Below are 66,863 nucleotides of genomic sequence, written 5' to 3' on the forward strand. Positions count from 1 at the left end.
TAACCCTAACCCTAACCCTAACCCTAACCCTATCGCTAACCCTAACCCTAACCCTAACCCTAACCCTAACCACGGCCCTAACCCTAACCCTAACCCTATCGCTAACCCTAACACTAACCCTAACCCTAACCCTATCGCAGGTAACCCTAACCCTAACACTAACCCTAACCCTAACCCTAACCGAAACCCTAACCCTAACCCTATCGCAGGTAACCCTAACCCTAACCCTAACCCTAACACTAACCCTAACCCTAAACCCTAAACCCTAACCCTAACCCTAACCCTAAACCTAAACCCTAACCCTAACCCTAACCCTAACCCTAACCCTAACCGTAACCCTAACCCTAACCCTAACCTCATGGAATTCTATCAAGTTGGTAAGACATGACCTTCCGTGCCGCCTCTCACTAATAAGCCCATTTTCTTCCAAATGTAAATAGATCCTATCGTTCAGTATCTTCTCCAGCAGCTTCCCCACCACTGATGTCAGGCTCACTGGTCTATAATTGCCTAGATTAACCTTGCTGTCCTTCTTAAACAAGGGGACAACATCAGCAATTCTCCAGTCCTCCGGGACCTCAGCCGTCCTCAAGGATGTTGCAGAGACATCTGTTAAGGCCCCAGCTATTTCCTCTTTCACTTTCCCGGTCAACCTAGGATAGATCCCATCCGGACCTTGGGACTTGCCCGCCCTAAAGCCTTTTAGAATACACCCTCCTTATGCCAACTTGACCTAAAGTAATCAAACATATATCCCTAATCTCAACATCTGTCATGTCCCTCTCCTCAAAGTTATTGTGAAGTAATGATGCAAAGTACTCATTAAAATACGTTCCACAGATTCACCACCCTCTGGCTAAGGAAATTCCTCTTCGTCTCAGTTCTAAAAGGTCATCCATTCACTCTGAGGCTGTGGAGCTCTCAAGCCCTAGTGTCTCATACTATGAAAATATTTTCTGTGTATGCACTCTGCCCAGGCCTGTCAGTGTTCTGTAAGTTTCAATGCGATCCCTACCACGTCCTTCTAAACCCTATTGAATACAGACTCGGAGTCCTCAACTGCTGTTCTGGAGACTTTGTCCCCAATACTCATTCTTTCCAATTCTGCTCAGGCTTCTTGATGCCTTACCCAGTCAAATATGGCCCTGCTACCGAGAGCTATCACTGTTGCCTGACCTCTGGATCTCGCTCTTTTGTCCATGATGGATCCAAGGCTGTAAATGGTTAAGACTGAAGTGGCCCTGGCAGAACCCAACCTGAGCGTTAGCGAATAGGCTATTGCTGCTTGACATCCATGTTGATGGCACTTTCCACCGATTTACTGATGATCGAGAGTAGACTGATGGGGTGGTAATTAGCTAGGTTGGATTAGCCTTGATTTTTGTGCTCAGGACAAATGCATCTTGCCACAGTAAGAGTGCCAACATTAGCAAAGACCCATCCCACCCTGGTAATTCTCTTCTGCAACCTCTTCCATCAGGTAGTAGATGCAGAAGCCTTGGACATATGCAGCAACAGGCTCAAGAACAGCTTCTTTCCTGCTGTTATTAGACTGATGGGCAAGGCCTTAAAATTAGAGGGGGTAAATTTAAAACTGAAATGAGACGACATTTCTTCAGCCAGAGAGTGGTGGGCTTGTGGAATTCATTGCCAAGGAGCGCAGTGGAGGCCGGGACGTTGGATGCCTTCAAGGCAGAGATCGACAAATTCTTGATCTCAGAAGGAATCAAGGGGTACGGGGAGAGTGCCGGGAAGTGGAGTTGAAATACCCATCAGCCATGATTTAAATGGCGGAGTGGACTTGATGGGCCGAATGGCCTTACTTCCACTCCTATGTCTTATGGTCTTATGATGAATGGACTCTCTAACTTCAAATAACGCTGATCTTGCCTAGCACTTGCCCTGTGTGATGTGACCCGCATGTCTCTGTCCAAGTTCTTTTTTCTCTCACCCTATGATCTGTTTGTCCTTGCTAACCGTAATCTGCCCCTACTGCTCGTAAAAAAGCTTTTCATTGGACTTAGGCACTGGTGACAATAAATCAAAAAAAATCAAATCTTCTTCAATGTATGATTCTGTGGTTCCAGGTGTGGTCTCACCTAGGTCCTGTATAATTGCAGCAAGACATTCCTGTTCCTTTTTACTCAGAACTTTTCACTATGAAGAACAACATTCCTCTTGTCAGCTTCACCACCTGCAGTGCTTGCATGCATACCTTCAGAGACTGGCGTGCAAGGACACCCATGTCTCATTGCGCATCCCCCTGTCTTACAGACAACAATCTCCTTTCTGTTTTCTCTTGTGGAGTGGTGAATAACATTGATCCACATTATTCCTCATCTGCCAGGTATTTGCCCAGTCACTCAGCATGTCCAAATCGTGCTGCATTTGAATGAGTTTCCAATCTTGTTCTTTTGATACAGTGAAGCTCAAGGAATGATTACATATGTCAAATTCGTAATTGATTAGTGAATAAATTACAATAAAATGAGAAATTAAACAGGAAACAAAATAGTGTATTTTTAGCATGGGTGAAGTGGCTAAGAAGTTTGAAAAAAAGTGATTCCCATTTGCACTTGAAGTAAGTGAGGAGAGTTAATTTGCTTTCGGTGTTCAGGTCCAATGTTCCCTGAAGGTGACAACACAGGTTGATAGGGTGGTCAAGAAGGCATATGGCATGCTTTCCTTCATTGGACGGGGTATTGAGTACAAGAGTTGGCAGGTCATGTTGCAGTTGTATAGGACTTTGGTTCGGCCACATTTGGAGTACTGTGTACAGTTCTGGTTGCCACATTACCAAAAGGATGTGGATGCTTTGAAGAGGGTGCAGAGGAAGTTCACCAGGAAGTTGCCTGGTATGGAGGGTGCTAGCTATGAAGAGAGGTTGAGTAGATTAGGATTATTTTCATTAGAAAGACGGAGATTGAGGAGGGACCTGATTGAGGTCTGCAAAATCACGAGGGGTACAGACAGGGTGAATAGCAAGAAGCTTTTTTCCCCCCCCAGAGTGGGGGACTCAATTACTAGGGGTCATGAGTTCAAAGTGAGAGGAGGAAGGTTTAAGGGAGATATGCGTGGAAAGTTCTTTACACAGAGGGTGGTGGGTGCCTGGGACGCATTGCCAGCGGAGGTGGTAGACGCAGACACATTAGCGTCTTTTAAGATATATTTGGACAGGTACATGGATGGGCAGGGAACAAATGGACACAGACCGTTAGAAAATAGATGACAGGTTAGACAGAGGATCTCGATCAGCGCAGGCTTGGAGGGCCGAAGGGCCTGTTCCTGTGCTGTAATTTTCTTTGTTCTTTGAAACTTACTTCAAAATGCCTGGGCCTCAGGTAAGGGATTTCAGAGTAATTTGTTATTTCTCTTGGCAACAATGGGCTGTCTGGTGGCTGGAGTTCTGGGGTGGAGCCATGACGCTATCACAGAAAGAACGTATCCATCTCAGAGCTCTCAAGTGAGCAAATGTAATACCAGAGGCAGCTTGAAATCTGTGCAAGAACCCTGGATATTGTATTGAGATTAATAAAGAAACATCAGCTGCATGAGATAACCAACAAAGCCGACCCACACTCAGGTAAGCATGCGACCTTATCGATTGAAGCTCAATCTTTTTGGTAGATGTTGGTGGTTGCATAGTTTGCATTTGCAGTTAGCGCTCAAGTAAGCATGCTACCTTGTGAATCAAAGTTTAAGCTTTTTGACAGATACTAGCAGTTGCACGGATGCTTTCAGACCTGCTGATCTTTCCCGGCAATTTCTGCTTTTGAAGTATTCAAGTCTACTATGATGTTCAAAACACAAACATTAATGTTCTCGCAAGTTTTGAGAAGACTTGTAGCTCAGGTTGAGGTTCTGGATGTGAGTTTGCTCGCTGAGCTGGAAGGTTAGTTTTCAGACGTTTCGTCACCATTCTAGGTAACATCATCAGTGAGCCTCCGATGAAGCGCTGGAGTTATGTCCCGCTTTCTATTTATCTGGTTAGGTTTCCTTGGGTTGGTGACGTCATTTCCTGTTCTTTTTCTCAGGGGATGGTAGATTGACTCCAAATCAATGTGTTTGTTGATGGAGTTCCGGTTGGAATGCCATGCTTCTAGGAATTCTCGTGCATGTCTCTGTTTGGCTTGTCCTAGGATGGATGTGTTGTCCCAATCAAAGTGGTGTCCTTCCTTATCTGTATGTAAGGATACGAGTGATAGTGGGTCATGTCGTTTTGTGGCTAGTTGATGTTCATTAATGTTCTCGCAACAGAATTGGTAGTTGGATTATGGGTGGCTCGGTGACTAAGTGATTAGCACTACTGCTTCACAGCGCTAGGGACAGAATCGGGGTGGAGGAGGTGGTGCAGGTCAGAGGTTTGATTCTTAGGTTTGTCTTATCAAAAAGGCAGGGAGGTGGGCAGAGGTGGCGGGGTTGCCCTCTTAGTTAAGAATGAAATTAAATCTATGGCTCTGAATGACATAGGGTCAGAGGATGTGGAGTCTGTGTGTGTGGAGTTGAGGAACCACAAAGGCAAAAAAACCATAATGGGAGTTAGGTACAGACCTCCCAACGGTGGTCAGGACCAGGGGCGCATGATGCACCAGGAAATAGATAGGGCATGTCAGAAAGGCAAGGTCACGGTGATCATGGGGGACTTCAATATGCAGGTGGACTGGGTGAATAATGTTGCCGATGGATCCAAAGAAAGGGAATTCATGGAATGTTTGCAGGATGGCTTTTTGGAACAGCTTGTGATCGTGCCCACGAGGGAGCTGGCTATTCTGGACTTCGTGCCATGTAATGAGCCAGACTAAAAGATCTTAAAGTAAGGGAACACTTAGGAGGCAGCGATCATAATATGGTAGAGTTTAATCTGCAGTTTGAAAGAGAGAAGGCAAAATCGGATGTAATGGTGTTACAGTTAAATAAAGATAATTACAGGGGCATGAGAGAAGAACTGAAGAAAATCGACTGGAAGCGGAGCCCAGCGGGGAAGACAGTAGAGCAACAATGGCAGTGGTTTCTGGGCGTAACTGAGGACACAGTGCAGATGTTCATCCCAAAGAAAAGAAAGATTATCCGGGGGTGGATTAGACAGCCATGGCTGACAAAGGAAGTCAGGAGATGTATCAAAGAAAAAGAGACAGCCTATAAAGTGGCCAAGAGCACTGGGAAATCAGAAGATTGGGACGGCTACAAAACCAAACAGAGGATAACAAAGAGAGAAATAGGGAAGGAGAGGATCCAAATATGAAGGTAGGCTAGCCAGTAATATTAAAAATGATAGTAAAAGTTTCTTTCACTATATGAGAAACAAATGAGTGGCAAAAGTAGACATTGGGCCACTCCAAATTGATGCTGGAAGGCTAGTGATTGGAGATAAGGAAATAGCTGAAGAACTTAATAAGTACTTTGCGTCAGTCTTCACAGCGGAAGACATGAGTAGTATCCCAACAATTAAGGAGAGTCAGGGGGCAGAGTTGAGTATGGTAGGAATTACAAAAGAGAAAGTGCTAGAAAAGCTAGAAGGTCTAAAAATTGATAAATCTCCTGGCCCCGATGGGCTACATCCTAGAGTTCTGAGGGAGGTGGCGAGGAAATAGCAGAGGCTTTGGTTGTGATCTTTCAAAAGTCACTGGAGTCCGGGAAAGTCCCAGATGATTGGAAAATCGCTGTTGTAACCCCCTTGTTTAAGAAAGGATCAAGAGAAAAGATGGAAAATTATAGGCCGATTAGCCTAACCTCGGTTGTTGGTAAAATTCTAGAATCCATCGTTAAGGATGAGATTTCTAAATTTTTGGAAGTACAGGGTCGGATTAGAACAAGTCAGCACGGATTTAGTAAGAGAAAGTCATGCCTGACCAACCTGTTAGAATTGTTTGAAGATGTAACAAGTAGGTTAGACCAGGGAAACCCAGTGGATGTTATCTACCTAGACTTCCAAAAGGCCTTTGATAAGGTGCCTCACGGGAGGCTGCTGAGTAAGGTGAGGGCCGATTGTGTTCGAAGTGAGCTACTCGCTTGGATTGAGGATTGGCTGTCTGACAGAAGGCAGAGAATTGGGATAAAAGGCTCTTTTTTGGAATGGCAACCAGTGACAAGTGGTGTCCTGCAGTGTTCAGTGTTGGGGCCGCAGCTGTTCACTTTATATATTAACGATCTGGATGAAGGGACTGGGGGCATTCTGACAAAGTTTGCCGATGATACGAAGATAGGTGGACAGGCAGGTAGTGCTGAGGAGGTGGGGAGGCTGCAGAAAGATTTAGACAGTTTAGGAGAGTGGTCCAGGAAATGGCTGATGAAATTCAACATGAGCAAATGCGAGGTCTAAATGCTGAGAAAATTCATAAAAGCAGAAGTACAAAGGGATCTGGGAGTGTTGGTCCAGGATTCACAGAACATAGAACATTACAGCACAGTACAGGCCCTTCGGCCCTCGATGTTGTGCCAACCTGTCATACCGATCTCAAGCCCATCTAACCTACACTATTCCATGTACGTCCATATGCTTATCCAATGACGACTTAAATGTACCTAAAATTGGCGAATCTACTACCATTGCAGGCAAAGCGTTCCATTCGCTTACTACTCTCTGAGTAAAGAAACTACCTCTGACATCTGTCCTATATCTTTCACCCCTCAATTTAAAGCTATGCCCCCTCGTGCTCGCCGTCACCATCCTAGGAAAAAGGCTCTCCCTATCCACCCTATCTAACCCTCTGATTATTTTATATGTTTCAATTAAGTCACCTCTCAACCTTCTTCTCTCTAATGAAAACGGCCTCAAGTCCCTCAGCCTTTCCTCGTAAGACCTTCCCTCCATACCAGGCAACATCCTAGTAAATCTCCTCTGCACCCTTTCCAAAGTGTCCACATCCTTCTTATAATGCAGTGACCAGAACTGTACACAATACTCCAAGTGCGGCCGCACCAGAGTTTTGTACAGCTTCACCATAACCTCTTGGTTCCAGAACACGACCCCTCTATTAATAAAGCTAAAACACTGTATGCCTTCTTAACAGCCCTGTCAACCTGGGTGGCAACTTTCAAGGAACTGTGTACATGGACACCGAGTTCTCTCTGCTCATCTACACTACCAAGAATCTTACCATTAGCCCAGTACTTTGCCTTCCGTCTGCAAATTTACTAACCCATCCTTCTACATCCTCATCCGGGTCATTTATAAAAATGACAAACAGCAGTGGACCCAACACCGACCCTTGCGGTACACCACTAGTAACTGCTCTCCAGGATGAACATTTCCCATCAACTACCACCCTCTGTCTTCTTTCAGCAAGCCAATTTCCGATCCAAACTGCTATATCTCCCACAATTCCATTCCTCCGCATTTTGTACAATAGCCTACTGTGGGGAACCTTATCGAACACCTTGCTGAAATCCATATACACCACATCAACCGGTTTACTCTCATCTACCTGTTTGGTCACCTTCTCAAAGAACTCAATAAGGTTCGTGAGGCACGAATAAGGTTCGTGTGTGTGTGTGTGTGTGTGTGTGTGTGTGTGTGTGTGTGTGAGAGAGAGAGAGAGAGCGGGAATGTGTGTTTGATTCTCTAAAGGTTAACTTGCAGGTAGAGTCCGTGATTAAGAAAGCGAATGTAATGTTGTCGTTTATCTCAAGAGGGTTTGAATATAAAAGCAGTGATGTGCTTCTGAGACTTTATAAAGGTCTAGTTCAGCCCCATTTAGAATACTGTGTCCAATTTTGGGCCCCACTGCTGAGGAAGGACATACTGGCCCTGGAGCATGTCCAGCGGAGATTCACACGGATGATCCCTGGAATGCTAGGTTTAACATACGATGAACAGCTAAGGATCCTGGGAGAGACATTTCTTCGGCCAGAGAGTGGTGGCCCTGTGGAATTCATTGCCATGGAGCGCAGTGGAGGCCGGACATTAAATGTCTTTCGGGTGGAGACTGATAAATTCTTGATCTCACAAGGAATTAAGGGCTACGGGGAGAGTGCACGGAAGTGGAGTTGAAATGCCCATCAGCCATGATTAAAGGGTGGAGTGGACTCTATGGGCCGAATGGCCTTACTTCCACTCCTATGTTTTAAGGTCTTATGATCTTGATTCCAACCTCAAGTGACTGTTTGTACAGTTTGCACGTTTTCCATTCTGTGTGGGTTTCCACCGGGCGCTCAGGTTTCATTCGACAGTCCAAAGATTTGCTGTAAATTGGATTGATCATTGTCACAAATTGGATTGATCGTAAATTTGTCCATGGGTTCCAGGGGGTCTGCCGGCTAGGTGATTTAGCCATGAGGAGCTGGCAGTGGGTCTGGGTGGGCTGCTCTTCAGAGGGTAAGTGTGGACTTGAGGAGCCACATGGCCTCTTTCCACACTGTTGGGGTTCTCTGAACTATGATGTGCTTAGTTCCCTGGAGTGGTACTCGACTGAGTGACTGTCCTGTTAGCTAAGTCACATGAAGTCTGCGTTTTTGAGGTTTATTTTCGTAAATCATAGAACATAGAAAAGTACAGCACAGTACAGGCCCTTCGGCCCATGATGTTGTGCCGTGGAATATTCCTAATCCAAAAATAAAATAACCTAACGTACATTCCCCTCAATTCACTGCTGTCCGTGTGCATGTCCAGCAGTCGCTTAAATGTCAATAATGACTCCGCTTCCACGACTACCACTGGTAAACTATTCCATGCGCTCACAACTCTCTGAGTGAAGAACCTCCCTCTGACGTCTCCTCTATACCTTCCTCCTAAGACCTTAAAACTATGACCGCTCGTGGCAGTCGATCCTGCCCTGGGGAAAAGTCTCTGGCTATCAAATTACTGATGGTCACGTTAATGACCGTAAGTAACTTTAAATCACCGGACAGCCCAGGGTTGTTGCAGATTTACAGCGATCAGTTTGTCTCTATTGGGTGTGTTGCTATTTGGCCTGAAGTCTTTTGCAGGAACACAGTAAACTTCAAGAGTTTGAGGGCTCGAAGGAAGGGTCACCAGACCTGAAACGTTAACTCCGTTTTTTCCTTCACTGCTGCTGCCAGACCTGCTGATCTTTTCCAGTGACTTTGTATTGTTCCTGATTTACAACATCCGCAGTACTTCTGGTTTTTAAAACTCAAATCATATCAGGTTTTCCTGGCATTTTCTGTTGGAATGTCAGGTCCAATCTGCAGGATGTCTTTCATTGCATGCACTTTTCAGTGATTAAATTGGTAATGTCTCCAGTTGTTTCAATGCTGATTCCGATCGATTGTTGTGGAAAAAGCAGCTCACTCATCTACATGCACGTTAAATTCAAAAAAACTGGTTGAAATAAAGGCCAATTTGTCACGATCAGGACATCGCACCAACATACTGCCCAAAATTGTGTTTGTATCGGTTCAGCTTCTAGATCCCAATTAATTTCCAATTTGTTCATGTAAAATTACCCACACTCGGCAATCGATTGGAATAACAGAAAGTAATTTTTTCTTGTCTTCACTGTACTGGATTCCTTGAATGATCGTTCAGAGACAACGTCACAGCCTCATAGCTAAAACCCTTCCTTGGAAAAGATTAAGAAAAGCCCATCTAAGATCAGCAGACAAAAAATATCCTGAAATTCTTAATCGTTCTATTGATGCATGCCAGTACGTTTCTGTTTGAATTCAGTGCTTTTGACATGGTAAAAGCTTGTGAAAAAATGTCCCGACATGTTAATAGCCGGTGTTGCAAAGTTTCCAACAATAGTGCAAATTTCCTACTCGGGACAGGATGATGTAAAATTCAAAAGAACAGAGATTTTGACAGCTGACTGATGTGGTTTTCCACTTCTGCTTAAACTGTTGTTCAACAGAATTTGCTTTTCTCATTTTCAATGCATCGTTTCATGTGTGCACTGGCTTTAAAATTCATACCCTGCTGTTTCAATTTTCTCCTCTGTCAGACATTGCCCCCTATTGGATTCCTGTGCAATTTTAGGCATATCCCACTGGTGTCAGTGCTGCTGTCAAAGTCTGCCATTGACCACATATTGTTCAGCACCTTTTGTCAGTCCTCAGGTACGGGAGCGATCCATGTCCAAAGTCAGCAAAATGATATTCCCAGGTTTGGGCTGACAAGAGACAAGTGGCGTTCACAGCACACGCATGCCAGGCCTTGAACATCTCTGACAGGACAGAATCAAACTGTCAACCTCTGGAGTTCAATGGCATCACCATCATTGAACCTCCGCAGACCCATCACTATCCCAGAGTTGCTGTTGATCAGAAGCCGAGGTGAACTCTGCTGGCCATGTAAGTACAATGGCTACAAATGCAGACTCATGAGCATATGCGGTAACATAGAGTGGAGCTGGAGGAACGCAGCAGACCAGGGACCATCAGAAGGACAGGAAAGCTGACGTTTCAGGTCGGGACCCTTCTTCAGAAATCATATGCAACAGGCTTGAACTGATCTCAGAAACCAAGGTAAATTGACGCGCGAGAGAGGTCATATTCCTTGGGAACTGGGCTGACCAATCGCTTATCCCTTTGACTGTCAGCTCAGGCTACATGAAGGTGCTGGGTATATGGTTGGGAGTGGCCAGGGCGTGTGTGCTGAAAGTCGGTTGGAGGATATTGTCAAGTTGAGGCAGAAAGCAGACAGATGAGAGCACTGCCCCCCACCTCCATTGCATTTTAAAATTCATTCATGAGGGTGTCACTGACTAGGCCAACATTTATTGCCCGCCCCTAATTGCCCAGAGGGCAGTTAGGAGCCAACCACATTGCTTTGGGTCTGGAGTCACATGTAGGCCAGACCATAGTAAGCATGGCAGTTTCCTTCCCTAAAGGACATTAGTAAACCAGATGGGTTTTTCCTGACCATCGACAGTGGAGTCATGGTCATCATTAGACTCTTAATTCCAGATTGTTATTGACTTCAAATTCCACCATCTGCCGTGGTGAGATTCAAACCTGGATCGCCAGAGCATTACCTGGCTCTCTGGATGAACAGTCCAGTGATATTACCACCAGGCTATTGCCTCCCCCAGGTTGAAATCTCAGGTACTCACAGTGTGTTCGCGCATGTTGCAGGTCTGGCGCATTCACATGTTTAATCTGAGGTGAAAGTTGGAACGTGTCTGCGGCAGCGCCTTATATAAAGCTCTAGATAAGCGGCTGAAGGACATATTCTCCTCTTAATGGACACTTTTGTGTGTGCCTGCTTCAAGCTGTGCGCAGGACCTCAATGCGCAAACACTAAGTTTCACAAGAAATTGAAATTCCGTCTCTTTTTGTAGGAGGGTGGCACAGTAGTTAACACTGCTGCCTTAGGGCCAAGGACCTTGGCTCGATTACGGCCTCGGGTGACCATCTGTGCGGTTTAAAGTTTTAGCAAAAATTTGTCGGTTGCGTTGTGGATGAGGATGTTGATTTGCTCGCCGAGCTGGTTTGTCTTACGTTCAGACGTTTCATCACCATGCTAGGTAACATCCTCAGTGGATGAAGCGTTGTTGTTCTCCACCGCTGGGAATTTATGCTGACTGGTCCGTTACAGTGCCTGAGGTGTTTGCACATTCTCCCGTGTTTATGTGGGCTACTGCCAGGCGATGTTTTTTTCTCCCCACAGTCCAAAGAAGCGCGGATTAGGTGGATTGGCCATTGTGTCTAGGGACATGTAGGGTAGGTGGATGCCATGATGGTTACGGGGAGAGAGTGGGATGCTGTTCAGAGGGTTGTGGCAGAATCAGTTTGCTTAATGGGCTGCACTGCAGGGATCCCTGTCCAAGTGTCACATTTCAATGAGGTGGTGTCCTAGGCGTGAGCATCTTCAGCGAGTGGTTCGGATATGCAGTGCACTGCCTGAGAGGGTGCTGGAGGCAGATTGAATTGTGGCTTTCGTAAGAGAGTCGGGTAATGATCTGAAGTGAGAACACTTGCGGCAGGGTGAGCGGGAGCAGGGAAATTGCTCACGCAGAGAGCTGATGTAGACACGGCAGGCTGGCTGTATCATTCAGATCAAAAACGAAAGAGCTGCGGATGTTGTAAATCAGGGAACAGAACAGAAATTGCTGAAAGAGCTCAGCAGGCGTGGCAGCATCTGTGAAGGAAACAAACAGAATGAACGTTTCGGGTCCAGTGACCCTTTGTCAGAACTGGTTCTTTGATTGAATGTCTCATTCTATGCGTGCAGTTGTGCACAGTTGGTTGCTGCCTTATCACTGATGCCCTGCCAGCCACGTGATAAGTGATGTTGGCTCAGTCCTGTCCCGTCTGATTGGAGAAATACCAATGATCTACATGACTATGAAGCAGCTGTTGATTGACAATGTGGGGGGGGGGGGCGGTGAAAAGCAACTGCTGTAAAGTGATCTTGGCTGTGGTTAGGAATCCCGGAAGGACTGCGGGAATAGTGAACTGTCAGCAGTGAAGTACAAGTCTTTGAAGATAGTCAAGCTGGTTGAAAAGACGGAGCACAAACGGGACATGAGGCAGTCCGCGGTATTGTAGGTATTGCTTCTCAGCCTTTTGGCTAAGATCAAGTGTAGTGTCTGTTCTTATCAGTTTAATATCTGATATGTCCCTTATCTGGGGACCATATGTTAAATTGATTTTTGGAGCAGGGAGATGGAATAGGGGCTTGCTCTGTCCACTCTATGCATTGACCTTGTATTGCAGTACTTCTGGGAACGGTGCACCCCTCATTTGCAAGTCTAAAAGCAGAATGTTGTCTTCATGTACACATATGTCCAGGAGTGCTCCTGTCAGACTAATTGATGTGTACACCCCCAGCTGGAAAGAGAGTATCGTGAGTCATCCTGCAGCAGCTTCCATTCCTACTGGCTATGTCCACACCGCTCATTCTGGTGGAGGAGGCGGCCACCAACGAGTCAGGGCGGTGGAAAATCGTCACTCACTGCAAATAGCAGGAAAAGAAATCCCCGCCAAGCCTCCGCACCGCGACACCGCAACGGGAAGTGGCAGCTGCAGGGCGGCTACAGAAGCTCCTCCCAAGAAGAGGATTCGCAGAGAGAGGGCCATCAAAGGAGGAGGATCAAGGTCACCAGGGAGAAGGAGGAGAGGAGCAGGCCCCCTACCTGAAAGCCGTGGATGTCGGGAGCGCCCTGCCAGCACTCAGCCCTCCACCGCCGGGAATCTGGAGAGTCGGTCCGCACCACGGCTCCGGGCGACCGGGAGCACCGAAGCTTCATGTCAGGAACAGGGAACGGCAGGACCCGCAGCCCGATGTTCGCAGTTGCGTCCTCAGCCCGGCAACACCACACAGTGAAAGTGACCCTGAAGACGGTATGGACAGTTACGTCAGCCCGGGGAGTGTCCAGATGTTCGCCTGTACAGCAGGGATGCAGGGACCGACTGGGGTGAATGGATTCCGACTAGGTACTGCGGTTACTGCTTACAATCGGGGTACGAATCGCGAACGTTAACGTGCGGAGCGTCAAGTCTACAGCTCGATGCGTCTCCCCGTTGGCCTACCTGATCGACATTAAGGCAGACTTCCTGTTTCTGCAGCAGTGCTGGATACTGCACCTCGGCAGGTACCGGAAATGGTCGGGCGCCTGGACTCGTGGGCCTTCAGTCTGGTCGGTGGGGGGGCGCGGGTAACGACTGTCGCTCCTCGGGCCTGGCTATTTTGCTGCGGGGGTGCAACTTCACCATCTCCCAAGTTCAGGAGGTGGTAGGGCACCTCCTAATGGTGGACGTCACCTACAAAAACGCTCTCCTGAGGCTGATCAACGTGTACGCCCCAGCAGTATGGAGTGAGCAGTTGGCCGTCCTGCAGCAGCTTCCACCCCTGCTGGCTACGTTCAGGCCGGTCATCCTAGCCGGAGACTTCAACTGCATCATCGATGCAGATGGAAGATCCGCCGTGGGGACAGTGGACAGGGGGGTGGGTGGGGAGGACTAAACTGGACATCACGTCCAGATTCCTGATGGACACGGTGAAGGACGCCAAACTGCTCGACGTCTTCAGCACCCCTGCAGACAGGGTTCGGGGAGGGCATCCGCAATTGGATCCGGCTGCTCTACGCCAACATCGTTAGCGCAGTCTCGATCAACGGGTGGGAATCAGACAGTTTTCCTGTTAGATCTGGAGTCAGGCAGGGCTGCCCGCTCTCTCCTGCCTTGTTCGTGTGCTGTGTGGAGCCCTTCGCCACATCCATCAGGAAGGACGTGAGGCCTGCAGGTCAAGACCTCCCTGTACGTGGACTACGTCACCGTCTTCTGCGCCGATCGCCGGTCGGTGAGTAGGCTGTTGGACATCTGCGGCCAGTTTGAACTGGCGTCGCGTGCCAAAGTCAATAGGGGCAAGAGCGAGGCCATGTTCTTTGGGAACTGGGATGACCGCTCCTTCATCCCCTTCACCATCAGGACAGACTACCTGAAGGTGCTGGGTGTTTGGTTCGGTGGAGCTGGGGCGTGCACTAAGACTTGGGAGGAGCGTTTCAACAAACTGAGGCAGAGGCTGGGCAGGTGGACGCTCCGGTCCCCCTCCATCACGGGTAAGAACCTGGTTGTCAGGTGCGAGGGCCTTTCGGTACTGTTGTATGTGGCGCTGGCCTGGCCTATTCCCCGGACCTGCGCCGCTGCTGTCACCCGGGCCGTCTTCCACTTCGTTTGGGGGTCGAGGATGGGCCAGGTCCAAGGGGACACCATGTACAAAGACCTGGGAAACGGGGGAAAGGACGTGCTGAGCGCCACTCTCGCCCTGATGGCTACCTTTGTGTGCGGCTGCATCAAGCTGTGCGTAGATCCTCAGTGTGCAAACACCAAGTGTCACTACTTACTGAGATTCTACCTGTCTCCGGTGTTGCGAAGGGTGGGCCTGGCCTCGTTGCCGCGGAACATTCCGAGTAGTTGTGTCAGGTTCGTTTGCAGAGACCCTCACGGACTTGATGCAATAACAAGACACTGACCTGTTTAGAAAAACGCAAATCCTTTATTACAAAGCAAGTACAAGCTGTGGAGGATCACTGTACTTAACCCGGCACAGAGTGCAGAGTCTAGTAAGTAATTCTCTCCAAGCAGTGGACAGTCCCTGCTTCTTATACTTTGCTAAGTGCATAATACATAAAACAGTTTTACATCTCACAATGACATGATACATGAAACAAGTACTACAACAGACAAAGACAGGATACAAAACAATTATTACATCAAGAACATAAAAGACCAGGATATAGTATCGATCGTTCGTGAAGTGACTGCTCATGACAGTAGGCGATTTCAAGTTGTTAACGTGACAGAATGTAATTTCAAGTTGCCGATGTGTCTGGCTTGAACAAGGTCAGTGCCCTGGCCCCTTTGTCAGAGACAGAAGTTAAATCCTTCAGAAGTCTCACACCTTTACAAATGTTCCTCACTTAACCTTACTTGAAACAGTTTCCACATACCCCCGTGCAGGAAGATAAAGATTTGCACAGTTCAGCTCTAATTCTATTCAGGCAGGAAGCTTAAGGCAGTGTCTGCTTGCCGATGTGTAGGAAGATAAGGAGTTACAAAGTTTTACACCTAATTCTAGTTGGGCAGGAAGTTTTAAGGCTGTGTCTGCATACCTATGTGTAGGCAGATAAAGCACATTAATTTATAGAAGTATAGAAATCAATGGGATGTTATCCCAATAACATCTCATTCCCTCCTTTTATCATTTCATGATAACCTATATCGGGGCCGAGAAGGGAGCTGCCAACTTGTCAAACGCAAATCTGCAGTACGGGTTCAGGCATGCAATAAATGTACAGCAGACAGCTATGATAACTACTAGAACTAGCCCATGTAGCAGGTATGAGCCCCAAGAACCACCCATAAGCCAACCTAACAAGGCCTCCCCAGTTCGGGGTGCCTCTCTGTACTGTTCCAACTGCCCCTGTATGGCTTGAATAGCCTGGGTAATGTTATAGGACTCGCTGGTGACATGGGTGACGCACTTGTCCCCTATAATAGTGCATACTCCTCCTTGCTGAGCCAGTCGATAGTCCACTGCATGCCGGGTTTGCTGAGCACGGAGCCGAAGTTCGGCTAATTCTTGGTTGACTACCTCCAATGCCGTCATTGTGCTGTGTCTCAAGGCAGTGAGTCCACATACAAGGTAATTTCGATTTTTTTTTGCGGCCACCACCGTGGGGAGCCACCCAAACTGACAGTTCCCAGGAAGCTGTATCCTAAGAAGAGCCCAAGTCAATTGGGTTCTACCATGCAGCGCAAAACTCCCGGCTCAGGAAGCGTGTGACAATTTGCCGTTGCGTTCGTGCTTGTTGGGGACAAGGGACCGTGAGGGGAGCCGATGGTCCCAACAGTATAAACAGCACCGGCAGAGTTGGAGTGGCAGTTGTGAAGGAGGAAAATGAATCCCTTGTTAGCCCGGTAGCAGGTAACAGATTCACGTATTTCCTGCTACCTATGCAAAGGAGGATTGAGTCTAATATGGACGAAAGTTTGCAGAGTTAAATAGAAATGACCCATAGTCCGTTTCTACATGGGTGCCACTGCAATCCCCACAAGTCCACCGTATGCCCGGGGTCACAGTTATTGGCTTAGCTTCTAAGCAGGGGCAGTTCAACAGTCCTCCTCTAGTAGTGCAATTTCTCTTTTACGCACCAATGGGGCCAGGAAACATTATGGGGGTGATGAGTGACTGGAGCATGCACACAACAAGCCGCAGTTCCATTCAAGCAAAACTAGCTGTTGGGATTTGTACCGTTAGCCCCTCCCTTCCCATGCCTAGGTCTAGTGTCCCCACAATTAGAGGGCCTATTAACTACCAATTCCACACATTTACCCTGCACACCCCTCGTCCAAGTTCCCCTCTCCCCTCGGCAAGGTTTACCGGAATACTCTACCTCATAAAGCTGACTAGGGTTCCAGGCTGGTGTTGCCACAAATAACGCTTCTACAGACCGTGCTAGCGGGTAACATGCTGTCTGAGTGTTCTATAAAACAGATTGTCCTGCTGGCCATGCACGGGCAGAAGAATACTCAGTCCAATGGTTAATTGCAAGCTGATGAGGAAATCCGCGCTCTCTGATGAAGGGTCTAGGCCCGAAAGGTCAGCTTTTGTGCTCCTGAGATGCTGTTTGGCCTGCTGTGTTCATCCAGCTTCACACGTTGTTATCTTGGATTCTCCAGCATCTGCAGTTCCCATTACCTCTGAGGAAATCCATCGTTTGCAGTCACTTAGGTGGATCCAGCGATTCTGTCCTTTAAGTTTAAGATCTGTCAGAGTCTGAAGAAGCACTTGATACTGTCCTTTCCAACTTGGTCCAAGCTTGGGACGATCCCAGTCCCGGACAAGTACAAAATCTCCAATCTGCGGCCACGAAGACCAATCCTGAATCTTGAGCTCTTGGCCCGGTGTCGGCGGAGGCAGTCCGAAGGCGCACTTCACCTGTCAATGGAGAAACTTTAAAGATGATGTTAGTTGCCGGAAGTACCTTTTGCATTTCTTCTCCCATCACGTTTAGGTCAATTTGGTTGGGTGGGCTCGTATTGGCATCCCGTGGTGTTCTGCTGGGTCAGCCATAGACTATTTCTGTTGCTGAGAGCCCAGTAGTAGAGTGGGGTGTTATTAGTATGTGATACAAGGCTGGGGGCAAAACCTTTAGCCAATTCAGGTCGGTCTCTAATGTCAACTTAGTCAATTTAGTTTTAAGTGTTCCGTTAGCTCTTTCCACTATCCCTATCGCCCAGGGGTGGTAGGCACAGTGGAATTGCTGTTGGATGTGCAACGTATCACACAGTTCCTTATTAATCTTTCCTACAAAGTGCGGACCATTGTCTGAACTAATTTGTCGCGGCGCTCCAAACCTCCGGTATTATTTCAGTTAATAATAGTTTTACTACTGTTGAGGCTTTGTTGTTTGTCGTTGGAAAAGCCTCTATCCACTTACTGAATACATCTACAATGGCAAGATAATATTTATAACAGTTTACGCACAGTAATTCAATAAAATGTAGCTGAGCAAATGGTCCACCTGGCAAGGGTGTTTTTCCTGGTGTGCATCCCACTCCCTGACCCACGTTGTTTTGCTGGCATGTGAGACATGATGCTATACGAGACTGGGTTGCCTCAGTCAGTCTGGGGTGCCACCAGGTACGGAGCATAATACCACTGATTCCCGCCTTGCCAAGGTGGGTGTCAGAATGCAGACAGTCAACAAGCAATAGGTAACAAAGTATCAGGTACCGACACTCGGCCGACTGGGGTGACCCAAAGGCCTGAGGACGCAGATTGCGAGCGTCCATGCGCCTTCCAAATATTCTTTTCAGAAGCAGGGGCGTTCCCCCTGTAAGTGCTGAACAGTGATTATATCTGGCATGCCCGTCCTGTCTGAAGGTGTGCGACTTTCCGCCTGCTTGTTCATAGAGGGTATAATAAAAGTTTGGTCTGCAGCAGCCTGTTTAGCAGCCAGATCAGCACGAGTGTTGCCTCGAATAGCTATAGAATTATCGGAGGCTTGTGCAGCACATTTGATAATAGCCATTCATTTAGGGAGAAGGTTTTTAATGAATATTTAATAAATAATTAATAAAACGCAGAGAGAGTGTGGGAACAAGGGAGTAATCCCTGAGCTACAGTGTCCAGGCGAGTGGAGTGTTCGGCAACCGGTCGTTATAATTCAAGTTTAAAGGGCCTACTGTAAACCTGTCAGTTTCAGTATGACGTATGCGTGCGTGTAAGTGATGTAGTAGATTGCGACAGGTACGTCCTTGATCGCTGAAGAATGGCAGCACATACACAAGGGGAAGAAACAGGAACGTGGGATTGAAACCACAATGAGATCAGCCATGATCTTAGTGAATGGCAGAGCACATTTGCAAGGCTGAACAGGTGTCAGTGAAGGCCTGCAACACAATCACTGCCGTGACAGAGCTGTACGGTACAAAGGAAAGTAATCAATTTAACAGCTGACAAATCAGACACACGCAGTAGAAATGCTACAGCACATAGTGGGGGTTCAGGATTGGCTGGCTTTAATCACATGGCTTCATTGTAGCCCTGGTGAATGCAGAAGCAGCAGACGAGAGTAGGATGACTGTTCACTTACAGGCAGTAAACAGTGAACACTGGGATGGGGCAGGGGATTGGGTTCAGAATAGGAGCATTCTCTCCCTCACCTTGTGGACTTAAGGGGAGCACCAAGAAGCGTAGACTGACCCACGGCAGCGAAGGTGCTAGTGGTAGTGAGGCAGATCCACGCACGGGGTAGGACAGCTTCAATACCCACTCCACATGATGATTGCTATCAGTTAGGAGGAAGGGCAACAGGGTTAAGTACACAGGAGGAATCTCTGCTCTGTGTCATGTCTCATTTGCACAGTGTCACAGTATCCCATTTGCCAAACTGAACCAGGGAGGCAGTATGGGCACTAACATTGCCATAGTGTCCTGAACTTAGAGAGAGAGGCAGGAAGGGGAAAGAAAACTCTAGTTAGTTTAAAAAATTACAGTGTGTGTACATCACCAGTCAACAACTAGTCAAGAATTATAGTGTAAATTGACCAAATTATACATGCTAAAAAATTAACCAAATTTACCACACACAAAAATCAGAAATTGTTAAAAAAAAAGTTAATGTTTCAGGTCCAACGACCCTTCCTCAGAACTGGAATGAATGAATGGATGATGGGCCCTAGGACCCAGCGGAGCCACAGCTGTGGGAGAAACCGCGGCCGGCAGTTTCAAGAGGTATTAATTACCTGGATAAGTGGTTGTGAATTTCAAAACAATGGCGCGTGCCGTTGATGGAAAGGCGCACTCCTGCCTTAAAGCAGGGAGGGGAGGGTGGCGGAATTTCATGGTGCTGGATATCTCGAATGGTTTCTGGTCTATCCCGGTTCGGCAGTACAAATTCACATTTACTTTCAAAGGACAACAGTACACGTGGAGTTGTCTGCCACAGGGTTTCCATAATAGCCCCAGCATTTTCCACCAGCGTTTGGCAGACTGTTTAAAAGATTTCAGTGAGCCACACAGGCTTGTACAGCATTCTACTTGCATTCCCAATGGTCTGCCCTCCGCGTGCGACTGCTGCAGCAAATCACAGCAAAAGCTGGAGGAGCAACATCTCATCTTCGTACTGAGCACTTTGCTTCTGCACTTGGTAACACCTTCAGATTGTGACCTTACTCTCATTCCTTCCCTTTGGCTTTAGTTGTTGCGTTCTCCATCACCATGTCCTTTCTCCACTCCACCCATTCCCATGGGATCGTTGGTTCCCCCACCCCCACCCCCGGCCCCAGTTTGGCAGCTGGACACAGCGTGGTTCTGGCATTTTCACATTCCAATCACTGAATCTGCACTATCAGCAACCTTTCTCCCCCAGCACTCCAAACCCCCACATAATTGTATAAATACTGCCCCCTTCACACCACACGTCTGTTCGAGTCATCAAGACTCAAGTGTTAGCTTGCTCTCTCTCCACGGATGTCGCCTGACCTGCTGTGATATCCAGCATTTTCTGTTTTCAGGCAAGAGCATGACAGAAAGCAAGAGAAGTCTGGATTAAAGTGCTTTCATTTCAACGCAATAGGTCTGACAGGTGAGGCAAATTCAGGGCATGGATGGGTACATGCGACTAGGATATAATAACTGTTACAGGAATATGGCTGGTGGGCGGGACAGGGCTGGCAGCTCAATGTTCTGGGGTATAGCTGCTATAGAAAGGATAGAAGGAGAAGCAAGAGCAGAAGGGGGACTTGTGTTTTTGATTAGGGAGAACATCACAGCAGCACTGAGAAGACATTCTTGAGGATTCATCCACTGAGTATATATTGATATGTAGAATAATACAGTGCAGAACAGGCCCTTCGGCCCTCGATGTTGCGCCAACCTGTGAACTAAAGTTAAAGTCTCCCATAATGGCCACCCTGTTCCTTTCACTCCTGCCCAGAATCGTTTTGCCAATCCTCTCTTCCACATCCCTGGAACTTTGCGGAGGCCTATAAAAAACTCCCAGCAGTGTGATCTCGCCTGTCCTGTTGCTGACCTCAGCCCATACCACCACAGTAGATGAGTCCTCGTCAAAAGTTCTTTCAGTCACCGTTATACTGTCCTTGACTAACAAAGCCAACCGAGAAATTAAAAAAGGGAGATCACTTTGTTAACATTGTTCTGTCAGCTCCTCAATATGTAAGGAGATCACTGATAGCTGCAAGAATATCAGGTTTGTAACCTTGTGGAATTCCCTACCACAGAAAGTTGTTGGGGCCAGTTCATTAGATATACTCAGAATAGAGCTGGACATGGCCCCTGTGGCTAAAGGCATCAAGAGGTATGGAAGACAAATAGGGAGTGGGAGACTGAAATTGCATTATCAGCCATGATCACGCTGGATGAGTCATAGAGGCCCAAAAGGGGCAAATGGCCTACTCCTGCAGTTATTTTCTACGGTTGCAATAGTACAGCATTTTAGTTTCTTAACATCACAGGGTCTGCCATTGCGCTAAGGGCTTGGATGGAGAGAAGTTTGTTCAGGGACAATCTTTCATGCATTATGTACATGGCCCTACTGCAGGGCAAAACTTGACCTCCTGTTGGAAACTAAGGCAGGGCAAGTGACTGCGGTGTCAGCGAGGGAGCACTTTAGGATTAGTGACCATAATTCCACTAGTTTCTAAATAGCTATGGAAAAGGTTAGGTCTGGTCCACAAGTTAAAGTTCGAAATTGGGGTAAGGCCAATTTTGATGGTCTAAGACACGAACCTTCAAAATTTGATTGGGAGGGGCTTTTCTGTTTGCAGGAAAAGGCACCTCTGGTAGATGGGAGGCCTTCAAAAGTGAGTTAATGAGGGTCCAGTGCCAGCATGTTCATCTTGGAGTGAGGGGTAATGCTGGCACTATTAGCGAACCCTGGACAGAGTTGGAGGCACGAGCCAAGAAAAACCAGGCATATGACATGCATAGGCACCTGGCATCAAGTGAATTCCTTGGAGGTGTAGATAGAGGATGTCAGAATACACGCGAGAGAATACAGGAGGGCAGGCTGGCTTATAGGTTATTTAGGTTAATTAATTAGGTTATTTGGCAATACAGCGAGGTCTTGATCATACGAGCCAGTGGGCTGAAGAATGGCAGATGAAGTTTAATTGAGATAAAGCATGGTGTTGTATTTTGATCGGTCAAACCAGGGCAGGGCTTGTACAGTCAATGGCAGGGCATGAGACAGTGTTAGTGAACAAAGATCTTGGGGCACAAGTTCATAGCTCCTTGAAAGTGGAATCACAGGTTGACAGGGTAGTGAAGAAGGAATACTTGATTTCATCGGTCAAGGCACTGAGTGTAGGAGTTGGGAGGTCTCGTTTCAGCTGTAAAAGACGTTGGTATGGCTACATTTGGACTGCTGGGTGCACTTCTTGTCACCTTACTGTAGAAAGGATCTAAATAGAGAGTGCAGTGAAAAAGCTACTAGGATACGACCTGGGATGGAAGGTTTGAGTGAGGAGGAGTGTCTGGGACTTACTTCCCTGGGGCGCAGGAAACTGAGTGGTGACCCGATAGAGATCCATAAAATCATGAGAAGCACAGGTGAGGCAGACTGCCAACAGCTTTCCCCAAGGTAGGGTTAGGGTTACTGGGGTCATGGCCTTCAGTTGTGGTGATTCTATTAGCCTGAGTCAACATGCCATCATGTGGTTGCATTGGCGTTGGTGTGGTAGGCCAGTGTGGGACTCTTGGCAACAGAGTTGCGATGGTCCCAGTGCACGACTGCTGGAATGGACTGTGATGTTGGGGGCATTGCTGGGCCTGGAGCCTATTGTGGTCACCCACCACCAATGTCATGAAAGAGGGAAATAGCTCAGGTAATTATCAGCCAGTGAACCGGGCATCAAATAATGAGGAAGCTGTTGGAGAAGATATTGAGATACACGATTTATTGACATTTGGAAGCATGTGGACTTGTTAATCACAAACACCGTGGCTTAATGCAGGGAAGGTCATGCCTCACCAACTTGATTGAGTTTTTCCAGGACGTGACAAGATTGATTGAGGGAAGGGCAGTGCATATTGTCTACGTGGACTTTAGTAAGGCATTTCATAAAGTGCCTCATGGCAGGCTGGTACAAAAAGGTAAAGCATCTTGGGATCCAGGATGAGGTGGCTAGATTTATACCGAAGTGGCTCGGTCATAAGAAAGACAGGAGCGGTAAAAGGGTGCGTTTTCAGAATGGAGATCAGTAACTAGTGGTATTCTGCAGGGATCAGTGCTGGGACCTTTAAATCTTCTGATTGATTGTACACTAATAGTTAAACATAACCGGGAATAATGTTATTTTTGTCATTTTGAGAGTTCATTTAACAGTTTGTTATTAGTAGAGATGTATGTAATTAAGGGTGGTGCATGCTGCAACATTGGGCACAAACAACTTTCTTTCTTTCCAGCCAGGTTGCAGCCTCGTGGATCCAGAGCCTCATGGGTCGCAGCGGTCTTCGCCGCTGCCAAAATCCACTGACCCCCGGGGACAAGCAGGAGCCCTACAAGGGCCGCGGCGCAGGTACCGGAGCTCTTACTGGCCCATCAGGTAGAGGAGAGAAAGGTGCTTCCTTCACATTCCCAGGTTTTACCAGGTATGTGGGGCAGCCGGGGGAACCCTTTGAGGGCTGGGTGACCCAGATACCCATTCTGAAGATGCCACACGCTTGCCCCATATTTACTCTATTGGTAAAGAGAAAATGTGAAAACATGCAAAAATTAAAGAACGGTTTTGTCCCTCGTGTTATCAGACTTTTGAACGGACCGCTCATTAGGGTTGATCTTTCTCTGCACCTTCTCTGTAGCAGTAACACTTTATTCTGCATTCTGTTCTATTATCTTGATGGTAATATTTAAAGTATGGTTTGACTGCTGAGCACTCAAAATGATACTTTTCACCTGTACCTCTGCACATGGGACAACAATAAATCAAATCAAAAGAAGGAATGCCTTAGAGATATTGACAACTGGAGGCCCATTACAATTGGTCCCAGCTTACTTTGTTACTCACTAAAATCATAGCAAAATTAACAGGAGGCAATGGCCTAGTACTATTATTGCTGGACTGTTAATCCAGAGACCCAGATAATGTTCTGGGGATCCGGGTTTGAATCCCACCACGGCAGATGGTGGAATTTGAATTCCATAAAAATATCTGGAATTAACAATCTCATGATGACCGTGAATTCCATTGCCAATTTTCGGGAAAAATCCATCCAATTCACTAATATCCTTTAGGGAAGGAAACTGCCATCCTTACTTGGTCTAGCCTACACGTGACTCCAGACCCACAGCACTGTGGCTGGCTCTTCACTGCCCTCTGGGCAATTGGGGATGGGCAGTAAATGCCGCCTAGCCAGCGATGCCCTCATCCTGTGAATGAATAATAAAAAAAGGCTTAGCTCTCATCAGTTTATAATTGCAGGAAGGGTAATTACAATTCTGTAGGGCAAGAAGTCGGTAACATAAATTGGGAACAGATGCTGTCAGGGAATATCACCACAGAAATGTGGAGATTGTTTAAGGAATGCATACAGCATGTGCTCGATGTGTTTGTCCCTAGTAGGCTGAGAAGATGCGGTGGAGTGAGGGTGCCATGGTTCTCGAGAGAGGCCGAACGCCTGGTTAAGAGGAAGGAGGAGGCTTATGTAATGTTTCGGAAAAGAGGAATGGAAAAGGCTCTAGAGGGATACAAGTTAGCCAGGAAGGAGCTGAAGAAGAGCCTTAAGGGGGCATGGAGAAAACCTCGGTGGATAGGATCAAGGAAAACTCCAGGGCTTTTTAAACGCATGTGCAGAACAAGAGAATGACCAGAGAAAGGGTAGGGCTGATCAAGGATTATAAAGGCAATGTGTGCACGGAGCCTAAAGTGATAGGCGAGGTCCTTAGTGAATACTCTTCTTCATTATTCACAACTAAGAGGGGCGTAGTTGTAGGGGAGGACATTGTGAAACAGGCAGGTAGGCTAGAGGAGGTTGATGTTAGTAAAGAAGATGTGCTAGGAATTGAGAAAGTTGAAGATAGACAAATCCCCAGGCCTCATAGAATCCTTGGATAAATCCTATGGGAAGCGAGGGACGTGATCGCAGGGCCCTTGGCGATGATCCTTTTGCCCTCACAATCCGTGGGTATAATGCCGGAAGTGGAAAGAGGAGAAGTCATTCCTTTGCTCAAAAGAAAAACAAAAAGGGAACAGGGATAACCCCAGAAATTACAGGCCAGTTAGTCTCACGTCAGTGGTGGGCAAATTATTGGAAAGGGCTCTGAGAGACAGGATTTAAGATCACTTAGAAAGGCACGGTTTGATTTGTGATAGTCCGCATGGATTTGTGAGGGGTAGATCATGCCTCACGAACCTTATTGAATTCTTTGAAGAGCTAACCAAACACGTGGATGAAGGTGGAGCAGTGGATGTGGTATATTTGGATTTAAGCAAGGTGTTTGATAAGCTTCCCCATGGTAGGCTCATGCAGTAAGTAAGGAGGCATGGGATAGGGGGAACTGTGGCAGATTGGGTTCAGAATTGGCTGACCCTTAAAAGACAAAGGGTGGTAGTGAAATGTTATTGGGATAACATCCCATTGATTTCTATATTCAATTAACAGGAAAGGGTTAAGCAAGAAAGGCTGGAAAGGGAAAGACGAGACAAGGAACAGGAATTAGAGCGGCACGCTGTGTTGACAGAGGGAGAAAAAAAATCGGAGGTACCTCCTGAGATATCTGTCGTGCCGATGTTGCTCCAAATTAATGATACATATGAGCAAGAGGAGGAGGACCGGGGAAGGCACCCCTCTGCCCCATCGGGACCACTACCCCCTCCACAACCCTACCCGTCCTTGGCCAAGACTGCCATCAGTCCCAACAATTGCCCGTAGCCCTATCACCACCACCGTACGCTGACCAAACCAAACCTCCCGCTATAGAATCTCCAAGCCCTTCAGTAATCAGCCCACATGAATCTCCTGACAAATCTGCAGCTTGTACTAGTCGTACTAGGTCCCATTATCGCCGATCACTCTTTTTCCAGTTAATTTCCTTTCATGGTCCCCACATTTCTGGATGGTCTCCCTCAGACTCTCATCACCCACATGTTTCTCCCCTCCGCCCTCTTGTCGATTTTACATAGAACATAACAGCACAGTACAGGCCCTTCGGCCCTCGATGTTGTGCCGACCTGTCATACCGATCTCAAGCCCATCTAACCTACACTATTCCATGTACGTCCATATGCTTGTCCAATGACGACTTAAATGTACCTAAAGTTGGCGAATCTACTACCGTTGCAGGCAAAGCGTTCCATTCCCTTACTACTCTCTGAGTAAACAAACTACCTCTGACATCTGTCCTATATAATCAGATCCCCCCCTCAATCTCCGTATTCCTAATGAAAATCATCCTAATCTATTCAACCTCTCTTCATAGCACCCTCCAAACCAGGCAACTTCCTGGTGAACCTCCTCTGCACCCTCTCCAAAGCATCCACATCCTTTTGGTAATGTGGCGACCAGAACTGTACGCAGTGCTCTAAATGTGGCCGAATCAAAGTCTTATACAACTGTAACATGACCTGCCAACTCTTGTACTCACCCCGTCCAATGAAGGAAAGCATGCTGTATGCCTCCTTGACCACTCTATTGACCTGCGTTGCCACCTTCAGGGAACATTGGACCTGAACACCCAGATCTCTCTGTTCATCAATTTTCCCCAGGACTTTTCCATTTACTGTACAGTTTGCTCTTGAATTAGATCTTCCAAAATGCATCACCTCACGTTTGCCCGGATTGAACTCCATCTGCCATTTATCTGCCCAACTCTCCAATCTATCTGTATTCTGCTGTAATCTCTGACAGTCCCCTTCACTATCAGCTACTCCACCAATCTTAGTGTCATCAACAAACTTGCTAATTAGACGACCTGGACCTTCCTCCAGATCATTTACATATATCACAAACAACATTGGTCCCAGCACAGATCCCTGTGGAACACCACTGGTCACAGGTCTCCAATTTGAGGAACCCCCTTCTACTACTACTCTCTGTCTCCTGTTGCCAAGCCAGTTTTTTATCCATCTAGCTAGCACACCCTGGACCCCACATGACTTCACTTCCTCCATCAGCCTACTATGGGGAACCTTATCAAATGCCTTACTGAAGTCCATGTAGATGACATCTACAGCCTTTCCCTCATCAATCAACTTTGTCACGTCCTCAAAGAATTCTATTAAGTTGGTAAGACATGACCTTCCCTGCACAAAACCATGTTGCCTATCACTGATAAGCCCATTTTCTTCCAAATGGGAACAGATCCTATCCCTCAGTATCTTCTCCAGCAGCTTCCCTACCACTGACGTCAGGCTCACTGGTCGATAATTACCTGGATTATCCTTGCTACCCTTCTTAAACAAGGGGACAACGTTAGCAATTCTCCAGTCTTCCGGGACCTCACCCGTGTTTAAGGATGCTGCAAAGATATCTGTTAGGGCCCCAGCTATTTCCTCTCTCGTTCCCTCAGTAACCCGGGATAGATCCCATCCAGACTAGGGGACTTGCCCACCTTAATGCCTTTTAGGATACCCAACACTTCCTCCTTCCTTATGTCAACTTGACCTAGAGTCATCAAACATCTAACCCTAACCTCAATATCTGTCATGTCACTCTCCTTGGTGAATACCGATACAAAGTACTCGTTAAGAATGTCACCCATTTTCTCTGACTCAACACATAACCTTCCATCTTTGTCCTTAAGTGGGCCAATCCTTTCTCTAGTTACCCTCTTGCTCTTTATATATGAATAAAAGGCTTTGGGATTTTCCTTAACCATGTTTGCTGAAGATATCTCATGTCCCCTTTTAGCCCTCTTAATGCCTCGTTTCAGATTCGCCCTACATTCCTGATATTCTTACAAAGCTTTGTCTGTCTCCAGTTGTGTGGACCTTACATATGCTTCCTTTTTCCTCTTAGCTAGTCTCACAATTTCACCTGTCATCCATGGTTCCCTAGTCTTGCCATTTCTATCCCTCATTTTCACAGGAACATATCTCTCCTGCACGCTAATCAACCTCTCTTTAGAAGCCTCCCTCATATCAAATGTGGATTTACCTGCAAACAGTTTCTCCCAATCTACATTCCCCAGATCCTGCTGAATTTTGGTATAGTCGGCCTTCCTCCAGTTTAGAACTCTTCCTTTAGGACCATTCTCATCTTTGTCCATGAGTATTGTAAAACTTACAGAACTGTGGTCGCTATTTCCAAAGAAGTCCCCTACTATAATTTCAACCACCTGGCTGGGCTCATTCCCGAACACCAGGTCCAGTATGGCCCCTTCCTGAGTTGGACTACATACAAACTGCTGTAGAAAGCTCTCCTGGACGCTCCTTACGAATTCTGCTCCGTCTTGACCCCTAACACTGAGTGAATCCCAGTCAATGTTGGGAAAGTTAAAATATCCCATCACCACCACCCTGTTGCTCCTACATCTTTCCATAATCTGTTTACATATTTGTACCTCTATCTCACGCTCGCTGTTGGGATGCCCGTAGTACAGCCCCAACATTGTTACTGCATCCTTCCTATTTCTGAGTTCTACCTATATTGCCTCACTGCTTGAGTTCCCCATAGTGCCCTCCTTCAGTGCAGCTGTGATATCGTCTTTGACCAGTATTGCAACTCCTCCACCCCTTTACCTCCCTCTCTGTCCCGCCTGAAGCATCGGTATCCTGTGACAACTAGTTGCCTATCATGCCCTTCCCTCAACCAAGTCTAAGTAATCGCAAGACCTTTTAGAACAGAGATAATGAGAAACTTCTTCAGCTACAGAGTGGTGAATCTGCGGAATTTACTGCCACAGGAGGCTGTGGAGGCCAGGTCATTGAGTACATTTAAAACTGAGATAGATAGGTTTGTGATTGTCAAGGGGATCAAGGGTCATGGGGAGAAATTGGGAGAATGAAGTTGAGAAACTTGTCAACCATTATTGAATGACAGAGCAGACTTGATGGGTTGAATGGCCTAAAATCTGTCCCTATTCTTATGGTCTCATGGATGTGCAGGTTAGGTGCATCAGCCATGGAAAATGCAAGGTTACAGAGATAGGATGCAGAGATAAATCTGTGTGGGCTGCTGTTCGGGGTGGGGGTGCCCAGAAATGGGAATGTTCACTGTTGATTGCACAATTTGTGACTCCTCGGATACTGAAGCAGCGCTCGTCCAAATGCAACAAGGTCTGGACAATATACAAGCTGGGCCTGAAAAGTGACAAGTAACATTTGTGCCACACAAAAGCCAGGCAATAGCCATTTCCAATAAGAGGAATGTGGACAGATACATAAAAAGGCAGGGAATATAGTGGTATAAACTGCGTACTTGGCAAAGGGTGTTCAGAAAGACATCACTTGTCAGTGCAAGCTTGATGGATCGATGGACCTCTCCCTGTGAAGTACTGTTCTTTGTTCTTGGTTTTTTTAGTGACAGTCTGATCACGGCCCGTTGACATTCAGTGGCATTACCATCACTGAATCCCTCACTGTCAACATGCTTGGGGCTTATCATTCCCCAACTAGACTTGCCATATAAATATGAATGCTACAGGAGTAGTTCAGAGAATAGGAACACTCCCACTTGCCTGGATGAGTGCAGTTCCACTTACTCTCAAATAAAAAAACCAAAGAAGATTTCTCAGAGATAATAAGAACTGCCAATTCTGGAGTCAGAGATAACACAGTACGGGGCTGGAGGAACACAGCAGGCCTGGCAGCATCAGAGGAGCAGGAAAGTTGACGTTTCAGATCGGGACCCTTTTTCAGAAATGGGGAAAAGGGCAGGGAACTCCAAAATAAATGCAGAGAGGAGGTTTGGGGCTGGGGAATGTATGTGGGATGATGAAAGGTGAGTGCAGGTAGGCAGTGGTGGGGATTGGTCAGTGGGATGGGTGGGATGGATAGACAAGAGAGAAGATGGACAGGTTGTGTCGAGCCAAGGCGGTGGGAAGGAGGATGCATGGGGCTAGGGAAAAGTAAGTGGACCGCTGATAGGTTGCTTGCAGGTAGGGGGTAGTGGGGATTAGTCAGCGAGAAGGGTAGGGCGGATAGGTTGAGAAGAGGTTGGACAGGTTGTGTCAGATCAAGGGGGCAGGGATGAGAGGAAGAGTTGGACATTGGATGAGGCTGGAGGTGGGGAGATTTTAAAATTGGTGAATTCTGTGTTTAAGCCATTAGGCTGTAGGCTCCCAAGGCGGAATTTGAGGTATTGCTCCTCCAGTTTGCGAGTGGTGTCATTGTGACAGTGGAGGAGGCCCAGGATGGACATGTCACCCAGGGAGTGGGAGGGGGAGGTAAAGTATTTGGCAAATGGAAGGTGTCGTTGTTCCTATATACACTAATCTGGAGTTCCCCGTTGTTTTTGTGCTCTACCGTTATTTCCAGGAAGGGTAGTCATTTATTGTTCTCTTCTTCTTTCATGAATTTTAAACTGATAAGGATATTGTTTATGTGACAGTGGGTTTATTCTAGTTTTGTGTATTTAATAGTCACAAAGGTGTCACCTAGATATCAGACTCAAAGTTTGAGACTAGCATATATAGAAAGATCACACAGACGGACAACCACCTTAACCCCCACAAACAGAGCTGCATCATGACACTATTTAAGCAAGCCACAATACATTGCAGCAAGCTCACTGTCCGCTGGAGTAGTACCAGATGATTGGAGGGTGGTAAATGATATTCCATTGTTCAAGAAAGAGAATAGGAATAATCCTGGGAATTACAGACCAGACCGTGGTGGGCAAATTATTGGAGAGGATTCTGAAGGATGGTATTTATGATTATTTATAAAAGTACAGTTTGATTAGAAATAGTCAGCATGGCTGTGTGAGGCCCAGGATGGACATGTCATCTAAGGAATGGGAGGGGGAGGTGAAATGGTTCGCAACTTTCCATATTAAGCAGAGGTTCACCTGCACATCTGCCAATGTGGTATACTGTATCCACTGTACCCGTTGTGGCTTTCTGCTCCAAGCGGAGGCTTGAGGACCGCTTTGCAGAACACCTCCACTCGGTTCGCAATAAACAACTGCACCTCCCAGTCGCGAACCATTTTAACTCCCCCTCCCATTCCTCAGACGACATGTCCATCATGGGCCTCCTGCAGTGCCACAATGCTGCCACCCGAAGGTTGCAGGAACAGCAATTCATATTCCGCTTGGGAACTCTGCAGCCCGATGGTATCAATGTGGACTTCACAAGCTTCAAAATCTCCCCTCCCCCCACTGCATCCCAAACCAGCCCAGCTCATCCCCTCCCCCCACTGCATCCCAAAACCAGCCCAGCTCATCCCCACCTCCCTAACCTGTTCTTACTCTCACCTATCCCCTCCTCCCACCTCAAGCCGCACCTCAATTTCCCACCTCCTTGACCTGTCCGTCTTCCCTGGACTGACTTATCGCCTCCCGACCTCCCCACCTATCTTCTCCTCTATCCATCTTCGGTCCGCCTCCCCCTCTCTCCCTATTTATTTCAGAACCCTCTCCCCATCCCCCTCTCTGATGAAGGGTCTAGGCCCGAAACGTCACCTTTTGTGCTCCTGAGATGCTGTTTGGCCTGCTGTGTTCATCCAGCTTCACACTTTGTTATCTTGGATTCTCCAGCATCTACAGTTCCCATTATCTCTGATCAGGTATACATACTTGGCCAACTGGAGCCACCCAGACGCCTTTTGACACAGAGCGTGAACACCCATGTGTCTTCCATAATCGTTTTTCAGAGTCAGGGGCGTCCCCCTGTAAACGCTGAATAGTGACAATATCTGGCATGCCCGTCGTGTTCAAAGGAGGCAAGCAATTTATTGCCTGCTTGCTCATAGAGGGCACAATAAAAGTTTGATCTGCGGCAGCCTGATCAACCCGAGCGTTACCCTAAGTACAGAATCATCGGAGGCATGGACAGCACATTTGATAATAGCCAATTGTTTAGGGAGAAGGATTGCCTGAAGAAGCGTTTTAACATACAGGGAATTCTGGATGGGTGTACCTGAGGAGGGTTTTTTTTTTAAGGCCTCCCAAATGAGTTTTAAAAGAATCCTGCCCTCCCTCCTTTTGTCCACTAGCAGTCTGTTCCGTATTTTGTTTCCTGTTTCTCTGTTTAGTTTTAGACCTAGAATGACAGGAGATAGGGTCTGTACAAGCCACAGGTTTGTATTCTTTATCTTATGGCCTGCGCCCAAAATGTGGTGTGCCAGACAACAGCACAAATGTATTACTGATGTTTAATCTGAAAATGACTACATGAAGGAACTGTATTCCTCCATTATGGCAATGTGGGCAACCAAAGGCAGGTTACTGTATTTTTTAAAAATAACTTCTGCTAGGAAATAGCCCCTTGATGCTGTATTATACGGCTCTTCTAACCCAGCTAAATCTCTGCAATGTTAACAGGGAGTTTAAACCAATTCATCAGATCTGCAACTCAGTATTGGCGGAATTTCTGCATGGTCTAATGTATCACATAATCTGCATTGCTTGTAACACTTTATTTTAAGTTGCCTACTTCCTTCTCTCGTCCTCCTTGTCTTACTCATTCATGTCATTACTTTGGAACAACATCGGCAAGCCAGATATGTCAGGAGGTACCTCCTTTTTATTTCCGTACGGTAATTCAGCCTGGCGTTTCACTCCCAATTCTTTATTCTGCATTTCCTTTCTCAATCTTTCCTGTTCTGCTTTACTCCCCACACTGCTGCTTCAACACCTGCCACAATTTAAAGTTTCCCTCATGATCACATACTCTAATCCCTCTTCGACATTTTCTCCCAACTCGCCAGTTTAGATTTGTTCGTCATTTCCTCAGCAGTTTTTCTCTACACGGATATTAAAGTTTTTCATTTTGTTTCTGAATTGCATTTTCAAATTGCTTCTTTCACTTTTATGCATTTATCTACATCCTAAGTTCCCCCTATTGGCCAAATTTCATTCCCTAATTTGTTATTGTTATTAAGGCACGCTGACAGACGTCTGAATCGCTTCTCATCCTCAGAATTATCTCGGCACATTTGATGTAGAGGAGGTCCAGTGCCAGATTTATCCAAGGTTTAACCCATTTTTAGCGCTTTTACTTTGCTGCTTATTTCTATATACTGCACCAGTGTCCTTGGTTTCAACACCCTCTTCGGGGCCTAGAACCTTCATCAGCAAGGGGGATGGGGAGAGGGAACTGGAATAAATAGGGAGAGAGGGGGAGGCAGACTGAAGATGGAGAGAAAAGAAGATAGGTAGAGAGGAGAGTATAGGTGGGGAGGTAGGGAGGGGATAGGGCAGTCCGGGGAAGACGGTTTGCAGAACACCTCCGCTCAGTTCGCAATAAACAACTGCACCTTCAACAACACAGGCTGGGCTGGTTTTGGGATGCAGTGGGGGGAGGGGAGATTTTGAAGCTTGTGAAGTCCACATTGATACCATTGGGCTGCAGGGTTCCCAAACGGAATATGAGTTGCTGTTCTTGCAACCTTCGGGTGGCATCATTGTGGCACTGCAGGAGGCCCAGGATGGACATGTCGTCTGAGGAATGGGAGGGGGAGTTAAAATGGTTCGCGACTTGGAGGTGCAGTTGTTTGTTGCGAACCGAGCGGAGGTGTTCTGCAAAGCGGTCACCAAGCCTCTGCTTGGTTTCCCCATTGTACCCGGTGTGGCTGCCTCTACATTGATACCATTGGTATACCCAATGTGGACTTCACAAGCTTCAAAATCTCCCCTCCCCCCACTGCATCACAAAACCAGCCCAGCTCGATCCCTCCCCCCACTGCAGCCCAAAACCAGACCAGCCTGTCTCCGCTTCCCTGACCTGTTCTTCCTCTCACCCATCCCTTCCTCCTACCTCAAGCCACACCTCCATTTCCTACCTACCACCTCATCCCGCCTCCTTGACCTGTCCGTCTTCCCTGGACTGCCCTATCCCCTCCCTACCTCCCCACCTATACTCTCCTCTCTACCTATCTTCTTTTCTCTCCATCTTCGGTCCGCCTCCCCCTCTCTCCCTATTTATTCCAGTTCCCTCTCCCCATCCCCCTCTCTGCTGAAGAGTCTAGGCCCAAAACGTCAGATTGTGTCCTCCTGAGATGCTGTTTGGCCTGTGTTCATCCAGCTCCACAGTTTGTTATCTTAAGAAGACGGATCATCCGTCTTATCTATATTATTACCCATCTTAAACAAACTCCCTTTTTAACCTTGACCCAAAACCTTTCACGAATCAACGGTCTATCATCAAATAGCAAACTATTGACTTCCACAAACCTTCAAAAACGTTAACAGCTTTGTTATAATATATCGCGATACTCCCTAGAGTCGTCTTTGGCAGACTAAGTTGGAAATCACTTTAAACAATGCCAATCTGATCAGATTTAAATCCCTGATTCATTTAAAGTCTTGAATACTCAGGTCCCTGACCTATTTTATCGCTCACTCCCCAATATTAGATTAAAGTCCCCGACCTCTAAATGGAGTCCTGACCTCCTTTTTTTCCCTCTACAACTGTCAGAGTCCCCGACTCTGTCTCCAATCCCCAATCCGAATTCTAAACAGAGTCCTCTACTCTTTTTTTCCCCCCCCCCCTCTACAAATAACCAGACCGATGTTTTTTCAGGCTAGACTTAGACTACAGGCAGCGAGGGGTCAAGTTCACCGCTAGCTGAATGAGAGGAAAACCAGATGGAGAAAATGCTTTCCATATTAAGCAGGGGTTCACCTGCACATCTGCCAATGTGGTATACTGTATCCATTGTACCTGGTGTGGCTTCCTCTACATTGAGGAAACCAAGCGGAGGCTTGGGGACCGCTTTGCAGAACACCTCCGCTCGGTTCCCCCTCCCATTCTTTAGATGGCATGTCCATCATGGGCCTCCTGCAGTGCCACAATGATGCCACCCGAAGGTTGCAGGAACAGCAAGTCATATTCCGCTTGGGAACCCTGCAGCCCAACGGTATCAATGTGGACTTCACAAGCTTCAAAATCTCCCCTTCCCCCACCGCATCCCAAAACCAGCCTGGTTCGTCCCTCCCCCCCACTGCATCACACAACCAGCCCAGCTCATCCCCTCTCCCCATCACAAAACCAGCCCAGCCTGTCTCTGCCTCCCTAACCTGTTCTTCCTCTCACCTATCCCTTCCTCCCACCTCAAGCCGCACCTCCATTTCCTACCTAACCTCATCCCACCTCCTTGACCTGTCCGTCTTCCCTGGACTGACCTATCCCCTCCCTACCTCCCCACCTATACTCTCCTCTCCACCTATCATCTTTTCTCTCCATCTTCGGTCTGCCTCCCCCTCTCTCCCTATTTATTCCAGTTCCCTCTCCCCATCCCCCTCTCTGATGAAGGGTCTCAACCTGAAACTTCAGCTTTTGTGCTCCTGAGATGCTACTTGGCCTGCTGTGTTCATCCAGCTCCACACTTTATTATCTTGGATTCTCCAGCATCTGCAGTTCCCATTATCTCGGAGAAAATGCTCACGTCTGGCCAGCCGATTCCTCTACACTCAATAGTGGAGGACTCAAGGCTCTTATGCCACTGTCCACAATCCGTCCGTACAGAATCCAAGTTACGACACCAGATGTAAATCTTGACCTCCAGTGGGGTCTCTCGATTCTGTGATCAGTCAATGAGTACTTGCAGTCGGTGTGGCTGTTTAAGAGTTCACTCTTTATTTCATCATACGGCCGGGTACAGATCATCCAGAAAACACAGAAGTCAAGCACTTCCGTATCCATCAGAGGAGCTGCACACACAACTTAATACGAAGACATTTTTATACTTTTCTTAAAGCAGGGTACGTGGCGTGATTGCATAGTGTATTCAAACAATTACCAATCAATACATGATATTGCTTCATTGACAGTTACATAATCGAATAGTATTAACTGGTAAACAACTTATGTCACAATGCTTAGGTTTCTTTTAGTTTCGCCATAACATTTGCAACTGAAGGTCAGTTAGAACGATTAATACTGCATTATCTTATCATTACTGTGTTATTTATGCAGATCCAGCAGAATTTACAGTTCCCGGCTAGAAGCCATTTTGTTGCTAACTTGCACCGAGAAGCCATCTTGTGCCTGTATCCAAGTTTCAGATTCTCACTCTAACCCAAACCCTGATCATGACCCTGACCCTGGAGGTGGTAGAGGCAGGCACAATAGCGTCATTTAAGATGTATCTAGACAGATACACAAATGGGCAGGGAGCAGAGTGATACAGATCCTTGGAAAATAGGTGACAGATTCAGATGGAGTATCTGGATCAGGGCAGGCATGGAGGGCCTGTTCCAGTGCCATAATTTTCTTTGTTCTTTCTTTGACCCTGACCCTGACACTAGTCCCATCCCTTGCCCTAATAAACATATACTTTACACAGAATACAAGCTTCTACCCTGCCTGATTATATGGTATTAGATTCAAAAAGCGTGTCATCCAGTTCATTCTTTAATACGATGCTCCAGAAAACAACCCTTATACATTTCAGAAAATTGTCTTCCACAGCTTTAGTGTTCAATTTGCTTACCCACTCTATATGCGAATTTACCTTATCCGTTGTAACTCTGTTGCCCATGCTACAAGATTCTATTATCTACTGATAATTACCATTCCTACACTATCACTACTATTTGAGGCCTTTGTGTGATTTCAACCAATTTCTCCTGCCCCTCGCTGTTTCTTAGTTCCTTCATGTTCTTTAAATCAAAGCTCCTCCCATACTAATGTACTGATCCATCCCTTAGCATCAACACAATTTCACTTCCCTTTCTTGTCTGTCCTTCTTAAATGTTGAGGCTCCTTGAATATTTACTCCAGTCCTGGTCTGCCTCGTCATGTTTCTGTACAATTTTTCAGATCACACACTATCTCAATTTGTGTCTTTAGACCATCTACCTCGTGAATACTGCATGCTTGCAGGTTGAGTACCTTTAACTTTGTTCTTTTGACATCATTCTACTTGGAAAGCATATTTAATGCTTCAGTCGTTTCTCCCGCTTTCCAGTCTCCCTCACATCTTTTTGATGTCCCATTACAAACTTTACTCCCAGTTTAGTTAGCCCACAGGTTTGTATTGCTCTGACAAGGTAGTTTAAATGCAGACAAGGATTTATTTTTCAAGAGGGGTGAATGCTGATGCACATTGGAAAAACAGCAGGACAGTACCTGAAAAAAAACTTAACAATTTCTACGAAGATGGATAAGTTTGGTATCAATGGTTAAGTGGCAGTAGGATTAATGGAACATGAACTGGACAGCATGAATTCAGAGAACAGTAATGGTAATCATATTGCACCAGAACTTTAAAAGACTCAACAAGCTGTGCATTTAACACAAAGTGGATTTATTTGACTTTTATCTGTGATATAAAACTGAGCTAGAATTTAATAACATCAGAAAAAGGCCTCAATAAACATGGTTCATTCCTGAACGTGATTTATAGCACAATCCAATCACTGTCGTAACCTATATATTCACAGGTACCTCAGCACATGGGGTAGCTGAGTGAATCTCTTTCACATTCAGAGCAGGTTAATGGTGGTGGGTGTTGATGTTGATGTGTCAGGAGAGTAGCTAACAGAGTGAATACCTTCCCACACTCAGGGCATGTAAACGGTCCCTCTCCAATGTGAACTTGCTGATCTGTTAGGAAGTTGGATGAGTAAGTGAATTCCTTTCCACACTTAGAGCAAATAAATAGTCTTTCCCCAGCATGAACTCGTTGGTGACTCAGCAAGCTGGAGAACTCAGTGAATTCCTTCCCACATTCAGGGCAGGTCAATTGTTTCACCCTTGTGTGAACTCGTTGGTGTGTCAGCAATCTGGATGACTGAGTGAATCCCTTACCACAGTTGGTGCAAGTGAATGGCATCTCCCCCGTATGACTGCGTTGATGTCTATTCAGATTAGATGAATTCCTGAACACTAACCCACAGTGAAAGCACCTGAATGGTTTCTCATCAGTGTGAATACGTTGATGGCACTTAAGACTCCTGAAAGTTTTAAAACACTTTTCACAGTCTTGGCATTTAAAGGGTCTTTCATCAGCATGGGCTCGCTGGTGTTGCAGCAGGTTGGAAGAATCAGAAAATTCTTTGCCACACTCCAAGCAAGTGAACGGTCTCTCTCCAGCATGAGTACGGTGGTGAGTTACCAGCTGAGATGGGTACCTAAATCGTTTTCCACAGACATCACAGTCCCATGGTTTCTCCTCACTATGAACTGTGCTTTTCAGTTCCATATTCAAAGTGTGATGAGATTCAGGTCCTGGCGAATTGATTGACTCCATAATCTTGATATGACATTTGGTTCCAATTTCCCAACTGCAAATCCTCCCCTTCCAGTAGCCTATGAAATCGATTTTAAAAACAAAAGGTGAGCACGCAAGCATAAAGAGCTGAATGTAGCCTGTAATTTACAGAATGGCACACTGAACTTCCATCTCATCATGAAGACATCAAAACCTCTGTTGACCAAGTACTGTTCACCCATCACCCCTATACTCATTGACTAACAGAGGCTCCAGGTTTCTAAGTGCCAAAAGTTTCTAACTAGCATCCTTTCTCACCTTTGTGTGTGATCACCTTCAGCTTTGCAATCACCTCTGGTCTCAAAACGGTCCAAAATATCTGCTGTGCTCTCATTTATTTCCCACAGCTTAGGCATTCCTGATTTTGATATTCCCACTATTAGTGGCCATTCATTCAGTTGTCAAAGTCACCATTTCTGGAATTTCCGAACAAGATGTCTTCACCTCATCTTTTCCTCTAAATGTGCCTTCATCCTAGCTGTTTAATCAAGCTTTTGCCCACCTGCACTACTATCTATTTATGTAGCTCCATGTCAAATCTTAATAAGACTGAGACACATAGGAGGAAAAGTATACCATTCCACCTTGAGTCTGCTCTACCATTCAATGAGATCATGGCTGATCTGCTAATCCTCAGTTCCACTTACCTGCTTTTTCCCTTGATCTTCGACTGAAACACAAATGCATTACATGAAGGCTGTGATGAACACAAGTTATTCTGTTCATTTGTTCATATAGAACAATACAGTGCAGAACAGGCCCTTCGGTCCTCAATGTTGTGCCAAACTGTGAACTAATCTAAGCTCCTCCCCCTACACTATCCCATCATTATCCATATGCTTATCCAAGGACTGTTTAAATGCCTCTAATGTGGCTGAGTTAACTACATTGGCAGGCAGGACGTTCCACACCCTTACCACTCTCTGAGTAAAGAACCTGCCTCTGACATCTGTCTCAAATCTATCACCCCTCAATTTGTAGCTATGCCCCCTTGTACAAGCTGAAGTCATCATCCTCGGATAAAGACTCTCACTGTCCACTCTATCTAATCCTCTGATCATCTTGTACGTCTCTATTAAATCCCCTCTTAGCCTCCTTCTCTCCAATGTGAACAGTCCCAAGTCCCTCAGCCTTTCCTCATAGGGCCTGCGCTCTAGACCAGGCAACATACTGGTAAATCTCCTCTGCACCTTTTCCAATGCTTCCACATCCTTCCTGTAATGGGCGACCAGAGCTGCACGCAATATTCCAAGTGAGGCCACACTAGCGTTTTGTACAGTTGCGACATGACATCACAGCGCCAGAACTCAATCCCTCTACCAAAACCTAACACACTGTAAGCCTTCTTAACAGCACTATCAACCTGGGTGGCAACTTTCAGAAGATCCCTCTGCACATCTACACTACCAAGATTCTTTCCATTGACCCGGTATTGTGGCTTCCTATTATTCCTCCCAAAGTGAATCACCTCACATTTATCCGTATTAAACTCCATTTGCCACCTTTCAGCCCAATTCTGCAGTTTATCCAAGTCTCCCTGCAACATTCTTCAACACTATCCACCACTCCACGGACTTTACTGTCATCTGGAAACTTACTAACCCATCCACCAATGCCTGCAAACAAGTCGTCTACTGTTTCACCATCACTGGGTGAATAACCTGTAGCTCCTTACTGAGCTGACTGTGGAAGCACTTTCACCATATGGACTGGAGCAGTTCAAGAAGGTTAAACATCATCATCTCCACAGGCAGCTAGGGATTGGCAACACATGGTGGCCTTGCTATTGAAGCCCAATTTAGAGGAATGCATTGTTAAAATGTATGTTGAATAGATGCATAGCATCTGCATCACCATTCAATAAGATCATGGCTGATCTATTTGTGTTTCAACATTCCCATCTACAAAACCTGTGATTCTCCTACTTAAGTGATAATGGGAACTGCAGATGCTGGAGAATCCAAGGTAACAAAGTGTGGAGCTGGATGAACACAGCAGGCCAAGCAGCATCTTAGGAGCACAAAAGCTGACGTTTCGGGCCTAGACCTCTCTGATGAAGGGTCTAGGCCTGAAACGTCAGCTTTTGTGCTCCCGAGATGCTGCTTGGTCTGCTGTGTTCATCCAGCTCCACACTTTGTTATCTTGGATTCTCCTGCTTAACATTTTATGTGAGAAAAATATTCAATGACCTCTCCCCTACCATCTTCTGAAGCAAGGAGTTCCAAAGCTGCATAACCTTCACAGAAAATACTCCTTTTCAAAAGGTGACCCCTAATTTTAAAACAGTGACCCCTATTTTTTCACAAGACGGAAGATCCATTCCACAACCACCCTATCAAGACCATTCAGGATCTTCCAGATTTCAATCAAGTTACTCCTCAATCTTCAGTGGAAACAAGTCTAGTCTGCCCAAGTTTTGATTTCATAGCATTCCTACAGTGTGGAAGCCAGTCAGCCCATCAGTTTAACACCGGCCCTCTGAAGAGCATATCCCCGTAATCTGCGTTTTCCATGGCTAATTCACCTAGCCTGTATATCCCTAAATACCATGGGAAATTTAGTTTAGTATGTCTAATCCATTCAATTTGCACATTTTTGGACTGCGAGGGGAAATCAGAACACCTGGAGGAAACCCACACAAACACAAGGAGAAAGCGCAAACTCCACACAGACAGTCGCCAGAGGGCAGAATTGAACCCAGGTCCCTGGCACCGTGAGGCAGTAGTGCTCACCACTGAGCCACCATGCCACCTCATTTTAATTCTCATCAGACATCCCACTGATTCATGCCAATGAAGCAAACCTCCTAGAAAGACCTTAATATACATCCTTCCTTTTGTTGGGAATTCCTGGACCTGACTTGATTCCAAACTCAAGGATAAAGCCAGCAGCTTCACCTCCACTCAAGCTTGAACTGATATAACAAAGATTTTCAAAAGGGAATTGAAGAAACATCTGAAGAGAAAAATACTGGACTAACATGGCAATAGGATGAGACAATCAGCACTTGCATAGAGCTGGCATGGTCACAATGAGCAAAACAGCTTCCTTCTATATTGTAATTACAGAATTATACAGTACAGCAGAGACTTTTCAGCCTATCAAGTGGTACCACCAAAAAAAACTACTGTACTTGTTCCACTTGCCCATCTACAAACTTTTTAAAAGATTGTGAGGTGTCCACTTCAGCTACCCTCCCATACAGTGCATTCCAGATACCCACCACCATCTAGGTGAAAACAATTTTTCTCAAAGCCCCTCTAAACCTCCTGCTTTTCACATTAAAATGATACTCCTTTGTTATTTGATCCTTTGACAAAGGAAATAACTGCTTTCTATTCATCTTGTCCATGCACCTCATAAACTTACACAAATCTATCAGGTGTTCCCTTCAACATTCTCCAAAGAATGTGCTCCAAAGAAAATAAGCCAAGCTTATCCAGCCTCATTTCATAGCTGAAATGTTCTATCTTAGTGAATTTCCTTTACAAAACCCCAGTTCAATCATATCCTTCCTATACTGTGGTGACTATAGAGCACTATGTGAAGTTAGTTAACAAACTTGTACACAGCTCCTATATGATCCCATTCACTCAAATGGCCAGTATCCAAATTCTACAACCTGAAACATCCCTGATACAAAATAGGCTTTTAATTGGCTTGTTTTCTGTTCATAATCCCAGAAGTGTTCTTGCACAGAACTGAACCTTTTCTCCTGTCACCAAATCACCCGCGTGTTTTTTTTCATCTATTAACCACCAGCACCAATAAATCACTCATGTTTTCACTTGAACACTTCATCTGCAAAGTCTGTTAAGGTCAATGCAAACTATCAGTGGTGAGGGAGAAATGGGGGTGGGGAAAGAAAGCTAAGCCAAATGGAGTTGGAAGCCTGTGTTTTTAGATTCAGTTCTGCAAATAAACACCTGAAGCAAAATCAATAGCAAAATATTCAACTGCTGAAACTGAAATAAAAAAGAGAAAATATTGGAAATAATTAGCAGGATGAGTAGTGGGAGAAGACAGAAACAAAGTAAACATTTCAAGGTGTGCAAAATGAATTCAGGCAATAAAAAAAACTAAAAATTGATTGTCAATAGAAGCCCAGAAGCAGAAGAGAAATGGATGGCAGCACAAAGATGACGATTCCTGACTATGAAAGATCGAGTAGGAAGGTAAATCTGATAAGTTAGTAGCACATAATCAGAGGAAGGGCTGCAGTAAAAACCTCATTTAGACATGGTTAGGAACAGTAATAGTCAAATCCTGAACACAGCCAAAGAAATACCCATTTTTAGGAAGAACGTTAGAAGTGATTAGGTGGATTATAGGAGAGTGGGATGCTGCAAGGGTCAGTGTGGACTTGTGTGGAAACAGGCCCTTTGGTCCAACTGTAGGGATTCAATGATCTATGTTCACATAGTAGATAAAGAAAATCAGTTCACAATGGCTGATTACAAAAGTAAGATCATCAGGAGAATGTGAGGAAGAAATTCTACTCGATGTTTAAGCTCAAACATTGATAAGACACTAGTACATCTGTGAACACTCCCCCCAAGGTATTCCTTTGATTTGTTATCCAGAATGAACTACAACTCTCCAAGTGTGATCTAACAAGAGAAATGTCAGGTTTTTTTCCAGTCACACACAAACTTGAAAATTATGGCCAGAGACAGAAAACATAGAAGCTTTACCTACCACATTCAGACAATATTCAGGCCTTGATGAATCAAGTGATCAGATCAGTTTATCAGATTTTGATTTGATGTTCTGTTTGGCTTCCTATTTGCAAATCTTCTTCTAATATCCTGCAAAAGAAGAAGTTTATAACATTCACCACTAACAGTATAACATATAAATTCAGATGGCACAAATAGTTATCATTGCTTGAATTTGCTGTGTGAATGATTTAATCCCCAATAAAGGGAGTTTCCAAAATCCATTTGCAGTCCAGGATAGAGATTCACAAATTTCTCTCCTCCACTATGATGACCATGCATGCTGTCAGGTGCACATTGTTCCTTGTTGTGTTCAGCAGTCCCTCAATTTGAGAATGGTGCCTTCTCAGTGAAGAGTTTCCATTGTGGGTCTTCATGTAACGGAACAGCCAGCCCAGGAGCCAGTGTGATCTGAAGAGCTGAATTTACTTCCTTCTCTGCCTGCCAATTATCACGAACTCAAAATTAAAACAACTTGACTGACAGTTACCGTCTCAGGAGCTATTGATCACAAAACGTTTCCCTGACAACGATAAGCAAAAACAGAAATTACTGGGAAAACTCAGAAGGTCTGGCAGCACTTGTGGAGAGAAAAGAGAGTTAACATTTCGGGTGAGGCGATCTTGTCAGACCTACTCAGTTTTGGCAGTAATTTCTCTTTTTGTTTCTGATTTCCAGCATCCACATTCCATTGCTTTCCACCCCATCACAAAGGTAGCGACTGCACATGCGCACTATTTCCCCACTAAAGGTAGCGACTGCACATGCGTTCTACAGCTCCCTGTCCCCAGTCAAGGTGGTGTTCGCGAACCGGCTTCGAAAAACGGAACGACATCAAACTGCAACATATGTTACGGTTTGTCACATACTCAGTATCTTTATGAAGTGTTTTTGAGTCGCTTCTGGATCCAGCACCCCTATTATCCCGCCGAATTTTCTCCGATCAAAAGCTGAAAATGAAATCACTCCCAAGCAGCAAGCCTAACTTCGCGCATGCTCTTTTCTATATGAGTAAGGCGCGTGCGCACTGCTGTTTTATTTGTCCACCACTTGGAGAATCTTGGGTAATATGGCCGCCATTAAACATAAAATCATTATAAACAAACGGAGAAATGTTGAGGTAATTCAGCAGCTCTGACACCATCACGGAGAGAGAATTAACGCTTCGAGGATTGTATGGACCAAAAGCGTTTCTCATAAAGCCTCGGAGTCAATGAGGTTTACAAGCGCAGAAAAAACTCTTAAAAACATAGAATCATAGAACTTTACAGTACAGAAGATCATTCGACCCATTGCATCTGTACCAGCTCCTAAAAGAACTAAGCAGCTAGTAGCTCCCTAACTTATCACTTTCAAACATATATAGCCTTAGTTACTTACCGTTACTTTCCCAGGAATGCAGTGCATTCCAAATCCTAGCAACTCTGAGTAAAGAAATTTCTCCTCATTTCACTCCTAGCTCTCTTGTTGACAATCTTGAAATTGTGGCTACTAGTTACTGTCATACCAGCTAATGGAAACAAAATATCCATTTCAACAAAGTCAAATCTTTCATTATTTTGAACACGTTTATAAGGTCACCTTTTAAATTTCTGTGCTCCAAGCGGAATACACCTCAATCTCTCTAATCTTTCCTTGTATCTAAAATCCTTCATTCCTCATATTATTCTAATAAATCTCCTCTGAACTCTCTCCAGGGCTTTAGATTTAGAATTAGCAATATTGTCACGTGTTCTCAAATGAGTACAGTGAAAACTGTACAAGTTGCTGCTTACAGTGCCATCAGGTACAAAGATCCCTAGATACAGCTTATTCAGTTGCACTTCTTAGAAACATACAAAAGCAAAAAGTCCAGCATTGCAGATTTTAGGAATATATTATAAAATGGAGAAAAAATTTTCAGAACAACACTCTTCCAACATCGTCCATGCTAGCACCTAGCCTCCAGACTCCACCGGACCTTGACTGCAGACCATAATGGGCTTCACTTCAGAGTTCACAAGGCTGGGAGATTTCTCTGGAATCACCTTGACCAGAAGTCCACTCTAAGGCCACGCCTGGTCAGGAGGCTGCTGTGCGAGACCGAGAGGACGCCTCATTGGGTCTGTGAGGAGGCCGGGAGGCCAAGAAGAGAGAAGAACAGACAAAAGAGAGAAAGAAAGAAATGGATGGAGCAGACAAACTCTGGTTGAAGTGTCCTACTCCGTGGCCATCTTGGATAGAGGGATTGCCCTTGAAGAGAGACAGCATACACAATGAGCTTGATAGTCTCTTTGTATTTTTTCTTCCTTATATAAGGTGTCCAGAACTCAACGCAATACTTAAATATAGTCTGACCAATGATTTGTAAAGGTATCTTGGCCCTTCTGCCCATTCTCTCTCCATTAGACCAACTGAGTTTCTCCAGCATTCTGTGTTTGTTTCAGAAGCAGGGTTTTGTTTTTTTTAAATTATTATATTTAGTTTTCCTTTCTTGCTTTGTCATAAAGACTGGGGTTGGGGGCAAAATAATGATAGGAAAGAAGTTGCACTGAAACCCCTCAGGGTGGGGGATGATTGGAAGAGACTAAGGAGGAAACTAATCTGGTATTGGGATCTGCATCTTCTTCTGTAATGAGTTGCCTTATGTAAATAAACAGATTATTGTGGGTTGTATCCCAGTGTGTTGTGGGAGACAAGGGTGGACATTACAGGGGTTTTGACCCAATTTTTAAATTCCTCTTTGGCCACAGGGAGGTGCCAGGATATTAGAGGACATCTAATGTGATTCCACTTTTCATGAAGTATGATAGGGACAGATCAGGCAATTACAAACTAGTAAATCTCACATCAATGATTGGGAAACCTTTAGAGAAAATTCTGACAGAGAAAATTAATTTCCACTTGGAGAAGCAAAGTTTGAAAGGGGATAGTCAGCATAGCTTTGGAAGAGGGTAGTCATGCCTAATAAATTTGATTGAACTTTTTAAGGAGATGACCAGTTATATAAATGAGGGTGGGTAATGTAGTTTGGAAGGATTTCAGCAAAACTTTGACTAGAATCCACAGAGGAAGTTGATTTAAAAAAAGGTAAAAGCACATAGGAGCCAGTGTAACTTGGCAAACTAGATCCAAAATTGGCTTAATGGTCGGAGTCTGTGTGTGGTGATGGCTGGAGGCCAGTGTCCAGTGGCATACCATAGCGATCAGTGCTGGCGTTGTGATTATTAGTGATATATATAAATGACTGTAGATGAGAATGTGGGGGATAATAAGTAAGTAGGTGATGACACAAGAATTAGCTGGAAGAAGGAGGTCTTAAAATGCAGAAAGATACAGACAGGTTGGTCAGATGGACAGATCATTGGCAGATGGAATTTAACACTGAAAGGTGTGAGGTGATATACTCTGGAAGAAGTAACAAGGCAAGGACACTTGGAAGCTCAGAAGGATCTTGGAGTGCTTATCCACAAATCCTCAGAGGTGGTTGGACAGATTAAGAAGGTTAACACGTTAAGAAGCCACATGGAACTTTTGCCTTTATCATTTGGCCATAAGTTATAAGATCAGGGATGTTTGAGCAGTACAAAATTTGGATAGGCCTTAGGTGGAGTAGGTTGATGTATGAGTTGGAGCATTTAGCAATGAAGAAAAGCTGGATAGGTTTGGCTTATTTTCTCTTAGAGCAGAAAAGGGTGCGAGAGGACCTGATAGAGATGTACCCGTTTTGAGGAGCATGGAGAAGGTGGAAAGAAAGCAGCTGTTCCCCCTATTGAAGGGTCAGTAATGAATATGACATATTTTAGACTGAAGGGCAGGAGGTTTAAAAGGGATTTCAGGAAGGGGTTTTTCACGCAGAGATTGGTAGGAATCTGGTATGCACTGCCTGGGAAGGTACTAGAAATGGGAAATCTTGCAACTTTAAAACATAGATGAATAACCACTCCAATAATACAAGGCTATGGGCTAATGGTGGATTAGTGTACATTGAGAGGCATTTTTTGACAGTGCAGATTTGATGGGCCAAAGGGCCTTTCCCATACTGTATAATTCTATGACTGATGTTTTCATGTCTTATTCTTGAAACTCTAGAGAATACAGGCCCAGTTTGCACAAGATAGCAAAGTGTGGGGCTGGATGAACACAGCAGGCCAAGCAGCATCTTAGGAACACAAAAGCTGACGTTTCAGGTCTAGACCCTTCATCAGAAAAGTGGTAATGGGAACTGCAGATGCTGGAGAATCCAAGATAATAAAATGTGAGGCTGGATGGACACAGCAGGCCCAGCAGCATCTCAGGAGCACAAAAGCTGACGTTTCGGGCCTAGACCCTTCATCAGAGAGGGGCATGGGGTGAGTGTTCTGGAATAAATAGGGAGAGAGGGGGAGGCGGACCGAAGATGGAGAGAAAAGAAGATAGGTGGGGAGAGTATAGGTGGAGAGGTAGGGAGGGGATAGGTCAGTCCAGGAAAAACGGACAGGTCAAGGAGGTGGGATGAGGTTAGTAGGTAGGAGATGGAGGTGCGGCATGGGGTGGGAGCAAGGGATGGGTGAGGGGAAGAACAGGTTAGGGAGGCAGAGACAGGCTGGGCTGGTTTTGGGATGCAGTGGGAGGAGGGGAAGAGCTGGGCTGGTTGTGTGGTGCGGTGGGGGGAGGGGACGAACTGGGCTGGTTTTGGGATGTGGTGGAGGAAGGGGAGATTTTGAAGCTCGTGAAGTCCACATTGATACCATTGGGCTGCAGGGTTCCCAAGCGGAATATGAGTTGCTGTTCCTTAAACCTTCGGGTGGCATCATTGTGGCACTGCAGGAGGCCCATGATGGACATGTCATCTAAAGTTTGGGAGGGGGAGTGGAAATGGTTTGCGACTGGGAGGTGCAGTTGTTTATCGAGAACCGAGCCTGCGCCCAATGGTATCAATGTGGACTTCACCAGCTTCAAAATCTCCCCTTCCCCCACCGCATCCCAAAACCAGTCCAACCTGTCTCTGCCTCCCTAACCTGTTCTTCCTCTCACCCATCCCTTCCTCCCACCCTAAGCCGCACCTCCATCTCCTACCTACTAACCTCATCCCACCTCCTTGACCTGTCCGTCTTCCCTGGACTGACCTATCCCCTCCCTACCTCCCCACCTATACTCACTCCACCTATCTTCTTTTCTCTCCATCTTTGATCCGCCTCCCCCTCTCTCCCTATTTATTCCAGAACCCTCACCCCATCCCCCTCTCTGATGAAGGGTCTAGGCCCGAAACGTCAGCTTTTGTGCTCCTGAGATGCTGCTGGGCCTGTTGTGTTCATCCAGCCTCACATTTTATTATCAGAAAAGTGGGGATGGAGAGAGGGTCCTGAAATATATAGGGAGAGAGGGGGAGGCAGATCAAAGATGGATAGAGGAGAAGATAGGTGGAGAGAGGAGTATAGGTGGGGAGGTAGGGAGGGGATAGTTCAGTGTGGGGAGAACGGACAGGTCAAGGGGGTGGGATGAGGTTAGCAGGTAGGAAATGGAGGTGCGGCTTGAGGTGGGAGGAGTGGATAGGTGAGAGGAAGAACAGGTTAGGGAGCGGGGACGAGCTGGGCTGGTTTTGGGATGCACAATCTCTGTTCATAAGGCAGTTTTGCCATCCCATGAACAGGTCTGGGGAACTTTTGTTGCATTCCCTCCATTGCAAGAATTTCTTTCCTAAGATAATGAGAACAAAGCTGTATTTGTACTCCAAGTACAATCTAAATAAGTTCCTATAAAATTGAACTAAGACTTCATCACCCCTGTAGTCATCTCCTCACAATAAAGGCTAACATTCCATTAGCCTTCCGAATTCACATGCATGTTTGCCTTCACTAATTTATTAACAGTACACATAGGTCATTTTTGCATCAATGCTTTCCAATCTCCCACGAATTAAGAAATATTCTACACATCAGTTTCTCCTACATTAACCTCATATTTATCTCTGTTATATTCATGATGATTTTGCCAATTTACAAAACTTGCTCAAAACCTACTGAAGCTGTTGTTAGTCCCCCCCCACAACATATTTTTACACTTAGTTTTGTCTCATCCACAAATTTGGAATTTTTAAATTTGGTCCCCAAATCCAAGTAATTGATACGCATGATGAACAGATGGAGCCGAAGTCACAGTCGAGATGGGCTGGTCTTGGGATGAGGTTGGGAGTAGGAACATCTTGAACGTGGTGAAGTCCATTGAGACTGTTGGGCTGCAGGGTTCCCAAGCGGAATATGAGGTGCAGTTCCTCTAGCCTTTGAGTGTCATCGTTGTGGCACTGGAGGAGGCCCAAGATGGACATGTAATCCAAGGATTGGGAGGGGGAGTTGAAGTGGTTTGTGACTGGGAGGTATAGTCTTTTATCACGAACCGAGTGTAGGTGCTCCACAATGCAGTCTCCAATTCTCTGCTTGGTTCCCCCGATGTAGAGGAGGCCACATTGGGAACAGCAGATACAATATAATAAAATGTGAGGCTGGATGAACACAGCAGGCCAGCAGCATCTCAGGAGCACAAAAGCTGACGTTTCGGGCCTAGACCCTTCATCAGAGCTCTGATGAAGGGTCTAGGCCCGAAACGTCAGCTTTTGTGCTCCTGAGATGCTGCTGGGCCTGCTGTGTTCATCCAGCCTCACATTTTATTATCTTGGATTCTCCAGCATCTGCAGTTCCCATTATCAGCAGATACAATATACCACATTAGCAGAGGTGTGGGTGAACATCTGTTTAACGTGGAAGGTTAAGGCATCATCTCCCAGACCATCATAACCTCATCACCTCAGGTGGCCACCCACCCACAGCTTCCAACCACATATTGTTCCCCAACCCTGCACCACCCGTTTGTATTTCCTCTCCAAAATCCACAAACTCAACTGCTAATGTGATATATTGTATCCACTGTTTCCGATGTGGCCTCTTCCATACCTACGTTCAGTTGGTGATAAACTACTACACCTCCCAGTCGCAAACCACTTCAACTCCCCCTCCCTCTCCTTGGATGACATGTCAATCCCGGGCCTCGTCCAGTGCCACAACAACGCCACCCAAAGGATGGAGGAACAGCATATTCTGCTTGGGAACCCAGCAACCCAATGGTCACCATGTGACTTCACCAGCTTCAAAATCTCCCCACCTCCAACCTCATCCCAGGACCAGCCCATCTTGTCCCCGCCTCCTTGACCTGTATGTCTTTTCTCCCACCTATCTGCATCTCCCACCTCACTGACCAACCCCCACCCCCACTTCCTACTTACTAGCCTCATCCCCACCTGCTTGATCTGTCCATATTCTCTCCCACCCACCTGCCTGTCCCTCCCCAGTGACCAACACCCATCCCAACTCCCTACCCACCCGAAGGTTGCAGGAACAGAAACTCTTATTCCGCTTGGGAACCCTGCAGCCCAATGGCATCAATGTGGACTTCACCAGCTTCAAAATCTCCCCTTCCTCCACCGCATCCCAAAACCAGCCCAGTTCGTCCCCTCCCCCCACTGCACCACACAACCAGCCCAGCTCTTCCCCTCCACCCACTGCATCCCAAAACCAGTCCAAACTGTCTCTGCCTCCCTAACCTGTTCTTCCTCTCACCCATCTCTTCCTCCCACCCCAAGCCGCAGCTCCATCTCCTACCTACTAACCTCATCCCACCTCCTTGACCTGTCCGTCTTTCCTGGACTGACCTATCCCCTCCCTACCTCCCCACCTATACTCTCCACCTATCTTCTTTTCTCTCCATCTTCAGTCCGCCTCCCCCTCTCTCCCTATTTATTCCAGAACCCCCACCCCATGCCCCTCTCTGATGAAGGGTCTAGGCCCGAAACGTCAGCTTTTGTGCACCTGAGATGCTGCTGGGCCTGCTGTGTTCATCCAGCCTCACATTTTATTATCCCTACCTACACTCACCTTTACTGGCTTCATCCCTGCCTGCTTGACCTGTCCATTTTTTCTCCACCTATCTGCTCCTCTATCCACCTTCTATTGTCACCTCCCTCTCTATTTATTTCAGAATCTCCTTCCATTCCCCCATTTCTGAAGAAGGGTCCAGACCCGAAATATCAGCTTTCCTGCTCTTATGATGCTGTCTGGCCTGATGTGTTCATCCAGCTCTGCACCTTGTTATCGCAATCAAAATAAATGTCTGGTTAAATGGTCATCCAGTTTTCATGGAGGTCAGATGTAACAGTGTTTGCAGAACCAGTCTTTAACAAGATTCACTCTGGATTCGAACCCTTAAGTTTCCGCAAGACCTCATCTAGACTGAGGACGTATACCGGGGAACCATAACAAATTAAGTGAACAATTTCAGTTCCGGTCTATTATGAGAAGCAGCTGGTTCAGTTATTGATTGTGGTAAAATGCTTGGGCCCAAGCTTGATGGGCAGAATTAATTGAGAAAGATCAACCTTGACTGGCTTAACATTTTTCAAAAAGAAAATGGCTGCCTGAGTGAAGTCCTAATTAAATACCCAGAAGTTTTTTCAGAAAGGCCTGGAGACTATTAAAGGAGCCAAGTCCACCTTGTATGTTGACCAAGAAGCAATTCCATGAACTGCAAGGCCCAACTAGTGCTATTGCCTTACAGGCAAAAGTAGAGGCAGAAATAAAGAGTGTCATCCCTGGGACCCTACCTGCAGACTGGTGCTGCCGCCTGAGGTATCCCACACCCTATGAAACAAAAATAAATCTGTGAGCTGGCTCTGAGGGATTTGGATCAGTGTCAAGGACTCTCCTCATGGAAATAAAGGATGACTAGATTATGGGATACCAGCCTCTGTGGAGTTATTTCAATGGCAACTATGAGAATACATTTTTTGGCTACAGATAGCTGTTTCTCTACAAACAGTACTGTTGCCCCCTCCCACTACATTTATTTACTTCTCTAAGCTGAATGGTGCATTGTATTTCACACCACTCACCCACCTCCTTTGGCATTGCATTCTAAGTGCTTACCATCTTCTGTGTAAAACAAAAATTGTGACTCATAGCTCCCTTAAACTTACCTCCTTTTACCTTAAACCCATGTTTGATTGTAATTGACATTTCCACCTTGGGAAAAAGACTTCATTTATCCTTTCTATCCATGCCTGTCATAACTTTTACATGTCTATCAGATCGCCCCTCATCCTTCAATGTTCAAGTGAAAACAAATCAATCTCACCTTTCAGCTAATATCCAACTAGGCAACATCCTGGCAAACTCTCTGTACCCTCTCCAAAGCCTTCACATCCTTCTATCTAGTGACCAGAACTGTACACAATATTCCAAATGTAGACTAACGGGGCCGCCTCGGTGGCTCAGTGGTTAGCTCTGCAGCCTCACAGCACCAGGGACCCGGGTTCGGTTCCCGCCTCAGGTAACTGTCTGTGTGGAGTTTGCACATTCTCCCTGTGTCTGCGTGGGTTTCCTCCGGGTGCTCCGGTTTCCTCCCACAATCCAAAGATGTGCAGGCTAGGTGGATTGGTCATGCTAAATTGCCCATAGTGTTCAGAGGTGTGTGGGTTATAGGGCGATAGATCTGGGTGGGATGCTCCAAGATGCAGTGTGGACTTGTTGGGCCAAAGGGCCCGTTTCCACACTGTAGGGAATCTAGTCTAATCTAACTAAAGTTCTATATGGCTTCCAAGTTTAATAATCTATGCTTTCTTGACCACATTATCATAGAATCCCTACAGTGTGGAAACAGGCCATTTGGTCCAAAGGTCCACATCACTCCTCCAGACAGCATCCCACCCAGACCCATTCCTCTATCCCTGCATTTCCATGTCTAACGCACCTAATCTAAACATAATATTATGGGCAATTTAAATGGCCAATCCACCTAAACGGCACATCTTTGGATTGCGGGAGGAAACTGGAGCACACAGCAGAAACCCATGCAGACACAGGGAGAATATGCAAACTTGACAAAGACAGTTGCCCAAGGGTACAAACAAACCTAGGTTCCTGAGGCAGCAGTGCTAGCCACTGAGCCTGTGTCACTAGAGAAATGTGGACCTGTACGTCTAGATCCCTCTGTTTGTTGATGCTACTTTAGGTTCTTCCAATTTATTTCCAAAATACATCACCTCGCATCTGTCTGATTAAACTCCAACTACCATTTTTCTGCCTACATCTCCAGCCTGTCTATATCCTGCTGTATCCTCCTCACTATCCGCAGCTGCCCCAATCTTTGTATCTTTTAAATCAGGCCATCTACATTCTCTTCTCTTCTAAGGAAGGTTCACTGGACATGAAGCATTAACTCTGCCACAGATGCTGCCACACTAGCTGAGCTTTTCCAGCAATTTTTTTTGTTTCTGATTTACAGCACTCACAGTCCTTTCAGTGCTTACATTCTCCTCCAAATCATCTATATATATTACTAACAACAGGGTGCCTGCAGAATACCATTGGTCATAGATCTCCAGTGAGAAAAATATTCTTCTGCCCCTACTCTCTATCTTTTAAGCTTATGCCAATTCTGTATCCATCAGTATTCTGTATTTAAGTCTACAGATCTCTTCATTCATACGAATTGTAATAACTTCAAATCTGTTGGAAAATTATGAGGGTTAGGCCTGTCATTGATACCTTTTGGATCTCATTCACACTAACATCATCCTTTCCACCCCAAAATTGAAGTACCAAGCTCTATTGGTATTAGAAGCACTCACGAGATGAGGAAAACCTTCGACAGAGCGAGTGTTTAGGATCTGGAATACACTCCCTGAAAACATGATGAAGGCGGAGTCAACCATAGCTTTAAGTGATCTGAATTGTTATCTGTAAAGGAAATTGTTCAGTGCTATGAAATACAGGCAGTAAAATGGATTTAGGTGAATGGCTTCTGTAGGACACAGCACCACCACTACAGGCTGAATGATGTCCTTTGTGCTGTAACCATTCTGTAATTTATTTCTTCTTTGTAACAGATCACCCATACTATCCTGACTTTTCATAAAAGGACATTCATGAAACTAAGCAAAATGATAAATGGCCGAATATGAAGTCTTAGAACTCTGAAATTCATTTTGCATTTAGAATCTTCCAATTCAGTCCAAGAGATGCACAAAGCTCAATATGGGATATTTGAGGGTGACCTGATAAAAGTTTATAAATTATGAGAGGCCTGTAGAGATAGATAATTGCCGTCTTCTTCCCAAGGTGGAAATTGCAATTACTAAGGGACACAGATTTAAGGTAAAAGTGGGTAAGTTTAAAGAAGATTGAGAGGTTGGGGTGTTGAAGGTGGATACAATTTCAACATTTAAGAGGTAACTTGACAGATCTATGAATAAACAGGGAATAGAGGGATATGGACCACATAAAGGGAAAGGTTTTTTTGGTTAAAAAGGTATCACGTATTGGCGCAGACTTGGTGGACTGAAGGGTCTGTTCCTATTTTGTACTAATTTTTGTTCATTATTTCAAAGAACACTCACACTTACAATGTCAAATCACGAATTTTCAAGTGAAATGTAAACATATGCCATGCAAACAGGTCGATTTTCAGTCCTTTTTAATAAACCTGAGTTTGTTCCTTTATGAGGATAATAGGCAGTGGAGGATGGCCCTAAAAGTATTTTGGACACTTTTTTTTGTGGAAGCAATTAGTTTATTTATGGTGGAAGCAGGCCTTACTTGTTTCATTACTGATGAATTGTATCTTGATTTCTTATGGCAAGATGCTAGTATCAGCTCCTTTAACATGAGGCTGAGGAGCACAAGCAGCTGCTTTAAAACCAGTTGCATACTTGAGCTCAAGGATCACATTTCCACTGAAAGCACTTTTTTAGATGCAGATTGTGTGAACTCTGCACTTTTACCCCACCTCCATGAGGCTTAATTTCAATGCCCTGATCACAATTTTCTGTTTGTAGATTTCCCAGTCCGGCTCCTGCAAGAATAAAGCAATAAATAGGAATACAGAGTCCTGCAATTAGAAAATATAAAAGGAATAAAATGTGCTGCAGTAATAAATTAAAAAGCAGAACTGAAAAGGTGGTAATCTCCAGATTACTACCTGAACCACAGATCAAATGCCACAGGGTTAATAAGATTAAACAGGTACATGTGTTAGCGAGTTTTGAGAAGATTTATAGCTCAGGTTGAGGTTCTGGATGTGAGTTTGCTCGCTAAGCTGGAAGGTTAGTTTTCAGACGTTTCGTCACCATTCTAGGTAACATCATCAGTGAGCCTCCGATGAAGCGCTGGTGTTATGTCCCACTTTCTATTTATCTGGTTAGGTTTCCTTGGGTTGGTGATGTCATTTCCTGTTCTTTTTCTCAGGGGATGGTAGATTGGCTCCAAGTCAATGTGTTTGTTGATGGAGTTCCGGTCGGAATGCCATGCTTCTAGGAATTCTCGTGCATGTCTCTGTTTGGCTTGTCCTAGGATGGATGTGTTGTCCCAATCAAAGTGGTGTCCTTCCTTATCTGTATGGAAGGACACGAGTGATAGTGGGTCATGTCGTTTTGTGGCTAGTTGATGTTCATGTATCCTGGTGGCTAGCTTTCTGCCAGTTGACAAACTGTGACAAACACTACATTGGACAAACTGGCAGAAAGCTAGCCACCAGGATACATGAACATCAACTAGCCACAAAACGACATGACCCACTATCACTCGTGTCCTTCCATACAGATAAGGAAGGACACCACTTTGATTGGTGGTCATCCATCCTAGGACAAGCCAAACAGAGACATGCACGAGAATTCCTAGAAGCATGGCATTCCGACCGGAACTCCATCAACAAACACATTGATTTGGAGCCAATCTACCATCCCCTGAGAAAAAGAACAGGAAATGACATCACCAAGGAAACCTAACCAGATAAATAGAAAGTGGGACATAACACCAGCGTTTCGTCAGAGGCTCACTGATGATGTTACCTAGAATGGTGACGAAACGTCTGAAAACGAACCTTCCAGCTCAGCGAGCAAACTCACATCCAGAGGTACATGTGTGCCTCCAAGATTGGTATGGGAGAAATGGGTGCAAATTCAAAGAACAAACAAAATTACGGCACAGGAACAGGCCCTTCAGCCCTTCAAGCCTGTGCTGATCCAGAGCCTCTATCTAAACCTGACGCCTATTTTCCAAGGATTTGTATCCCTCTGCTCCCTGCCCATTCATGTGTCTGTCTAGATACATATTAAATGATGCTACTCTGCCCACCTCTGCTGGCAACGCATTTCCAGGCACTCACCACCCTCTGCATAAAGAACGATTCATGCACACCTACCTTAAACATTTCCCTTCTCACTTTGAAATTGTGACCCCTAGTAATTGAGTCCCTGGGAAAAAGCTTCTTGATATCGACCCTGTCTATACCTCTCATGATTTTGTGGATCTCAATCAGGTTCCCCCTCAATCTCTGTCTTTCTAATGTAAATAGTCCTAATCTACTCAACCTCTCTTCATAGTTAGCACCCTCCATACCAGGCAACATCTTGGTGAACCTCCTCTGCACTCTCTCCAAAGCATCCACATCCTTTTGGTAATGTGGCAACCAGAACTGTACACAGTATTCCAAATGTGGCCGAAACAAAGTCCTATACAACTGTAACATGACCTGCCAATTCTTGTACTCAATACCCTGTGCGATGAATGAAAGCATGCCGTATGCCTTCTTGACCACCCTATCAACCTGTGTTGCCACCTGCAGGGTTCAATAGACCTGAACACCTAGATCTCTCTGTGCATCAATTTTCCCCAGGACTTTTCCATTTACAAGATAATAAAATGTGAGGCTGGATGAACACAGCAGGCCAAGCAGCATCTCAGGAGCACAAAAGCTGACGTTTCGGGCCTAGACCCTTCATCAGAGAGCTCTCTGATGAAGGGTCTAGGCCCGAAACGTCAGCTTTTGTGCTCCTGAGATGCTGCTTGGCCTGCTGTGTTCATCCAGCCTCACATTTTATTATCTTGGAATCTCCAGCATCTGCAGTTCCCATTATCTCTTTTCCATTTACTGTATTGGATCTTCCAAAGTGCATCACCTCACATATGCCTGGATTGAACTCATGGGGCTTTCGCACCAGGACTGTAAAAGAAGGAAACTGTTCTGATGAATCATGCTGGGTCCAGGGCCCTGGCAAATCGAATAAATAGGACTGTAATTAGTGAGGGAAGGGCTCAGTTGCATGGAAAATTAGAAAATGAAAATTAAGGGGCAAGGTAAGAGTGCAGGTTTGTAATGAGCAGAAAACAAAACGAAGGGAAAAATATATGACCACCATTTTGCACCAAGTAGTTGTACAAGAGTCAGGAAATTTCATAATAGAGCAAAGTTAAAGGCTTTATATCTAAATGCGTGAAGCATTTGGAGTAAAATTAGTTATGTTAGAGCACAAATAGACAAAAATTGATGTGATTTGGTGGTGATTACTGAGACACAGTTGCAGGGAGACCAGGTTCGGGATTTGAATATCCAAGGTCAGTCAGTTTTTCAGAAGCATGGGCAGGAAAGGAATGAGTTGGTGTAGCACTATCAGTAAAGGAAGTGTTCAGTACTGCAGTAAGACATAATATCACCAGAGGAGATCAAGACGTAGAATCAGTCTGGGCAGAAATTTTTTAAAAAGCAAGTGAAAGAAGTTTATTGTTCCCCCCGCCTCCAAACAAGAGTTGTGCACTTGGGCACAGTATAAACCAGGAAATACTGAGAGTTTATAACAAAGGTATAGTAATAATCATGGGTGATTTTATTATGGATATAAATTGCATTAATCGAATTGGCCAAGATTGCCTCAATGAGGAGCTCTTTGAATGTATTAGAGAATATTTCTTATAACAATATGTTATGGAACTGTCCCGGATTTGTTAATGTGTAACGAAGTGGGATTAATTCATAACGAAAATCAAAAGAACTGTGGATGCTGTAAGTCAGGAAGAAAAACAAAGTCGCTGGAAAAGCTAGGCAAGTCTGGCAGCATCTGTGAAGGAAAAAACAGAGTTAACATTTCGGGTTTGGTGACCTTTCCTCAGGACAGGGTGTCAGTTCTGAGGAAGGGTCACCGGACTCGAAGCGTTAACTCTGTTTTTCCCTTCACAGATGCTGCCAGACCTGCTGGGATTAATTCATGATGTTATTGAAAAGGGAAGAGTGATTTGTAGCTTACTAGAATTAGATTTAGATTTTTAGATTTTAGATTTTATTGTCACGTGTTTAAGTGTATAATATCACCACACATGGTGCCATCTGAGATACCAAGGTACCTGGACACAAAAAAACTTAGGTACAAAGTACTTAGAGAAACAAGAGTTAAAGACTTAAGAATTCTTTCATAGAACAGTATAAAAATAAAGAAATATGTAATAATTTATATTAAAGTCTTTCATAACTTATTCCTTTGTTTTGCTCGTTTAAGCTAAGTTCAACAGTCTTTGAGTCCTCCGCTTATCTCATTCTCCAGGGAGACCTCAGCTGTCTGTTCTCAACACTGCTGCTGGAATTGTCACCTCTCCGATCTCCCCCAGAGTCATAGGACATATCCAGGCAGAATCCACTCGCCACCAAGCCTAGACATGAGCTGCTGAGAGAAGGGCCGACATACTGCACAGAGACCAGGCTGAGACCCACCACAAGCTGCTGAGAGACCAGGCTGGGACCCGTCACAAGCTGCTGAGAGACCAGGCCGGGACCCGCCACAAGCTGCTGAGAGACCAGACCGGGACCTGCCACAAGCTGCTGAGAGACCAGGCTGGGACCTGCCACAAGCTGCTGAGAGGCCAGGCTGGGACCCGCCATAAGCTGCTGAGAGACCAGGCCGGGACCCACCACAAGCTGCTGAGAGACCAGGCCGGGACCCGCCACAAGCTGCTGAGAGACCAGACCGGGACCTGCCACAAGCTGCTGAGAGACCAGGCTGGGACCTGCCACAAGCTGCTGAGAGACCAGGCTGGGACCCGCCATAAGCTGCTGAGAGACCAGGCCGGGACCCACCACAAGCTGCTGAGAGACCAGGCCGGGACCCGCCACAAGCTGCTGAGAGACCAGACCGGGACCTGCCACAAGCTGCTGAGAGACCAGGCTGGGACCTGCCACAAGCTGCTGAGAAACCACACTGAGAGCCGCCACAAGCCGACAAGACTCCAGGCTGAGACTCACAGATACCAGGCCAAGACCTACCACGTGGGAGATGAACTCCAAGGCGAGGGGTGGGGGACAAAACACCAAAAACTGGAAAACAGGAAATCAAAAGGAAACGAGAAATAACAAACGGAGTAGAGGAGGCTCTGCCACCATCTTGACCAGCAAATTGCCCTCTAAATTCAAATTCAGTTGGAGGGCAAGAGGCTGGAATCTTAATCTAGCATTCTGAAGTTAAAAGGTGATAGACAGGCATGAGGACAGATCTGGCCCAAGTGGAGTGGGCAGGAAGACTAAAAGTTAGGACAGTTGATGAACAGTGGCAGATGTTTAAGGAAATACTCAATTACTCCCAAACAAAATATAATTCCAGAAAGGAAAAAAGAACATAAGAGGGGGCGAAAACATCCATGGCTAAGCTAGGAAGTTAAAAATATACCAATAAAAATGAAGGCATACCATATTGCAAAGGTGAATAGCAGGCTGGAAGATTGAATTACTAAAAATGGCACAAAAGGAGCAAAAGTAAATTATGAAGTAAAACTAGTAAAAACAGATTGCAAAAAACTCCTGTAAGTGTTTGAAATGAAGGAGTAGCTAAGGTGAATGTTGGTCCCTTGGAGGACAAGGCTCCAGAGTTAATGGTGGGGAATACAGAAATGCCAGAGTCACTAAATCAATATTTTGCTTCACTGTTTGTGGTAAATGACACTTCTAGCATCACAACTGTGACAGGTAATGCAGCATTTATAGAAAGAGGTGAACTTAGGACAATCATCATCACTAAAGAAAAAGTACTAAACAAACTTTTCAGATTGAAGGCAGACAAGTTGCCAGGACCTGATGGCCTACCTGCTAGGTTCTTAGACAAAATGGCAGGTGGAATTGTGGATACATTGGTTTCAACCTTCCAAAAATCTCTGGATGCAGGAAAGTTTTCAATGGATTGGAAAAATACTGATATAATGCCTTTATTCGAAAAGGGAGGGAAGCAGAAAGTAGAATTGATTGACTGATTGATGTCACATGTATCAAGATACAGCAAAAAGTGTTGTTACGCGTTCTATACAAGTAGATTGTACCATACAACATGCATCAGGGTAGCACAAGAGAGCACACAATAGTGTTACAGCTGCAGAGGTGCAGACAGTAATCATAGTTAACCATAAGACATAGTAGTGAAAGTAAGGCCATTCGGCCCATCAAGTCCACTCCGCCATTTAAATCATGGCTGATGGGCATTTCAACTCCACTTCCCTGCACTCTCCCTGTGGCCCTTGATTCCTTGTGAGATCAAGAACTTATTGATCGCTGCCTTGAAGACATTTAACGTCCCGGCCTCCACTGCGCTCTGTGGCAATGAATTCCACAGGCCCACCATTCTCTGGCTGAAGAAATGTTGTCTCATTTCCGTTTTAAGTTTACCCCCTCTAATTCTAAGGCTGTGCCCACGGGTCCCAGTCTCCCTGCCTAACGGAAACAACTTCCTAGCATCCACTCTTTCTAAGCCATGCATTATCTTGTAAGTTTCTATTAGATCTCCCCTCAACCTTCTAAACTCTAATGAGTACAATCCCAGGATCCTTAGCCGTTCATCATACGTTAAACCTACCATTCCAGGGATCATCCGTATGAATCTCCACTGGACACGCTCCAGGGCCAGTATGTCCTTCCTGAGGTGTGGGGCCCAAAATTGGACACAGTATTCTAAATGGGGCCTAACTAGGGCTTTATAAAGCCTCAGAAGCACATCGCTGCTTTTATATTCCAACCCTCTTAACATTTGAGGTCAGTTCAAAAGTCTGATAACAGATGGGAAGAAGCTGTTTTTGAATCTGATCTTGTGTTTGTTCAAACTTTTATATTTTCGTCCTGATGGAAGAGCGCATAACTGGGATGGGAGGGGTCTTTGATTAATGTGGTTGCATTCCAGAGTCAATGGATAGAAGGCTGGTGTGTATGATGGACTGGGCTGCATGCAGGAATCTCTCCAATCTCTTGCAGTCTTGGGGAGAGTAGTTGCCATACCATGTAATAGTGCATCTATAAAGATTAGTAAGAATCTTTGTGGACATGCTGAATTTCCTTAGCCTCCTAAGGAAGTAGAGACATTGTTGTGCTTTCTTGACTGTCTTGTTAACGTGAATGGACCAGGACAAATTGTTGGTGATCATTAGTGCCAGGAAATTGACACTCTTGACTATCTCCACCTCAACATCATTGATTCAGACAGGAGCATGCCCTTCACTCCACTTCCTGAAGTTAATGACCAGCTCCTTTGTTTTGCAGACATTGACTGAGAGATTGTTGTCTTTACAACATATCACTAAGCACTCAATCTCTTTCCTATATTCTGTCTCATCGTTATTTGAGAAAACTACAGACCAGTGATTTTAGTGATAATGGGAACTGCAGATGCTGGAGAATCCAAGATAATAAAATGTGAGGCTGGATGAACACAGCAGGCCCAGCAGCATCTCAGGAGCACAAAAGCTGATGTTTCGGGCCTAGACCCTTCATCAGAGAGGGGCATGGGGAGAGGGTTCTGGAATAAATAGGGAGAGAGGGGGAGGCGGACCGAAGATGGAGAGAAAAGAAGATAGGTGGAGAGGAGAGTATAGGTGGGGAGGTAGGGAGGGGATATGTCAGTCCAGGGAAGACGGACAGGTCAAGGAGGTGGGATGAGGTTAGTAGGTAGGAGATGAAGGTGCGGCTTGGGTTGGGAGGAAGGGATGGGTGAGAGGAAGAACAGGTTAGGGAGGCAGAGACAGGTTGGACTGGTTTTGGGATGCAGTGGGTGGAGGGGAAGAGCTGAGCTGGTTGTGTGGTGCAGTGGGGGGAGGGGACGAGCTGGGCTGGTTTTGGGATGCGGTGGGGGAGGGAAGATTTTGAAGCTGGTGAAGTCCACATTGATACCATTGGGCTGCAGGGTTCCCAAGCGGAATATGAGTTGCTGTTCCTGCAACCTTCGGATGGCATCATTGTGGCACTGCAGGAGGCCCATGATGGACATGTCATCTAAAGGATGGGAGGGGGAACACCTCCGCTCGGTTCGCAACAAACAACTGCACCTCCCAGTCACAAACCATTTCCACTCCCCCTCCCATTGGTATCAATGTGGACTTCACCAGCTTCAAAATCTCCCCTTCCCCCACCGCATCCCAAAACCAGCCCAGTTCGTCCCCTCCCCCCACTGCACCACACAACCAGCCCAGCCCTTCCCCTCCCCCCACTGCATCCCAAAACCAGTCCAACTTGCCTCTGCCTCCCTAACCTGTTCTTCCTCTCACCCATCCCTTCCTCCCACCCCAAGCCGCACCTCCATCTCCTACCTACTAACCTCATCCCACCTCCTTGACCTGTCCGTCTTCCCTGGACTGACCTATCCCCTCCCTACCTCCCCACCTATACTCTCCTCTCCACCTACCTTCTTTTCTCTCCATCTTCGGTCCGCCTCCCCCTCTCTCCCTATTTATTCCAGAACCCTCACCCCATGCCCCTCTCTGACGAAGGGTCTAGGCCCGAAACGTCAGCTTTTGTGCTCCTGAGATGCTGCTGGGCCTGCTGTGTTCATCCAGCCTCACATTTTATGATCAGTGAGTTTAACATGTGTTGCTGGGAAATTATTAGAATCAAATATGAAGGCAGTAAACCAAAAGGACTGAGGCTCTGAAAACTTGTGTTTTCAAGTAAACCTGTTGGACTATAACCTGGTTAACGAAGTGTGGAGCTGGATGAACACAGCAGGCCAAGCAGCACCTTAGGAGCACAAAAGCTGACGTTTCGGGCCTATGATTTTATTAAGCAAGTGATAATAACAGGACGTTTGGAAATTCAAAATGCAATCCATCTGCACAGTTATGATGTGCTAATCATATTTGCCCAATTTGCTAGTTTGTTAAAGATTTAACAAACCATATGAATAGTGGGAATCCCATAGTTATACTATATCTGGGCTTGCAGATGGCATTTGATGAGCTGTCACACAAAAGGTTAATACACAAGATAAAATTACACAGTGTTGGGGTAATTTATTAGCTTTCTAGAAGATGAATGAACCAACAGAAAGAGGGTTGCAGAGATAGTAGGACCTGCAGATGCTGGATGACAAGGTGTAGAATTGGATGAACACAGCAGGCCAAGCAGCATCAGAGGAGCAGGAAGGCTGATGTTTCGGGCCTAGACCCTTCTACAGAAATGGGGGAGGAGAAGAGGGTTCTGAAATAAATAGGGAGAGAGGGGGAGGCAGACCAGTCAAAGAGGCGGGGATGGAGCCAGTAAAGGTGAGTGTAGGTGGGAAGGTAGGCAGGAGATCGGTCAGTCCAGGGAGGACAGACAGGTCAAGGGGGCGGGATGAGGTTAGGAGGTAGGAGATGGAGTGGGGCTTGAGGTGGAAGGAGGGGACAGGTGGGAGGAAGGACAGGTTAGGGAGGCGGGAATGAGCTAGGCTGGTTTTGGGATGCGGTAGGAGGAGGGGAGATTTTGAAGCTTGTGAAGTTCACTTTGATACCATTGGGCTGCAGGCCTCTCAAGCGGAATATGAGTTGAGGTGTAAGAGGCAGGCATACATGGAACAGTCCCTCTTCCGCACCTACGCTGGCCCTAAACCCCACCTCTTCCTCCGTTATATTGATGACTATCGGCGCCGCCTCATGCTCCCACAAGGAGCTCGAACAGTTCATCCACTTCACCAATTTCCATCCCAACCTTAAGTTCATCTGGACCATCTCTAATACCCACTGTCCTTCCTGGACCTCTCTGTCTCCATCTCAGGCAACCACCGAGAAACCGATATCCATTTCAAGCCCACTGACTCCCACAGCTACCTAGAATACACCTCCTCCCACCCACCTTCCTGCAAAAATTCCATCCCCTATTCCCAATTCCCTCACCTCCGCCGCATCTGCACCCAGGATGAGGCACTCCACTCCCATACATCTCAGATGTCCTCATTTTTCATAGACCGCAATTTCCCCCCCGCAGTGGTCAAGAATGCCCTCGACCGTGTCTCCCGCAACTCATCCCTTACACCCCTCTCCGCAATAACAAACAAAACAGAATTCCCCTCGTCCTCACATACCACCCCACCAAACTCCAACGCATCATTCTCCGACACTTCCGCCAGCTGCAATCTGACCCCACCACCAAGGACATTTTTCCCTCCCCACCCTTATCTGCTTTCTGGAGGGACCACTCTCTCCATGACTGCCTTGTCAGCTCCACACTCCCCTCCAGCCCCACCTCACCCGGCACTTTTCCCTGCAACTGCAGGAAGTGTGACACCTGCCCCTACACCTCCCCCTTCACCCCCATCCCAGGTCCCAGGAAGACTTGCCACATCAAGCAGATGGTCACCTGCACATCTGCTAATGTGGTATAACTGCATCTGCTGTCCTATTGTGGCCTCCTCTACAATGGGAAACCAAGCAGAGGATTGGGGACCACTTTGCAGAACACCTACACTTGGTTCGCACTAAACAACTGCACCTCCCAGTCATGAACCACTTCAACTCCCCCCCCAGACACTGCATTCTGCAGATGACACATCCATCCTGGGCCTCCTGCAGTGCCACGAACAGCAGGAACTCGTATTCCACTTGGGAACCCTGCCTCTCAATGGTATCAATGTGGACTTCACAAGCTTCAAAATCTCCACTCCCCCCACTGCATCCCAAAACCAGCCCAGCTCACCCCCACCTCCCTAACCTGTCCTTCCTCCCACCTAAAGGCCCACCCTCATCTCCTACCTACTAACCTCATCCCATCCCCTTGACCTGTCCGTCCTTCATGGAATGACCTATCTCCCCCCTACCTCCCCATCTACACCCAACTTTCCTGGCTCCATCCCCGCCTCTTTGATCAGTCTGTCACCTCTCCACCTATATTCTCCTCAATCCATCTTCTATCCTCATCCCCCTCTCTCCCCATTTATTTCAGACCCTTCCCCTCCCCCATTTCTGAAGAAGGGTCTCGGTCCGAAACGTCAGCCTTCCTGCTCCTCTGATGCTGCTTGGCCTGATGTGTTCATCCAGCTCTACACCTTGTTATATCAACTGAAAGAGTGGACTGGTTAAGTTATCTGTACTCTGCCTATTAATTATTAACAGTTTTAGATACTGTCAACAGTGTCTATGTGCTCTACACAAATTCATAGCACCAGAAACTACGACTGATTAGTTCATGTTGCCAGACCTGTTCAAGTGGCCTCTGCTCAAGGCCATATCCAAACAATTTACAAATTCAGAGATAATGGGAACTGCAGATGCTGGAGATTCCAAGCTAATAAAATGTGAGGCTGGACGAACACAGCAGGCCAAGCAGCATCTCAGGAGCACAAAAGCTGACGTTTCGGGCCTAGACCCTTCATCAGAGAGGGGGATGGGGGGAGGGAACTGGAATAAATAGGGAGAGAGGGGGAGGCGGACCGAAGATGGAGAGTAAAGAAGATAGGTGGAGAGGAGAGTATAGGTGGGGAGGGGATAGGTCAGTCCGGGGAAGACGGACAGGTCAAGGAGGTGGGATGAGGTTAGTAGGTAGCGGGGGGTGCGGCTTGGGGTGGGAGGAAGGGATGGGTGAGAGGAAGAATTTACAAATTCCACTGTTTCTAACTAAAGGTTAACTGATGCTACTCATCACAATAAGACAGACACTGACTTCAACCCACCTCACACTGAACACACAGTGTAAGGTGGGACAAAAACTTCCTGATTTGGACATCCACAATTCCCTGTCTCACACAGATACCCACCACCCAAGATTTCTCGCACTAACAAAGCTGCACAAGTTTACAGAGTCTAAAGTACACAGAGTTACATGTACACATACAGGATAATACTAAACACAGTCTTTCCTCCTCCAGCATCTGAAGGCGTTTTGAAGACAAGTCACTGGACCTGAAACACTAACTTTACTTCCTCTCCACAAATGCTGCCAACCTGCTGAATTTGTCCAGCAATTTCTGATATGCATGAGGGGCATAGGTAGGGTGCATACCCAAAGTCTTTTTCCAGGGATGGGGGACACTAAAAGTATAGGTCCAAGGTGAGAGGGGAAAGATTTAGAAAGGACCTGAGGGGTAACATCCTCACACTAAGGGCAGTGAATGTATGAAACAAGCTGCCAAATGACATGGTGAACATGGGTACAATGATATGAATTGAAACGATTTAGAGGGATATGGGCCAAATACTGGCAAACGGGACCAGGTCAGATTAGAGATAATGGGAACTGCAGATGCTGGAGATTCCAAGATAATAAAATGTGAGGCTGGATGAACACAGCAGGCCAAGCAGCATCTCAGGAGCACAAAAGCTGACGTTTCGGGCCTAGACCCTTCATCAGATTAGGATGTCTGGTCACTATGGACGAATTGAACTAAAGCAAATTTTTCTGTAATGCATGACTATATGACTCTCAGAGAGTTATGAATGACATGAAGAGAAACGTCTTTACTCAAGAGTTGTTATAATTTGTAATGTGCTGCTTTAGAGAGTGATGGAGGTGGATTTCAGAGGTGGTTTCAAAAGAGAGCTGCACATATGTTTGAAATTGAGCAAGTTCAATTGCTATGGGGATAGGGCTGGAGAGTGGAGATAGCTAAGAAGTCCCCTCGGGAGCTGGTACACAAAGGATGGCGTGAATGGCCTCCTCCATGAAGCTGCTGTTCTAACAGGGTGCTACAATAATAATCTGAAAGGCAAAACAGAATGCAACAACAAAACTTTGTAAAAACACACAAAGTTTTGCGGTAATAAGCTATAAAGGGAGTAGAAGATCCCGCGGTAACACGGTGCTGAAATAATAAGCTATAAACAACAGGCAAGGCCCAGCAGGAACAGG

General features: G+C 45.9%; 1 protein-coding gene, 1 long non-coding RNA gene and 1 other non-coding gene across 5 annotated transcripts; 2 read left to right on the plus strand and 1 right to left on the minus strand.

Moving 5' to 3' along the window:
* The first annotated feature begins 12,452 nt into the window (after nucleotides 1–12,452).
* Nucleotides 12,453–12,643, plus strand: LOC132210765 (U2 spliceosomal RNA). Its single transcript, XR_009446949.1, has one exon. It is a non-coding gene; the product is annotated as a U2 spliceosomal RNA (small nuclear RNA).
* Nucleotides 12,644–12,835: 192 nt separating this feature from the next.
* On the plus strand, nucleotides 12,836–23,825 carry LOC132210742 (uncharacterized). 2 transcript variants are annotated; one of them, XR_009446910.1, is made up of 4 exons: nucleotides 12,836–14,203; nucleotides 19,541–19,645; nucleotides 20,428–20,498; nucleotides 23,339–23,825. It is a non-coding gene; the product is annotated as an uncharacterized LOC132210742 (long non-coding RNA). The 2 variants fall into 2 exon arrangements; XR_009446911.1 differs by having other exon boundaries at nucleotides 12,836–13,338.
* Nucleotides 23,826–37,267: 13,442 nt separating this feature from the next.
* On the minus strand, nucleotides 37,268–43,959 carry LOC125461579 (gastrula zinc finger protein XlCGF7.1-like). 2 transcript variants are annotated; one of them, XM_059652663.1, is made up of 3 exons: nucleotides 43,838–43,959; nucleotides 42,949–43,058; nucleotides 37,268–38,288 (listed from the first exon to the last, which is right to left on the minus strand). In XM_059652663.1, the coding sequence occupies exon 3, from the start codon at nucleotides 38,227–38,229 to the stop codon at nucleotides 37,426–37,428; it is 804 nt and encodes a 267-aa protein (XP_059508646.1). In that variant the 5' UTR covers nucleotides 38,230–38,288; nucleotides 42,949–43,058; nucleotides 43,838–43,959; the 3' UTR covers nucleotides 37,268–37,425. The 2 variants fall into 2 exon arrangements, with proteins under 2 accessions (XP_059508646.1, XP_059508647.1); XM_059652664.1 differs by lacking the exon at nucleotides 43,838–43,959 and adding an exon at nucleotides 43,605–43,703.
* Between the last annotated feature and the right edge of the window lie 22,904 nt (nucleotides 43,960–66,863).

The sequence above is a fragment of the Stegostoma tigrinum genome, chromosome 19, assembly GCF_030684315.1.
Source record: "Stegostoma tigrinum isolate sSteTig4 chromosome 19, sSteTig4.hap1, whole genome shotgun sequence".
Lineage (NCBI taxonomy): Eukaryota > Metazoa > Chordata > Chondrichthyes > Orectolobiformes > Stegostomatidae > Stegostoma > Stegostoma tigrinum.

Bases quoted from the DNA above. Each gene is read 5' to 3' on its own strand.
- LOC125461579 (XM_059652663.1), bottom strand. From the start codon at position 38,229: ATGGAGTCAATCAATTCGCCAGGACCTGAATCTCATCACACTTTGAAT.